General features: G+C 44.2%; 1 protein-coding gene across 1 annotated transcript; it reads left to right on the top strand.

Moving 5' to 3' along the window:
• Positions 1 to 45,433: 45,433 nt before the first annotated feature.
• On the top strand, positions 45,434 to 53,900 carry SSTR5 (somatostatin receptor 5; the record flags this gene model as incomplete). Its single annotated transcript, XM_082064250.1, has 2 exons — positions 45,434 to 45,514; positions 52,724 to 53,900. The coding sequence occupies exon 2, from the start codon at positions 52,788 to 52,790 to the stop codon at positions 53,898 to 53,900; it is 1,113 nt and encodes a 370-aa protein (XP_081920376.1). The 5' UTR covers positions 45,434 to 45,514; positions 52,724 to 52,787.
• Positions 53,901 to 72,089: the final 18,189 nt, after the last annotated feature.

The following is a 72,089-nucleotide window of genomic DNA, read 5'->3' as shown; positions in this document are numbered from 1 at the left end:
TGTTGAGCGCAGAAGTGGCACAGTAAGAAGGTGCGGACAGACATGGGTGAACCCTGTAGTGCAATCACCCAGGGCACATGGGTAAATTTAATAAGCTGCTTACCTGAATGGTGGTTCTTTCCTTCACCAGCGCCTGGGTGATTACAAACATCCATTTATCCTAAGATTGTCTCATGTGGAATTGGCAGCTGGGGTTGCTTAAAACGTCTGTGCAAAGTTTAAATTCTTTAAAGATTTTCAAGGGGTAAGCATTGCATACCATGGTCTGGCAACCGTCTGCTCTGTTCCTGGAACGGGAGACAAAAGGTAATGAGGCTTGGAGAGCAAGTTCCCCACACGACGCTGCATTAACGAGATGCATGAATGTGACACGCATGTGGCTGGAAAACCCCACTCCTTTTCCTTTTAAAGTAGCAGAAGGAACAAGAGAACGGGAATCTAGCCCAGGTTTCCTGCACATTCAAGCAGCGTTTTTCCCTCTAGGCCACTGGCTTATGTGTAGGGAGGCAGAACAAAGGTAAAACACAACTGTCATGAACTGAGATGAACTTCCAGCCAAAGTCAGGAGAAGGGATTCTGACTCTCAGGAGCTGCATGGTGCAGTGGCCACAGGTCTGGACACCTCGCATGGTGGGTACCCAGCAAGTACAGGCTTTACGTGCACTTGTAGTTAATAAATAACTGCCCTAAGAGTGGCTCTGATGCCAGTTTTGGAGAGGGTGATGAATCTGGTGTTATGGTCCCGTAGCTGACTTCAGAAATACAGATGTGTCTCTGGAGTCTGGAAACTGCCTGACAAAAGGTTAGTCATCTGCACGCTGTCACCTGGGATCCAAAGCAAAAGGCTCCTCAAAACAGGGAACATTTGGTTTCTTGCAAACACAGTGATTTGATGCAAACCATGTAGCTGTTTTACAGACAGTAAAATTTTGGAGGAAACAGAACTGGACTTAATCCTGTAACCAGTGTTCATGCTAGTGTGGAGAAGGACACCCCAAGGGGATTTTCTATGATCTTTGTAAGAAACAACACTGAGCACCAGAACTAGTAAAACTCGGTTTCCTGCGCTGATTTCATGCTTTTCTGAGGCTTTGATGTCTAAGAAGGTGCAAGCTCTGACTTAATTTTCCTCCCTGAATAAGCATCTGCAGAGGCGGTCACTAAGTGGATATTCTGATGTCTGATGCTACAGGAGATTTTTCAGGAACATCTCACTGGAATATTGCTCTGGAAAGTCATGCAGTAGCTCTGGAATAGGTAAAGCTCAACAGAAGTGGCCGTGAATTGGCTAAATGCAGCACTGCTAGGCATAGGTGTTCAGTAGGCAATGGTCATCGAGAAACTAGAGAGGTGGTCATATTAGTTTGTATGGAGCTTCACTTTCATCTGCTGCTGAAAGCTAGAGAGAGGGACTGGAAAACCCCTGAAATCAGGGTCCTCAGGTGCTTTGCTGGAGGGTCCCATCACCCGCAATGCTCCATGGTTGGCCGTGGGACATGGGTTTGGCAGACCCACATCTCCACGGGAAGAAAAGCCCTCTCGGAACCTCAGAAACCTCCAGCGGCTTAGCCAAGCCAGGCCTGACAGCCGCTGGGAAGGTTTGGAGAGATTTAACAGTTTTTCTCCACCTGTTACATCGTTGTTTGGCTTTTTGGCCCTAGCGCATTCATCGGATGTGGAGTCTCTGTGTGAGCCTTTGGATTTATCAGATTTTGGTGGTTCACATGCAACTCTGATCCGTCACAGTCCCCGGACACCAGGGCAGGGTTCGGAGTGCATAACCCCCTAATGCAGTTATTCCTCCCACCTCCGCGCCGTGGGAGGCCCAGGCCATCTCCACCACCGTCCCTGTAGCAAACACAGGGTGTCTCGTGTTCTGCATCCTGAAGACCCAGGTTCACCCTCTTCAGTGAGTCAGTGGACGTTGTTTCTCGCAAACCACCCAGACTGCGTCCAGATGTCCTCCCTCAGATCCAGCTGTTTCGGGGGAGGTAGTTGCAACCACCAGCTGCTTGTCACTGCTCCCCTGCCAGCAGAGCCGCCGGGGTCAGCGCCCCCTCATCCATCTCTGTCCGGAGGAGCCCCGTTAGCAAAGACCTGCTGCTCACTCCCTTTTGGAGTTCAACTCATTTTTGAAGGGGATAGGTCAGCAAGGAACCAACCAACCAACCTCTGCCTTGGAAAAACTCATTCTCTCCAGCCAAGCATCAGCTCTCCCTGCAAGACAGGACATCTGAAAGAGCATTGAGCTTTCTGAGCCCATCCTTTTGGTGCTAAAAATACCACTGCACTACTCATTACGGTGCATATTTCCTGTACATCTTGCCCTCCCCTCCCTTTCTCCCTCTTTCGCTCACACACAAATGCATTTCCATGCCGGGGCGGGCAGGGTCAGTGGCCAGAGCCCTGATCCCGGGCCATGAGCCAGCACCTCCTTAGCACTAATCCCATCTCCGCCATTGACATGTTGTGTGGCCGTGCGCAGGGCGTATATCAGTGTATATCACCCCTGTCTTCATTTCACCCCGCTTTGCAAAAGGAGAATAATGATGCTGACTTTTACCTACCTCACTGAGTTGCCTTGAGGATTATTAGATAATGTTCATGCAGCACTTTGAAAACACTCAGGGTGTGAAAGTCCAATTATTACAAAATCAAAACATTTTCAGCCCTCCTCGTGAGTGGGAACAGAGCAAATGTGTTTCCCAACAAAGCTGCAGCCACTAAAATGTTATAAAATAGCAAATGCGGTGTGTGCGTGTACGTGTGTATACAGAACAGCAGCCTGGACTCAGCTTGAATTGATTCATGTGGTTTTTGACTTAGATTATCCAAGCTTACAAGGAACAGGGCTCGTATTTCTGCTCCTGGTTCCTAAGCCTGGATATTTTTCTTCCCCCTTCACTTTTTCTCTCCCGCTTTTTCTTCCTCAAATGAACTTTGGATTCTTCCTCATCAGGTTATTGGAAGGGTTTGGTGTGCTGGTTTTCATCTTCTGACCCCAAAATGGTGGCTTACCACACTTCATTTAAAGCTGAAGGCTAAGCAGAGGGGAAAATTGCGTTCCACCCCCCCCCCCCCCTTTTTTTTACATGCACAACACATTCCCCCTGCAGAAAAACAGCAACACATCTGGATAGTGTTTTGCTAGGGCTGCTCAAGGAATTATCAGAACAGTGTCCTTAGCTTCATACTGTTATGTGCCGCACATTAAAAATGACGGGGGGGGAACCTGCATGAGCTATTAAAAAAAAGAGTGAATTAAAAAAAGAAAAAAATCCAACCCTCTGCTATAAAGAAGAATTTCCATTTGGTCAGAATGTGAAACAGCTTTGCCATAAGTGGTACTATTTAGGAGTTAGTTACAGAACCTGCTGTTTATTTAATCCCGCTTTTCCCATCAGGAGGCAGCGAGCGGCTCGGGGGAACCTGCGGTGATGGGGTGTCCTTGGGGGGGTTCCACACTTGGGGACAAGGGGGACCTGCATATCAGGGCTGGGCTCAGGATCCTGGGGCAAAGTGGAGCCAGGACTTGCAGGATTTGGATTATTTTGTTTTTTAACCTGGTTGGTGAAAGGAGCCCTGTGTGGCTGCCGTGAACGCGCCCGTCTGTCTGCCTCCCCTGCAATAACTCAGTCAACTTCAGCCCCCTTTGACAGAGACGCCAAGGCTGGCAAGATACTGAGCTCTTACAGGTCTTCTGAGAATAGATCTTTGGAAGATCTTGGTGATTTCAGAGGCCATTAAACCTCTAAAATTTCTGGGAAATATGTACAAGGGCCTTTGACAGTCCCCAGTCTAGAAATGAGGTTTATTGAGCTCCGCTCTTGCAATCGCCATGGAAGGGACCACAGGGCTCATTTTCTGGTGTCCTTCACTTGGTGATCCTGGACTTGTCCAGCTCTGTGTTGGTCACTACAAGCACTAAGGTGCTGTTCCATAAGGGAAAAGAGTTCTTGAAGAGACCAAGCAAGCAATAAACTCAAAATACAGGGCCAGTAAATAAGTTGTGACAAAAAAGCTGTTGCTTCCTGCCCTTCCTTTCCATACATCTCTTGATGAGCTGCATTTGGCAGGTTAAAAAGCACCTGAAGTCCTTTATTGGCTTGTTCTAAGGGGATATAAACCATTTCTGGGAACCAATAGAAAGCAGGTTACTAAAAGCCATGGTGACAGCTGCATACCAAAAGCAGACTAATAGCAGAGAGACAAAGGAATGGTAGAATAATCTGTAGTGAAATAAAGATTTTAATAGCAAAACCAAGTCTTCAGAGAGTGAATATGATCCAAAGCAAACCATACCTTTATATATGGGGATCTGGGAGAGAGAGAAAAAAAATCATCTCATTTTTTCCCCCCTAAAACAAATTACTCCTCATGGAGCAGTTTCATATCTGCTGCTAAATTATTAAACTCCTTCTCCGGGGAAAAGAGATAAAATAAACATCCACCATTTCATTTTTTCATAACTGAAAGAGGCTTGGGTGAGTGGAAAAGCAGGCTGGTCATGAATAACCAGGCAATCGAAATAAAATCATCAGATGTTTGGTGATGCTGAGAAGATGTGTAGCTTTAAATAAATCAACAGCTTAAAACAACAACAAAAAGTCACCTTACATTGGGCTCTTGGTGCCAAGTTTTCCCCAGTCAGGGTCTGGAGGAAGTGGGTCACAACATATTTGATGTAGGAGACGAAGGATTTGTATGTGTCTGAATGAGGCTAGAAGGGACAAAAAGAAGGAAATAAGCAGTAACTGATATGGGATTATGTCATACAGCACAGTGTATGGATCAGAGCAGTTTGGTTGCACATGTGAGCAGTAATTATCAAGATCACCCAGACCAACTGGAATGGAGACCCAGTTCACACAGACAGGGTTGGATGGTCTCAACGGCAAAATGAAGAGCTGTAGGAAAACTCCAAAGGCATGCAAGCTATGAGAGATATTCCATGCAGTAATCCCAGGGTTCTCCAACCTTTCCCAGTCTAACTTGGATCTTCTCAAACTTCATTCTATGCCTGGAGTTTGTCAACTAATCTTGAAGGTCAGGAAGAAGATCCAACAGTGCTGTGGTAGGTGGCCAACTGGGATGAGCAATCCATACAAAGGAGCTTGTTGCTCCTGGCCAGATGGGACCCTGGAGAGGTGAAGGAGGTACCAGATGCTTTGGGACTGTTTTGTCCCTCTGTCACCCAAAGCACCCACCTCCTACCACACCATGACCTTACCTTCAGCTGCAGGAGCCAGCCATTCAGCATGGGGCAGTGCTGTCCAGGACAGATAGGAGTAGCAACTCTTTTCCCACCTCTTTTTGTTTTCTAAGTCATCATTGATTTCACCTGCAGTTGGCTCTGGGTCCCCCCAACACAGATCAGATGTGTGAGGGCTTTGAGGTTCCAGGTGGCAGCAGAGGGCTGGGATTAGGTCTGATTTAGCTGGGCAGATGCCTGCACCTGTCGCTGCAAAGCATCCCTGTGCACCAGAAGTCAAATAGAAAATGAGTCCTTCCCTTAGTCCATCACTTCTCTGCTGTATGCAGATGTTGTAGCACCAAAGAGACCTCTTGAGTCCAAAGTCATCTGGGTTGGACTCTGGATTTGGGAGGTTTGGAGGTATTGGGCACACTCTGCTTTTCCCAATGACTTTGGAACATTTGAGTGTGCAGAACCATCCAAAATTATTGCTTTCATGGTCAGGTTGTCTCAAAAAAAAAAAAGGTCTTGGCAGTTTTTCTTTATTGGAAATCATCATGAAGCACTGAGATTCACTGAGATTACCTGGGGAAGGCACCTGATTTCACCATCACAAGATTTCCTTCCTGATGGCTTAATCACATTTGTGCAAGTCCATATGAATATCTGGCTTTCTAGATGCTTATCTGGAGAAAAATAAAATCCCACACCATTTGAAATTCACTTTTTTGATAGATATGACAAAGGTTTTAACATTCAGTTTCATTTCCATCAGCAACATGATCAACGTGGTTTCCATGGGAAATTGTTAATGTGATTTTTATAGAACATACCCACAGAATAATGTTGTTCATTGAAGTGCATGGATGTGGTAATTTCAGGTAATGAATTCAAGCAGTCTATATAAATGAAATCTCATCTCTTCTTTTTGTCCAGGATATCTATTGAGCCACATTTCAGCCTCCAAAAAGAGCCTTTTGCAAGTGCTCTACACCTCATGTTTTTATGGTTTCCATCTTTTACCAAGTGCATTCAGTCCTTCATTGCACAGTGCATGGTTAACACCAGCACTTTGCAAATTTTCAATAAAGTTGCCCACCAAATGTACTTTGTCATCTATTTTCCACAATTTAATCTGGAAGTTATATTCTCATGGGTGTTCAAATGGTAGGACAGAAAAAGGAAATACAAAGAAAAAATACTTTGCACTGGAATGAGTATTTGAGTTTGAGCAATATCTTTTGACTCACTGAATATTATACGAAAAAAAAAACAAACAAGGAAACTTGATGGAAAAGGATATTTTACACAGCTCTTAGGCTGAGTTTAACAGATTGTGTGAAAGGTAAGTGGTACAGGGATAAAGCAGCATTTTTCGATCTGGAATCAATACTGTCAGGAAGTAGAAACATTTGCCATGAAGTGAGAAACAACACATGGTTATTTCATTATATTTACCTGATAAAGTACCTTTCTTTCATGTAGTATTAAAAAAAGGTCTTATGTGGCATTTAATAAAAGAAGGATGCTTGAAAACGCCTTGACAGTTAAAGAGGAGTAGATGAGCAATATTTCCTTCAATTTTCTTGGTGTGATACAGTCTATGTTTTAGCATGTAGGAAATTATGCTTCCCGTGATGCCTTTATTGGAAAGATAAACAAATATTCTTGATTTTTTTTTTGCGTTATGATACTCTGCTAGGGAGAAATATTCCTCCTCCATCCGTGTTGCAGATTCGAAAACAGTACGTGGCAAGTGATACCACTCGATCTGCCGTTCCCATGGGAGGTGCGAGCCCCTGGACACCTCAGAGCGATGCAGGGGAGGGCACAGAGAGCTGTAATTCCCCAGGTCCTCTCCTCCTGCCACATTCTCCCCCGGGTGAGAAAGCAGTAAGAGGTGCTCGGGAAGTCAGGCTGGTTTTGGAGCTTTGATTGCCACATGTGTGGGATCTCACAGGAGGAGCGTGGGCAGGAGAGCGATGGAAAGAGCATTTCCACCTCCACAAGGCATTTAACGAGAAATCAGACCCTCCTTCGAAGACGAAGGGCTCGCTGTCAAGGCTGGGAGTTGTGTAAGTGGGGTGGCACCCACAGGTGCCCGCTCTGAGAGCAGAGGGGCCATGGCAATGGGGGGGCTGCGGGGATGCAGGATGCTGTCACCCCCCAACACACAGGGCTCTGGGTTGGGATCCTGACGGCTCCGATGCTGAGCCGTGAGGGGTTAGAGCATCCAGGCAGGCAGGTTATAAGACCTGGTTACACGACGGCAGCGCAAGCAGAAGGGCTGTCGGTCTATGGCTGCTGTTGCTGTTATATTGTGCAGGTAGGGCTTCAGTACCTACCTAAAGATTTATCTTCATTAACATGACTTTAAAAGCACACACATGTTGCTCGAGGTCTGACAAAGCCTTTTTCCTTCCCTTCAGCAAGTGCTGGCTCATGTGGGCAGGTGACAAGCCTGTTCCTATGCCAGTTGAACTCTGTATGTCCCAGATTGGTCAGTGAGTGAAAGCCCTGTATGGTCCTGCACACCCAGAGGCATTTCGCAGGGATGGTGATGTTGGTGATGCTGAGAAGATGTGGAAGTAACAGCTATTCCTTAATCCTTGCTGCTCAGAGCTGTTTTTGACAGAAACATTTCAAACACTGGACCTGGAGGACCTTCTTCCCCAGCACTCACTTCCACTTCTCATCACAGTCCTTCAGTGTCTGATATGAACTATGACAAGCCAAAGCAGCTCATACCTTCTCAGAGTCCTGAGTGTTTCCCAACCAGGTAACTCCAGCTCATACACAACCACATTTGGGGATGCACCACTCTGAATATGGACAGGAGGAAAACCAAGTCCTGACCCAGGTCAAGAAGACACTTGTGCGTATTTTTCATTATTTCTAACCTTAGCCTATTACTAGAAAACCCCATCAGGGTGTGCTGGGAAGGGTAAAACAACTGCTGAACAGGAAAAAACAACTTTCATTTTCTCTGCATGCCTGCAGCTGCCAGCTGAACTGATGCGTGCCCTCTCCATAACAACAGCTGGAGCAGCCAAAAATGGGATGTCGACAGCGGGCTGTTGGTAATGAACTGCGCAGCTCCTGGACGTATCGGTTACAGCCAGCACCTCGCAGATGCCACTTCCATTGAAAAAAATACAAAAATGGGGAGAAAACAAAAAAAAAACAAAAAAACCCACCACCAAAAACCAAAAAAACTCACCACAGATGGAAAAATTATTTGCCTGACATTGAGAATTCTTTTTGTTACATGAACCCTGACATGTGTTACCCTATAAAAGGCAGACGGGTGAGATGGGGGGGAAAGAAAGGAAACTGGAGGAAGAAAATATTATCAGAAAAAATTCTCTCAACTGCTTTTCACCTGTTTTCTCGGGACAGGGTGTCTGGGGAAGGAGGTGGGATGTCTGCGCTGATGGTGACAAGACAGGGCCATCGGCTGAACACCAAGGGCTCTTTTCCCCAGAAATGCTTACAAGAAAGATGGAGGTTTCTCACAAGCAGGTGGCTTCTTGTTTGCTGACTTATACTGTAATGAAATTGTATGTTGTTCTCTAGAAAATCAAGGTCCAGCTCAACTTGGCATGAAAGAAAGTTTGATAATGGGCCATGATCTGTGTGCACTGCTCATGTTAACCCAGAGGAATCGCCTGCTGGCTGGATAACGGGGTGGGAAGGAGGTAGTGGAGCTGGGAGAGATGTAGCAGAAATTGTGGCTCCATCTGATGTTCCTGCAGGTGCCCTTGGGCTGAAGTGCCTCGCAGTCGTTCTGCCTGCACCCTGCCTGCAATCCCGTGCAGGTTTGGGTGTGATGGCCAAGGGCTGAAGCCACGGCAGGAGCCCGAACTATAATGCACACAGAGCACAAAGCCATGGGCCAGGGAACGGGTGACGTCCTGCAGCCTGTGACAAGGACATGGTGTGTCTACCTGAGGAAAACATCATTAAAACATCCCTTCCACCAAAGGAATCATCATCTCCTTTCCCTGTTGTGAAGATATGAGTATGATTTGTCAACAGCCTATAGGAAATGTTCACAGTGAACCGTTCTCAGCAGATACTTTCCAGGTCCAAAGCACTTGCAAAGACTGATTAGTTACAGTACTGCAGCTTATTAATCACTGCCGTTTCTCATTGCTACAGCTCATGTCAACATTTCAGTGCTTTGTCTGGTGCTTATTTCCAGCATAATCCACTTAATTGAGGCTGCTCCCTTCCAGCACACAGCTCATCCCTGGAGCCTCTGATGGTGGCTCGTCTGGCACGTTCACATTTGAACCTGAGTTGTAGCCAGCGCCTTTCACAACCTCTGCTATTCCAGAGCAGAGGTAGCCAAGAAGAAGCACAGGACAAATTGCCACCATGCAGAGATGGCGCCGGCACTGGCAGAACAGGGACTGCTGGTGGCTGAGAGCTGGGGGGAAAAAGGGTATGGAGGTTTCTAGGAGAGATGGAGCCAGAGCCTTCCCAAGCAGGAGGGAATAGACACAGCTTGTGGCTAGATACGGAGTACATGCAAGAGAAAAGTGGTCCCTGTGAGTGGTCAAACCCTGGCATGGGGGCAGAGAAAACCTGTGGAGCCTCCATCCTCGGAAATATCTGACACTCACCCTGTTGAAGCTCTGGGCAATGTCATTTCATCTGGAGGTTATACCTGTGTCTGGGTTAGAGACCTATGGGGTCCCTTCAAACCCATGTGCTTCTGTGACATTGGCTTTTCTTCCATCTTATACGATATTCAGAAAATCTTCTGAAAGCTAATAAATGTGTATCCAAGCTGATCAGCCATCAGGATCTGGATGACAGCTCTATAATAGGGTAGACTTTGCTTATCTCCTCTCTGTCCTCTCCCTACATCATTAACATCTCCACAGGAGCCTGACATTAATTTGCCCCAAACTTTGGAGATTGCAGGTTTAACTTTTTTCCATTAGAGCCCCCATCTTAGCTCTGGGTCCGCTTCCTGGAGTCTGGGGCTGCCCATCCATCTGTCCATCTGTCTGTCCATCCATGTATCCATCCCACATCCCACAGCTCCACAGGGAAGCTGCGCAGCCCCCTCTCTCCCAAGTGCCCCCCATCAGCTGCCAGACGCGGGCGGATCGCCGGAGCCTTCGGCTGTTTTCTGCTCATCAGGGGTGCGAAAAGGCGGTAAGTGCGAAGGAGTAGGTGCAGAGGTAACTTTTTGCTTCGAACTTCAGCCTCCCCATTAGAGTGAGCTGGAAACATTTGCTGGTGGGAGAATGCTCCTGGTGACAGGTCCTAAAATAATTGTGGAGGTGACATGAGTGAGCGACACGGATAATGAACACGAGTTGGTGGAGCTGGCATAATTTCCTGCAGAGCTCTGTGGTCCCTAAGGATGCTTTTACGCCCCCGCTGGGCCTAATTTAAGAGAAAATTTGGGAGTTCGACTTCACCCTGAATCTCACCGGCTTGCTCAAACTTTTCCCATTACTCTGATAAAAGATAAACATTAACTCTTGGCTGATTTTTATTGAGATTTAGTGTCCAAATATTTTTTAGTCCTGTGGGGAAACATAGTTCCGTGGTGACTCACTTTCAGTGTCCCAAACAAACATGTCCAGCATGGTCGGTGAAGAGACATGTCATGTCCTAGACAATGCCACCCCTTTTTGGCAGGAGGGCAGGGACCATTTTGAACAAGGTGGAGAGAAAACATGTCACCTCTGATGGGTCATTTTGCTCATTGCTTTCTGGCAGTTGTGATACAAATGTTGGGGAGGGAATTCAGCCTTGAAAAAGTTAATCATGGACACAGGGCTTTATTTTTGTGAGCGTTTTAAGACGTGTTTGCAGCACAAATGAAAACCTCACTGTAGTCACCTGTGGGTATTTTGCAGCTCTGAAGGTTTAGATTAAGCCACTTAAGTGCTTTGGAAGAAATAAAGCTCTGTGGTTTTGGAGAAGAGGTAGACACTTTTTCTGAATAAATGAAGACCTTTGGTGTGTGACCGTGTGTAATATAGAGACGACAACAGATGTCGGATTGAGATGGACCTTATCTAGTCTAGGAGTTTCCCTGCACTTTGGGATGTGAGACATTAGGGGTTTGGGATGTAGGTCCAAACTCCAACTTGAACATTAGGGGAACTCGTGATTCAAGGTGATGATCTGCTGCTTTATCACTCACTAAAGAGCGATAACTTCAGATGCAAGTTCCTCTTGTCTAGCAGACATAAACCAAGTCCAGCAGTAAGCTGTATCTGTTCTTGCTTTTAGGTCTTTCACTTAGCTTCCAGTCCTGCAGTTATGCCACCAGGAACAGAGGTTTCCCTTGACACAGAGCAGGAAAGAAGTTGACGTTTTGCTGGACCATAAGTGAGTATCCCCTGGGGGCTTTGCATAACTTTGATGTCCAGACAGGCACATGTACTTCCCTTCCTTTAGTGCTAATCCAGCAAGGTCACCCAGCCTCCTCCTCCTGAACAGAACATTACAATAAGCTAAACCAAGAGAGAAATCCATGTTTCCACTGAGACCGGTGCCTTAACCCAGCACAGAGACTGTGTGTGTATGAGAGAGGTTTTGCGTGAGCACCTGTTGCCCCAATGGCCTCGAGGACCGAGCCTGTTCCATCTGATGCAATGTGCTCCTCTGCCACCCGCTCGGCTTCAAATGGACCCCAAGAGACATCAATGGCCATTGTCCCCTCTTCATGGCCAAAGTGTTTCCATCACACTAATCCGGTCACTACCAAATTCAAATTTCTACTGTGATTCTGCCTTATCACAAGCCCTCTCAGTATACTCAAGCTTTCTAACCTTATTTTTTCAGATAATTTACAGTTTTTCTCTAAACTAATTAAGTCACTAATTTTCTGACCTTTTCCTTTTCATCTAGGAACTAATTTTATGGAGAGAATTACAAGCTACCCCCTCCTTGTCTTTCATGTATGTTTCCCCTAAAAGCATCATAATTAGAGATCTTCAGCTTTAACGCCTCCAGATTATTGCAAATGAATGATACCTCCGTAATGAGTAACATAATAATCATGTTATCAACCTTTATTATTTCTAGAAAAACTGCAAAGAAACAATCATGTATTTCATTTATGAAGCTCTGAACAGAAAGTGTGAATGGTTTGGAATGAATTCCTTTATTTTTTGCACATGTACCTCCCATGTGTATCACAAACACCCAGTTTAGAGATGATGTTATCTGAAAAAGTGTTGCCAAAGGCTATGTTGTTTTCTTCATTTTTCACCTGGTGGAGGTGTCAGCGTTTTGTAAAATTCATAGATCCTCAGCAACAATTGTTTTTCTCCTCTTTGCTTGTGATAAATGCAATTAGTAAAATTGATTGAGTTTTTACTTGTCGGAGATAGGGAAAAACATTCACACGGTGCTGGCACAGAGTTCCTCTCCAGGCACTGCAGCTCCCAGCTTGCAGGAGGCTTTTCAGCGCTCTTTGCAAATCTGGGGAATATTACGGATCTTTGTTCCCCTCTAGTGGCAAATCCACAAAAAAACATCTCCGAGTCCAAACTGCTTCTTCCTCGGGTCAGACCTTTTATTCCCCTGCATGGACAAGGCTCATGCTTTGCTTCTGCAGGCTCTGAGGTCAAATCTGGAGGTGACGGACCTGCACGCTGCCCTGGGTGTAGGAGGCATTTCCAGTTGCCAGTTCAGATAAGCCTGAGCATTACGATACGCTGTCTTGGAAGAGATTTGCCTATCAGTCACCTTAGCGTGGAATCAGAAGTCATTTGGAGTCAACGAGGAAGAGTTATTAATGGAGAAGAGGAGCAGGTTATGAGAATCAGCATCCCCTGCCTTGAAACGGCACTGGGAGATCAACTCGGTATGACACAGTGAAACCGCCCTCCATGTGGGAGAATGGGCTTGAGGAGGTCCAGCAATTTGCTGGAGGGAAACTCTTCTGAGATTGATGTGACTTTTTATCCTGCAACACAAGGCAGCTGAGCCCACCTAATCCCCCGGTGTCCCCTTCACAGGCCTGGGAAGAGGGGACAGCCCTGGGGACACAGCACTTGCTTTCTCTGCTTGGGGATCCGGGGTTGGGAACCCCCTTGCAATGGCTGCCTGGGCTGGTTTTGATGGCTTTGCCCTCCAAAGCAAGTCTAGCAAAAGAGAGATATGTTGAAACCCAGTAGGGATAGGACAGAGGGAATAATATCGGGGCAATAAATCGCAACATCTGTAAAATGGAAAATATTTCTCTTTTTTTTAAGGTTTTGTGGCAATTCTGGTTAAGCTGGCTTCAGAGGTCCCCAAATACCAGCTTTGGCTTTGACTCTACCAGCAAAACCGAGGCAAAGAGAAGACCATGGTAGCAGCTCTTCCCTTGGCAGCCGGGCAGCCTTTGCCTTCGGCTGTACCTTCGTCACCTCGTGCCGGTGTCACTGTGTCCCACTGTCACCAGCTGGCTTTTCCTTGGCAAAGTATGAGCGCTGACAAGTGTACAGCTGGTGACATGTCCTCTGCCACTGCCATTTGGCTCAACCCTTGGTCCTGAGTGATAACCAGAAGCAACTCAACGCTGGATCGTCAGGACATTCGGATTTTTATTGAACATTCAAACCAACATTTGTTTAACTCTCCCTGCAAATCTTCCAGTTGATTATGCAAGCTCTGTCTTTAGAGCTAAAGGGAACACAAACAAATAAAATCCCTTTTCTTGGCTCCGTGGTCTGCAATTACCGAATACTTCACTGAAATATTAATAAGTGATGGAGTGCACAGCAGAATGTCACTCTGAAGTCTCCTGGTAAATGACAACAGTGGCCTCTAGTGGTGTCGCCTGCTGCAGTTAAACAGGAACGCGACGTAAAGCAAGAAGGGCCCAGCCTTGCTAGTGAGTAATAAAACATAATTAGAAGACAATTTAAGAAGTTGAAGTACTCTTCTGGAAGTAAAGCCCTTTGTGCATCTTTGCCCAGGAGCTTTTCTGCTCTTTACCATTCTTGAGTTTTCAAAACTAACTATACACTAAAAATTAAGAAAATTGTAAGTTGATATCGTCTGGGATATTTGATGCTCTTAACAGATATTTGCCAGTACAATGAGAGATAGAGTTAATTCAGAATACTTTTTAAAATAAATTAAGGCTTGGAGCAAAGTTTTATTTTAAAAAATCTAGCCAACAGGAGACTGTTACTCTATCATTTCTCATATTCCTCATCCCCATGTCCACCAGGCCATTGGACAGCCATCCTCGTTTCCCTGCTCCCACTGGAGACCCTTTTTTTGCTGCCAACTTCACTCCCTGTTTTGTGCAATTGCCCAGCAATTCACTCCTGTGCTGTCTGTCTCAGGTTCAGCAAGAACTGAAAAGATGATAAATGATGATGCCAAAGAAGACAACGACAAGAGCCGCCCTGGAGATTTGAGCAAAGCAGTAAATCACATACATTCTCATGCAAAAAATGAAAGAGAAGGGCTGTGTGAGGCTGGGGGTTCCTAGTGGTTTGGTAGGACCTTAGCAGCAGCAGACATCTCACAAAAAGCATCACTTCTAATGTGAGTCCTTCCAGCAAAGGGGGAAAAAAAACATGGAAAGATAAGTTGCGTAGCAATCTTTCTGCAGGTTCTTGGATTTAGAGAAATGTTTAGATCTGGTTTTAGGGGCTGAAAAATGGCACTTTTTGCCCTGAGAATGGATCTGTATGAAGCATGACCCAGTGGCTATGTCACGCTGCTGTTCCCTCCTCGCAGGACTGTGTTGTTATGGGGAATAACTCCACAAAAGGACACGGCAAAGGGTGGGATCATCTGTGGGATCATCTCAGGAATGATGGTGACAGCCCTGCCTTGACTGGTGGGGCTGTGGGAGGATCACTGGGCTTCCATGCCCGAGCTCTGCTCTGGGCCAGGCTAGAGGAGGAATTTGGAGGTGTCTGGGGCTCGGGGAGGAAGAGCTGATGGTGCAGGAGGAAGGTCACCTTCACCCTCCACAGACACCGATGAACAGAAGTGTGGGAGGAAGGCGCCGGAGCTCTGCCCGCTCTCTGCCACTCGCTCGTGGCAGGGAAAGCTGTCCCCAGCCTGTGCTTCACCACGCATGACCCACCTCCTTTTTCCTCAGGTGCACAATGATCTTCCCCTGACCTACCAGCACACAAGCTGTTCCCCACGAGAGAGGAGCTTGTTCCACAAAGTCACTTTTGCACTGAGTGTTGCATTTGTCTAGGAAACTTGATGAGAAAAAGCTTCATCGTGAGCTCTGAGCAACTCAGATGGAGTCCACGGAGTCTTCCTCAGTCCTCTCAGGGAATTAAAAATATCAAAAAATAAAATATAGGACCTGAAGATCTTTTGCTTTGTCAATTAAAGTGAACAGCATTTGTGCTACAGCAGCTTGTCCCATTTCACACCCTCATTTCCCCCTTCGGAGACAGTGGGGTGATGTAAAATTCAATCACAACGTATGACCAAAGATACAAGAGGCTGGAAGTGAATGTAGCTCACTGTGGAATAAAACACATCGTGATGCATTTGTAGCTGTGTGTCATTCGGTCCTGCCTTCCAGTGTGTCTGTCTGGTGGCACATTAGAGGAGGGGACACGGTGCGAGCAGGGAGCTGTGAAACCTGCAGTTATTAGCCCAGGGCACATCCTGTTCTGTTGTCTGGCACTGGGTTTCTAATTAAATAATTGCAAGCATTGTTTCCCCATCTGAAATAGTGTTCTGTTAATAAATGCAGCTCGCAGGAATTAATTCTGATTCAAGGCTCTTGCAAAGATAAATATAGAGTCAGCCTTCATTATTACATAGTGTTGCTGGGCTGGGGAGAGAGAAAGAGCTGGGCTTCACGTATTTTAAGCACGTTGTGTTTTTTCTGCCTGGGTGGAGGTGGTAAGAACATGGTAAGTACCATGAGAATGAGAGCATAAACCCGCTTTGTGCCGTGTAGTGGTGGTGTGTGGGGTGCTCCGGAGGGCATGGGGGGAGCGTTAATGTATTTGGCCTTTTGCGTTCAGGGGTGTCATTTGCCTCAAAGCACCAGAGAGGCACAGACCCCTGAAACACTGAAGGCACTTCAGACTCTTCCAAACCCTGATATGTGCTTTCTCTGAAACACATGAGTAGCCGAGAACTTTGCTTTTTTTCTCTCTGGCCATGGCTACACCCAGTTTCCCATTGCATCCTTGTCATTGTAGGCAGATTCTTGTAAGCTAGAAGCTTTCCTCTTTGGTGCAAATCAATCTGAAGCACGATTTAGTATGCCCAAGATTCAGGATAAGGCTCAGATCTGATGATAACTGATGTGGACTGAATAAAACATTACAAGCACCAACAGCAAACCATGTGCTACCCATCTTTCTGCTGTAGCCATCTGCTTGCTGCTGTTAAACCTTAGACCGTAACCTCTTCGGGAGAAGACTCTGACTTGGTTAGACCTTGGTTTTGTGTTTATCGGCTGGACCACTACCTGCTACAAAGTGCAGAAAATAATGAGAGAGGAGACTGGCAGGTTTTACAGCTCAGGCACGGAGCTGGAAGGCAGAAGATCAAAGTTCATTTCCCTGTTGGATGTCAAGCAAATAATATCATCTGTCTCCAAAACAATGGTAATTCTATTCCTGTAACTCACAGGGTAAAGAGTAGTTTCGTTAATAGACATGATTCACGCCAGAGATAATGAAAACCCTTGGAAGACAAGGATTAAAATGTCAGAGAAACTGAGCAAGGTCTTCTCAACCTGGTCTGCACCTGCAAAATCCCTCCTCCTGCGGTCATGAGGGTGCTGCGGGGAAGTCTCAGCATCTCTACAGATGCACATGGGAATTTCCTCAGGTTAAGAGCTAAAAGAGCGAAGCAACTTCTTACATTTTTCCAGTCCAACCCTTATGTTTGTGTGTGATGTGCCGCAGCATCACTAATGTCCTTTAGAACCATCCTCACTGCCGTGACAGGCCTGGTCTGCTGTACCACCTTTGAGGTGCAGGGAGTGTGGGAAAGGAACAATTCCAGGAAATTAAGCTTATTAAATCTCAGCCTGGCAAGAATGAGTGAATTCCAGGGTCTCCATGCCTGGGCTTTACAAGCAACTGCTGCTACCAGTGGACAATTTACTCCTAATTGTTTTTAATTTCATGCTGGGAGGAAAAATACAGGCAATCCTGGGTGATGAAGCAAAGGACCAACCAGTTTAATAACAACTGCATTGACTGAATTGACTGAAATGCAGAGCTGGTGTCTGCAGAGCTCATTCCATCTCAGGTGCAGCCTGATTTTTAAATACAGAGTTGAACTTTTAGCAGAAGAGCAGAGAAGCAAAGAGGGTTTTCAGGTGAATAAAATGAATTTATCTGTGTCCTGCCAAGTGCTCCTGTGAGTTGGGAAGAGAAAGGTCACACCCTTGGCCATGGAAGAGAACAAAAATCATGGTGAGAATTATCAGCCCTCCTTCTTGCTACAGCTAAGCCTTCTCCTTCCTGTAATCCCACATTGTAAATTGAGTCCATCTATTCTATACAGGACTTTGCTGCCCTCCCTATAGCCGGTCTCCAGCATGATTAATATGGGCAAGATGAGATAGATCCTAATGTCAATTAGTGCAGGGAACAGGTAGTTCAGACACATCATCTGCTAATAAGAAGGTAAACCTCACCTTGTGCCATCCTGATGCATAAAAATGGGAAAACTAATAATACAGAGCTGTATTTTGAGGATCCTGAGCTAAAGACGCTGCCATAAACACTAAGCATTGGTGACAGGGCTGGGTGGGCAGGTGTTGTTCTTTGAAGGCGAGTTAGTTGTAATCAGTAATAGGGGAAAATGGGACAAAAATTATAGATCGTGACATCTTAACACTACTCCACTGAAATAAAATGCTGCTTTTTAAAAAGGGTTTTAGCCACTAACCAAACATTTAGGCTCGTCATTTGGGGATGAGAGTGTTACTGTGGCACTTCAGAAATCCTCTTTGTTCAGCATGGAGTCGAGGGAATTCCTTTCAAAGCACAAGAACAGCTGGGAAAAGGTGAACAACAGCATTTTAATAGCACTCACAGTGTGTATCACAGGCTAGACTGGCATGTAGGACACCTGGCTACAAAATGCACATGCCAAAAGGATTTTTTCTGATGCAATATGCTGTCTTAAGTACTTAAATGGTCCTTTTTGCTATAAACATTTCACACTGTCAGTAAAGACCCCTTTTTGGCAGGACAGAAGAGAATGATCCTCGCTGATACTCAAAGGGGAAAAGAAGCTAGAGAAAGGTGACAAAAATTGGCTACAGCTGATGTAACCAGAGAGAGGAGCAACCTTGGGATGCACACGAGCATTTGCAGATGGACCATCAGGACCTGGCACAATGCAGCTGCAGTGCAAACTCGTGTGTCACCCACCCATGGTCACCTCCTGGGGACAGACTAATGGCCCAGGCTTGCCAGTCTCTGAGTGCTTTTGAAGAGCTCTGCCCCATTACACTGATTACATGGAGCAGCCTGGGAATGTTGCCATTTGGACTGCTCTAAAACAAGGCTGGCGAGTATTTAGCAAATAACTGGATGAAGCCTTACTCCAATGGGAAAGTCCTAACGGGTCCATCACATCTATACTTCGGTTATTTTGTCATCTCCTATTTCTATGATGAATGAGTACAGCATTTTTTTTTTTTAATCCTGTTTATTCTCACATTGCCTCTGTGAAGTCAGGCAGCATTGCCATGTATAGATTGAGGCACAGTGAGATGAAGGAGTTTTCCCAGGGTGCATAAGACCCACAGATCGTGTGTTACACAGACACAGCACAACATCATCCTTTTCTATAAACCAGAAAACAAAACAAGTGCATGACACCAGGACTCCTACCTGCACACAAACCTCTGCCCAGCTGTATTGGTGCCCAGCTGACTGAAGAGCTGACCTCTACGGAATAAATTGATTTGTTCACTTGGAGGATCTTCCAAACTTTAACAGGCCACCAGGGATGTGATTTTCCTCTGAGTCCTGCCATGTGGGACTAAGCCAGAAGTGGGCGAAGGGAACTTCTCCAACAGAGGTGCAGGAGGGGGCGGCCTGGCAAAGCACACAGCTCCACAGGTGTGACAGCATCCTGGTCACATGTGGGTACAAGGATATAATCCATGGCATGTGCCAACTTGCTAGAAACCCCTCGTTTTGTAAATAGCTGGCTCAGCTGATGCTCATTGTGGCCTCTCAGCATTTCTTGACACAGGTATCTTATTATCACCTGCAGCCCTGTCTAACAAGAAAGTTGGTGCTCAGGTCCAGCAAACTGTCACTGTCTTAGAGTGAACTCTGTGCAGAAGCAGGATCCGTGCATCTTTCCATCCTTTTACAGTGCTGGCTGTTCTGCTTAGGGAGCATGTTACTCTCTCTACATCACAAACAATTCAGCCTTGAGCTCTGAGAGCAAACACCTCACTGACAGAGACAGAGGTTCAGGGAGATTCCTGTTGACTTCTTGTAACTGTATGTCTGCCTTGCTCTCGCTTAGAGGAGCAAAATGTCAAGACAAGTTTAAATGTCAGGCCTCACGTGAAGCTTATCAGTCCTGGGAGAGCATCCTCCATGGAGCAAGGATCAGCTGCTATAGAACCAGACATCAGAAAATGTATTGGTCTTTCTTGTGCATGCAGAACACACGAGTTTTACAAGCCCCACAGTACACCTCCAGCATCCTGAGAGGTCAGAGATCTCAGGGTTTCACCAAACTGCCCAGTAAACTCCTACCCTGCTGCTTCTGGCTGTGATCTGCCGGGTTCCCAGGTGACAACAACATGGATAGAAGAATCCTGGGTGAATAAACCTTGTCCTCCAGCCGAGCAGCGACACCTATGAAGTGGGGCTCAAATGCAGCTCTGATGCCATGGACTGAAATTATCTGCATGGGTATGGGGGCCTTGGGAGGGACAGTTTGGACCAGCTGCTTCTAAACCTGCTTTATCTCCTGTGGGAAACCAAAGAGGCTGTTTGACTACTTTAAACCATGAGGAACAGTGTCCAAATCTGGGCATCAGTGATTAAAAAGGCTGGTTTTCATGTGTCTTTTTGAATCAGTTTGCTTCTAAGCAAGAATGAAGCGTGAATAACTTGGTTAAACTGTCCCTAGAGATGAAGCTTGTGTACTGCTCAGGAACAGCACAAGCATGACAAACCTGCCTTTATGTTCTTTCTTGCTAGCAAGCTGTCTTCCCTCTCTTAATCCAAAGTGGCATCTTGGAGCAAAGCGAAATCAGCAGCAAAAATCAGAGATTAAACAGTTTTATCAAAGGGATAAAGGAAAGCAGAGGCTGTGTTCAGTAATGGACAGTGAAATCGCAGGGGCGGTGGGATGGGGAGGGCTGTGAGGGAGGGAAGACAAGGCAGAGGAGGAGGAGAGGGGAGGAAGGATGCGTGCCTTGGCTCTACAAAGCTTTTTGCTGAACCCCTGGTTTGCTCTGGACTTGCAGACACATGCAGAGCTCAAGGAGGGCTGCACAACCCCTGGGGAAGGTGGTGTTGGTCTTACCCAGCTCCATGCTGTGACGCAGACACCTTCCCAAGGGGAGGAAGATGGGCCAGAGGACGCAGCCGTGATCCCCACAGGGTGTGATAACCAGGCCAGGAACACAACCATGTCACCATGTCATTCATTCAAGATGCATGGCTTCCTTGGAAGAAATTAGAAGCATGAACACCTATGGTAGAGCTGGGGAGTGAGGGCGTTTAATCTCTTCCAGTTTGGTTCCTGCATCAAGTCTCAGCCATGCACAGTGCTGCTGCCTTTCCTTTACATAATTCCCAGCGGAACTAAAGAATCTCAACTTCTTTCAGGATTGCTTGAGTGAAGGTCTCTTACTATATGTCTAATACAAAAAGGGAAAGTTAAATAAGGTGAAACCCAAGCAAGATAAACCCAACGAATGGTGAGATGTGAGGTGGCAGCTATTCTTGCTGCGACTGCATTATCAGGTTTCAGTGAACATCTGTTGCTGAGATGTAGTGGGATGGTGATATTCCACATGTGGAAAAAGGAGAGAATTAAACAAGCACAATTGGTTGGGAATAAATGAAACCTAATCTTTATCTAACACAGTATGAATAAACATTTCATGGCAAAAATCTACAAGGGTGGTAAACACATTGTTCCCTGCTATAGCTGTTTTCTTTATAGGACCTGGTATTTTTTCCTGAAGGGAAAACAAATCGCAATGCTGTTAAATGCAAGGTACAAAGACGGTTGTTTGCACTGGAACCTAAGGGATTCTGAGCACTTGATCCCTTAATTCCTATGGAAATCCCAGCTAATGTACCCAGCTTAGCATGCTTTCTTATCTTGGAGATGGATTTTCTGAACCATCTGAAACATTTTCTGAAACAAACAGGCTCTGGCAGAGGAGCCCACTGGCCACAGGGGCAGTTCCCAAACCCTTTGGTGGAGTTGTGGTGGCTTTGAAAGTGCCTCCGGTTCTTCTGTTGGGTCAGTAGCACATGTGCTATGGCCAAGACTCAACAAGTTATTTAAAAATGTCTCTCAATGTAATGAAGCCCTTAATTCAACAGATCTTATAGTCATGATTAAATTCAGGATGTATAGTTCAATTCTCATCCAAATTTGCCTTTGTTTCAATGCTGTTTTCAGCCCAGCCTGTGGTCAGCCGTATTTGACCTCTCTTCTGGGAAAGTTCCTTTACCTTTCGATAATTTAGGCCTGCTATGCAGGTTTCTTGCAGTCCAATCACAGAAAATGTTTATTGCTTTGGCACATACTGGGTTTTGCAGAGACACAGAGGCTAATTATATTTGCTTTTTATTGCTTAGTCCTTAGAACTGACACACTGTTTACGGAATTGTTTCTTGGACTTCACTGGCATAGTTCTCCTTCATAGATCTGAGATGCATTCATAAACCTCAGTGATTTTTCCTGGATTCTTTCTTTCCTATGAACTGATTTCCTATTGAAACTGTTCCCATGGCTCAGCTCTGCACTGCTGCCTCATGGCACTCTCTAAGCCACATTTGGTTAATCACTGATTTAAATGAAGGGTCAATTTATAGAAATGCTTCCTTGGAATTAGATTTCAACTCTCAGTGATTAGGTCCCAATGCCAACTCGATCGTGTCCTTAAATAGCCAAGATAAATGCTGTGCAAGCAGAGTTCTTGTCTACTTCATCAAAGCAATTTAGCCAAAAGGTTTTAATCCTGATTCCCAGCACATGGCAAAGTCAGACCAGCAGGACGGGGACTGGACAGGTCCACTTCTTGCTTGACTTTCCAGGAGGCATCGGATGCTACTTTTGTAGAATTGCAAATCTACAGAAGAAAGAATTGCAAATCTGCCCCTTACTGTCCCCTTAATGAATTAATGGCTTTTTATTCATGTGTACCCTCCATGAATATTATTATAATGAGACAGTCATTTGCCAGGCAGTGGGGGTGCCATGGAACAGTCTGATTACGCTTCTCATTATAGCACTTGACTCAAACACCAGAACAACCCATCGGGTGACAAGCAGGTCCCCGCTGGCTTTGATGAGGGACAGAAGTGGGAAGCTCTGAAGCTCAGAGAAGGAGAACACACACCAAATAACTACAGTACTTGGCGGTGGTGACATTGATGTGTGTTATACTCTAGGAAATGGTTTTTAATAAACCTGCGTGGTGCTTCCTTGAATGTCGCCTGACAGCTGAAGCAGAGAATGCTAATTCAAGGATTCACGCATTGCTGTGGGGTGACCAGGATCACAGAGCTCAGATTTACACGCTGGATGTCAACGAGTTCTCTCTGCTTCCTCGTGCCGATCAACTCCTGTGACGGCTTTGATCCCTTTTTGCTGAGGCTGGTGTGTGCTGAGATTATGATTCAGACAAGGTGACCTGAATGAAATACTGTTTGCATTTGACCAGGACCATATTCTGGGTGTCAGTTTAATTGCAGTTTAATTAATCTGCCTTAAAGACCAGAGTAATTAGCCTGCTGTGAATGTTGTAGCATTGTCAAAGGGAGAAAGCTACAAAGAATTTGAAATTCTCTTTCTTGATCAAGAAAAAAGGTAAATAATGACAGTCTGAGACAGCTGAGAGCTCTTTAACCTGCCTGAAATCAGAGCTGGGGCTGGAGCTTTAAAGCAGCCCCATCACCTCCTTCATGGTTTTACTGCCTATAAGGAGGAAATCAAATCCAGCATAAGTGGAGATCAAACTTTTAATGATGGCAATTAGCCATTTGCAATGTATGCTACATTACCAATATGCATAATAGCTCCTTGGATTATTGAACCAAGCCAGGATATTTTTAAGGACATCAGAAAGATGCTTCCTAAACCACAGTTTCCCTTTCTGGAGTGTCTGTTTAGCAATAAGGTGGACAAAAAAATTGTGCAATAGCTCTTTATGTGTACAGAGTGGCGTGAATCAGTGCTGTCCTACATAGGGGTAGGACAATGACCACTGAGTTTACGAATGAAAAGTGGATCTGATTCCAATAACTCTTGGACCTGTTGTTTAATCTGCATCACACTGAGCAGAAAGAGAGAGGACCCACATCAATTCAGTCCTTTGTTTTCAAGAAACTTGGAGAAAACAGGTACAAGAAAGACTGGAAGAAGGGTTAGAAGGTTTGTTGTTAGATACCAGAAAACAGACAGGGGAAAAAGTCATAATAAAATAAGCTTAAGTTTTCCTGTTCCTCACAGGCCAACTTGTCTAAATGCATTTACATATATGCATACACAATTATATATAATGATATGTGTATATGCACACAAACATATATCCCTATACATTATATATATATGAGTTCTGTAAGGCTAAAACCACTCAGTGTGATAAATAGAGATAACTATAAAAACAGTAGATATGGAAAAGTGGCATATCCACCTCCAGAAACACAAGCACTTTCAAATCTGGGTCTCCAATCTGCTTAGGAGAATGACTGAACCAGAGACTACATCTGGTATTTAATTCAAGCATTGTGCTGCTGTCAAAGGGAACCAAGCTGGCAAGCTGAATTTCAGCCTGCCAAGATTCTTTTGTAAAAACACAATTCATAGCTTAAGAGTGTGGAAGAGGGGAAAAAAAAAAAATCTAGAAAATAAAGACATAATAGTACAATCTCTGTGGGCAGATAAAACACAGAAATACAGAACTCTCCTGGATTCACTTATTTTCTCATTTCCCTCTGCTGTGATTGAGGGTGTGAGACAGACACCCCAGGCTGGGGTACGGTGGGAATCTCTCCATTTACCCCCATTTCATGCTGCTCGAGAAGCCTTTGATATCAAATAATATTAATCCCTATTCTTGCTTACTCAGACTGGGGGTTATGACCAACAAGTGGGTAAGTTTAAACAAATGTGTAAACCTGTTTTGCGTAAACCTCAATGAGAGTATTACTGGAGTAAAATCTGAGCATGGGGAGCTCATGGTCTAACTCTAAATTGCTGGTTTCCTTCAGTGTGAAGAATGACTCAGGACTATGATTCAGGCTTAATATATTGCAGATCTGCTTTGCTCTGGCTAGACTTTATGTTCTTGCACTCTTGGGGCCCTCAAATTTTCTCTTCTGTCAGAGAGAATTTATTTTTCCATGAGCTCAATCTCTTTCAATGACATTTACTTTGCAAGGCTGGAATCCCCTCCAAGGAGTGCAGAGGGAATTTTAAAGCTCTTTTTTGGTCCTCAATTAATGAGACTTCATGAATTTTGGCAGTGATTCTCAGTTTTTAACCTGTTAAGTTTTTAAAATAATGTTCTGGATCAACCACTAATTTTCCCATCAAACATGAGACTAGACAATGAGCTATTCCAGTAAGACTAGCCTGAATTTTATTCCAGAAGTGACCATGACATTCTCAAAGACTGGTATCAAGAAAAGAGTCATAAAATAGATTTGTTTATTGCTCAGTTTTACTTTTCCAAACATATATTTTTTAAATTATTATTTTTGAGTCGAATTGCATCATTACATCTCTATTTTGCCTTTCATATTCATATTAACTACAAACACTTCACATCTACCTGCAGCAATTTTAGTAAATTTAGAAAACCATTAGAGGATGACTTCATGCATTTGAGGGTATCAGAGCATCCCAGAATGAATTAGGGCTGAAAACAGCAGAAGAGGATGAAATTAACGATTTTGTGAAGATATATTTCAGATTACCTGTGTACAACAGCAGAACACATGGACCAACTTGATTGTAAAGTAGGTTCCACCAAAATCAGAGATGTTGTTGGCTTTGCTATTTTCATTGTAGATTATATTAAAAAAATATGAAGAAAGTTCAATTTGTTAGTTATGTTAATTCCTTCATATAAAGATCAGAAGAAAACTCAGTCAAAACTTTCCATCAAAGCACCTTTCTGAGGAATAAAGCGTTGAATTGCGACATGAAGCAACAAGAGGCATTAGTACAAATACTGGGATGTATTTCCTCAAGTTCTGTGCACGTACACACAATCACTTCTGTTCTGTTTGAAGTTCACCTTGTTTAGACAATTGGTAAGATGTAAAATACAGTAAATCTCTATGGATTGAAGTTATTTTTGTGCAAAGGTCTACAAGACAATCTGCAGACCATTAAAATCCCTCAGGCCTGTTTTGACAGCATAATGGCCTTGAATGACTGTATTGGCAGAATAGTCCTCTGCATCATACTAAATTTCACTCTATTATTCAGGTCAAGTTCTTCTGATTACGGTAAAGATGTTGATAAGTAAGTCTTTATGTTCAGTATATTAGCAATGAGATGCATTTTGTCTTTTGGAGACAACACAGAATGAATTCTCAAAGTAATTTGAGTAATAAAAGTAATTACTTTGAAAGTAACTGTGATTAATAGCAGCAAATTTCAGACCAACCCATATTCTGTGCTATGATGTCATGAAGAGGGACCATGGGCACAACTATCTATCTGATTTATCAGCCACTGCATGGCACAACCACTGGTGAAGTCTGTCCTGGCTCCTGAGGTATTGGTAACTTCAACATGTTTTGATACATTTAAATCTGACTATTGACCTCTCTGGATTTAGTCCATTTGTGCCCTTTTAAATTTTATTTTATTTTAAAGTTCTGTACCAAAATATTTTTCCTTTTATCACCTGAACATGCACCAATAAATACCAGGAATTTCACATTTTGACGAGGTTTACCACGATACAAAGTCAAAGGGGAAAGAATCGGAGCTCTGTATACACTGAAGCCTCCTTATTTAAAACATCCCTAAGCCTATGACACCAAAAATAAACATTTCCACAGATTTGCATGGCTCATGTCCTCTCTGTGTGCACAGGCTGGTATGTGTGACTGTGGCTTTGTGTCAACTCCCAGGGCAAACACAGAGCCTCTCAGGACCTTGTGTTCAGGATGTGACTCTCACATTGCAAAATACAAGTGGATGAGGCATCCTGATTAAACTCAGCTTGATGGAAGACACTAAGTAGTTCTCAAGGTACAAAGAAGATCTTGCTTCAGAACAGATTGATTTCCCTGGTGCCAGTCAAATGCTCATTTTGGATCATCAGAGACAAACCAGAAAATCTAAACTGCTTGAGGCCAACAAATTAACTAAAAATTCCAGTGAGGAAAAACATTTATCACAGAGTGTTTTCACAGATTCCTGTTGATCTCTCTCAAAGGTGCCCACACACTTGTTTTCAATAATCTGAGTGAGTATACAAGCTCAAAAGAGCTCTAGGTTTTCCATCTGTGGCTGAGAGATTTGAATTTAGAAAACTTCTCAAGCAAGAGCTTAAAATAGTTACCAACACCTGGGCTTATTTCTTCCTTCAAGTGCTCTGAGAGTCTTTGCAAAGCTCAGCATGACACGCACCTGGATTTTAAGCAGGTACAGATGCCACGTCAGTACAGCTGTGGGCATATTCATGTATAATTCCTGCTGAAGTGAGTGATGCTGAAATCCAAAGAGCAAGTATTTCCCAGAAGCTGGGTGAGTGACCCAGAATTTGAATGCATACAGTCATTTTTTTAAACTCACTGGTCAATGCAGAGGAAAAACAAAACAAAAAACAAAACAAAACAAAACAAAACAAAACAAAACAAAACAAAACAAAACAAAACAAAACAATGATCTGTTAAGGGTATAACTGCAATCATTTTTTTTTCTCTCTCTGGCACAGCAACAGGTGTGTTTCCCAAAGTGTCACCATGTTTCTGAGGCACTGAAGAGAAGATACTCTGAAAATGATAGGGTTTTAATGTCTCTTAGATTTGTTGTGTTTGGAAGTATGACCCATGAGACGCTAAATAACAGCTATTTTCAGGTATGAGTAGCTTTATTCAAATTTGTGTGAATAAAAGTTCAATGTCAGTGGTAGGCACCTCAGTCACAAACCACATTTTTTAAAGAATGGTTCAATTTAGGAATTCACTGTTATATTTTAAGTTTAAAAATAATATACCATTTGATGAGGTTTAAAACTAGCGCGGTGTGCAAACAGAGCAGGAATAAAGTCCTGCTCTGCTTTCAGATCATCTTGTCCTGCAAAGCACTGGTGACAGGAGAACACGGGTTTTGGTCAGGAAATGGGTTGCCAGAGCCAGTGTACAAATGAGGCCAAAGGAGGTGGTTTTGGGTAAAAAGCAGAAGGGCTGCAGCACCATGGAGAGCGATCGAGCTGGGACGGGGCCTTCGCCTCCGATTTCCAAATTAAAACACCAAACCTCACCCTCTCCAAATTCCCAGTGTATTACTTGGGTCCTGAATCACCTCCAAAGTTAGTTGGGGAAAATAGAGGAACTGACTTATGAACATTTAATCCATTAACTGGCAAACAAATCGATAAGATTATTGTTTTTAAAATCCAATTATTAGGACAGCCTTGAGTTTGGTGACATCAAGAAATACTCATTACGAAAGTGGTCTCACTGTATTTGTGCTGGGAAACAACCCCGTGGGGTTTCATTCTGTCTTGGCTTGAAAGGATGGGAATAAATTCAGATGCTCATGATGACAGAGTTTGAAATGACTCATATGCTTTATGTTAGATTTCTTCACAGGGTCAGTTATAGTCTCTAATATCTAAATTAAGCTAATATCATAATTTTTAATGTTTATTTTCCAACAGACTGGTTGAAGTATTACTAAATTACACTGGAGATGGAAGTGTCAATAAATGATAAAAACGAGGCGTATGGAAGGATGGACCTTCAGTAGGCACAGCAGTAGGGTTTTATTGTTTGCCTTTGGCAAAGAACAGCTTGTTATTTTGCTATTCAAATTTGGGCTTGTGCTTAGCTTCTTTTCAGTTAAAAACCATTTTTCTTCTGAAGTTTATTTGTCCCTAAAGCATATATCTACAAAATACTTAGATCACCTTGTTTCTAAAATCTGAAATAATACTGTTAAAAGAGCTGAAAGGTTATTCATTTTCTCCTTCAAACTACAACACTTAAATAGATAAAGGTAGTGACATTTAATTATGGTGTTGAATAAGATGTTAAAGCTCTGGCCTTCCACGAACATTTGCTTTCACATTCCATAATGTAATAATATTTTTAGCTTAGAGCATAAACACACCAAACACATTCTGGTAGGTGGAGACTGATGTGAAAAGAAATGCAACAAAGCCAAACCTGACGCCATTTCTGACAACTCCATCATTCACCTGGCTGTAACTGGATGAGAACTTAAGGAAGAATGACAGGTCCTGGATCCAAGTACTCAAGAGAGTGCAGAGGAGAGGTGTGGTGGACAAGAGACAGACTATAGCTTCACCTAACTCCATGTTGGTCAGGAGGAAGAGGTTGGAGTAACTGTTCTCGTAGCCTCTGCAGCCCAGAGCAGTGAGGGATCACCTAAACAAGACCATGACTCCACAGTTTTGTAGGCTTAAATGGCAGAATCACCAACTGGTTTAAACTGAGTGGTTTCAGTTACCACACACTGACCTGTTGTCCCTGATTCCCAGAGTTGTCATGTCAGGAGCATCTTCAACTTTCAGCAGCTGCTGCCAGGGAAAGGTTTGCTTGGTAACACCAGGTTGTAGATACCTGTGCTATATCCAGGGGAAAACTCCTCCTTGGATAATACTTAAAAAGGGCTATTAACATCTGCAAGTGAAATGGTCTTGCAGAATTATTTAATGGCTGCAAGTGACTTCTGTACTCTTGTTTTATCTTCAGCAGTAGCAAAAGCCATTTGGGGGGGGATATCTTAAATTTGCAGAACCACTTGCAGTGTATTTGTTAAATGTTTCTGCCTTGCAAAGGAAACAATAGCCTGGCTCTTATCAATATCACTCAGGCACTCATTTATCCAAGCAAGAAAAGATATATGTATATATCCAAGGGCAAAAGAACCCAAAGCACTTGGATTTTGAATTATAGGACTATCAGAATACACTAGTCTTTTGCTAACTACCCCCCTGAGCTCCTGTGTGATTTTTCTCAGAACAATAAGATTGCATCTCAAATGTACTTGGGAAAGACAGATCTGCTGGAAAAAATAAAAACAGAGGTAAAAATGTCACCTGCTCCTTTAGGGAGACTGAGTCCCAAAAGAACAATAAAGAATACTGTTAATATTTTGAAAACACTGATAAGACTGTGACCACTTCTACTATTCTTGTAAACAGTGAATATCTGGCAGGCATTCATTCAGCTATTCTTGAAGTCTGTTTTAGAAGAGAAAAAGTGGAAAATAAATAAAGATAGAATTATTCAATCATATCTACACCTCTATACTAAAAATAATGCTTTGAAGGTTTCTTTTACCCTAGAAGGAGTTTTTTGACCTACATCTTGTAGCTGTTGGTGAGAACAAGATATGGAAATATACAAATAGAACAAGTGTTACATCACTTATCCTAAGCAAGTGCAAAAGTACAGTTCAGCCTGTGGAATCTTGCTGAGTTTTCTATGCACATCTGGCAGACCCAGGAATTTCCCCTTGTGTGCATGAATTCTGACTGAGTGTGATAACTTTCTGTATAGCTTAGGAAAAATAATAATCTGTGTTCATGTGTGAATTTGATGGAGTACATCTCATCCTTCCTTCGGTTGTGGCAGTAGAATGAGACATATGGTTCTTGAGTCGGCTGCCATGTGCTCACGTAACATCACTCAGTCACAACACTTCTTGACATCATTAGGTCTTACTGAGAAACATCCTGAACAGTCTGATGCAAGTGTAGTAAAAGAAACAGATGGGATAGGTACAGTCCTTTCATCGCTTCTTTTTTAATATAAAACCTCTGGAAACTTTCATATGATTCACTGGACAACATATTGTCTTTATCCAAGGAGCTCAGATGATCTGAAACACGTAGAATGGAGAAAATAAAATGAAAAATGATGAGCTGTTTTATACAGCACTGCTGAAAGACTTGCTGTACTTAGTTGGCCATCATTCACTTATTCCAAGAAATGCTCTCAAATAAAAAAAAAAAAAAAAAGAATGAATTTGTGAAAGAGATCTCTGCATTATCTAAAGTAGTTTGATTTGTGTGGAGTTGTACAATAACATTTCTTTAAGACATTTTCCAGATTGGTTCAAGACTTCTTAGTTATGTTGGGAAAAGTGCACACTGGGCACAAAGGTACGACTTCATCATCTTTGTTCTCGCCCTCGAGAGGGTGAAGTTCAATTCTGCAACCGCAGAGGGTAGATGTGGAGAAGTGAGGGTGCAGGGCGGTGGAACTGTGGGTGGCTGGAGAGCCCTCAGGGGACATGGGGACTTTGACAGTCTCTGCTGGTAGCACCTCAGTATCTCTTGGTGTGGAAGAGAGCCCCGAGGGATTTAGGAGATGTTGTGAGGTTTTATGGGTGGGATTGATTGCTTTCTTCTCTTTCATCTGAAAGAACACTTTTGACCAGCCACCTCATATACGATTTGGAGACTGCTCTGATGCCTTCCCTCAGTCATTTATTTTTGTACTAATTCTACATACTCTTTGCTGATCCTGTTTGTGAACCTCCCATCTGTCTCTCTCTTGGCTTCTCATCAATCAGTTCACATCTTTCTTGAAATGCAGTACTGAAACCATACTATTTCAGATAAGGCTTTCCTTCCTATATTTTACAGCCTGTATTTCCTCATCATAATTTTAGATGTGGACATTATATAATACTCGTACACTAAGACGGGGTTTGCTCTTTTCATTACAACTTAGCACTGCTGACTGGTATGTTGGGATTTCTTTTCTGCAGGAAATCTCCTCAGCTCAACACTTTTAAAGTCTCAGTATTTTGCAGGAGAATAGAACTCCGTCTGTCCCTTCACCAGTGAGGACTAAACTAAGTTGATTTCCAGTTGAAGAGAGTAAACACAAATTGCTCAGATGACATGCAGCAATCTGATTTACACCTCTCTGATTCAAGATTACAGCCTAAGAAGGCCTTTTTTCTGAAAATAACTGAAGTTTTACTCCAGAGCAAATGGGCTGCAGCTGAGGAACTGGGTCTGAACTTTTCTGAAGTCCTACTGAACTCAAAGGTAAAATCCATTGACTTTTTTTTCTATTTCTCATCCATTATGAGTTGCACAGTGCTTATCAAATATGCAGTACTACACCGTGGACATTTATTGCAAGGGTTGACTACAAAAGGTCAAGTGCCTGACAGTCAGAGAGGCTTTTTGCTGGGAGTGGACATCCTGTCATTCTCCAAATCAAACACCAACAACAACCACCACAGAGATATTTTCAGGCAGAGGCTTCCTGACACGTGCATAGCTTCCATCATCATTTTTAATACTTTCCTCTTTCCCCAAGTTTCATGGTGGCCTTGAGACAAGGAAGCTTCTACATGAACACAATGCGCATTTGCCATGGATCAGTTCATCTGTCCAGAATCACTCATATTAGAACAAGAATGATATTTGGAATGACGGGTATTGAAGTCCTACAGCCCCCAAGCAGGGCTTGGTCAGGGCTGCCTCCTGCCAGAACAATTAACAACAACATGGCAGCTGAGAGACTAAAATCAGAGCACACGAGCAAGTTGAGCTTCTTCTGGGAGGATCATTGCTCTCGTTTTCCCTAGAAGAAGGTTTTCTCTTGCTGCCTGGTACCTATTATACTGAGGGCTGGCAAAGAGGGTAGCACAGGTTGTTGCACACAAACAGAAAAGATTAGGATATTTTGAGTTTGGACCTTATTTTTCCAACCTACATAATTTATGGAAGAGAAACTGCCTGGTAGGGTAGCAGTCCCAGACTGGGAGTTGTTCTGTTTGCCACCATCTAAGACCTGGTCCACCGGGCTTACATCATACTCATTTTGTTCCTTTTCCTATTCAGAGCTGGCGTATCTCATTCACAGCGTGCCTAAATTGCCTCCCAGAGCAGCACCGACAATGACAGGTGCAACCTTTAGTCCCCTGGAAAGTATCCTTTTTTTTATACCATCCCTCATTCAGCCAAAAGGAGGCAAAGTCATGCAGGGACAAGCAACACCTTTTATCAGCCCAACAGACGTGGTTGGCAGGGGAAGCAGAAAAACGTTCAGGTGTGGAGATCTCCTGCAGAGTCCACCTGCCCAGGGCTCTGTCCACAGTTCCTGACAAATCAGTTCCCCTCAGTGCAGCTGAGGCTGTCCATATCATCTACAATTTATATAGAATGGAAAACTTTATCTGCCTGGTTTGGTTTGCACACGGGAACTGTCTTTGTTGTGGGTCCGAAGCCTCTGTTCCTTTAAAAATGTATTTTATTATGACAGTTGCAGTGGCTGAAACTGGAGGAACATGCGGCGTGTTTCCTTTTCAACATTATCAGCAAGGCAGATAAAAGCTGCAGTGAGTGGTGTCTCATACTGGATATTTTTCCCTTACCCTTTTGAAGCTTTGTGCATGCAGACACAAAGTAATTATACTGTAATTGATTATATGATAGCACTACCTGGTGTGACATTTTATTAGCGGAGCACGAGGAGCACATGGACATTGTATAAACATCCACTTTTCCACACCTTCACATGGCTTTTGGTCTGTAACATTCAGATATTGTCATTCTTCTGTCAGCACAAGGCTGTCACCTGAGTAACTGTATTAGATACAAAGATCATAGAGAGGTGCAGATGAGCATATATATGTGAACTCCGAAGTGCATTGGTAGAAATGTGAAAGAATCTAATATGATGTGTACAAATACATGTATTCTGATTTATATTGCACTGAAATTGTAGCTTTTGGTCCTTTCTATGGGCTTAAAATTTACTGTTGAATACCATGAAATACTCTCCAACCTGTGTTCTGAAAATTTTCCGAACCCTTCCAGACCCTGGAAGTGGGGCAGTAAATGTGATGTTTCCTTCCAGTCTCACAGGACTTGTGTTCCTACCAAGATGTGAAGAGCTAATATGGACAAAGGTGTGATCCAGATGATGACTTCATTTGTCTTCTGCCTCTTTAAAAGCAGATGAGCAATAGTGCAGGGCAGCCTTTTAACTTTTGGCAGAGAAATACTGACATTAAAACTCTTTGCATTCAAGCACATTTTTCTACAGTTAACAAAGATTGTATAAATCTGGGGGGAAATCTTTGTAGCCAAAATCCTTGCAAGATCAGAAGTCACATCCCAAAAAGCAGTTAAATACTTGGTGTTGGGTTTACATTTCCTGTGAGAATATACAGAAAAATTGAGTTGAATTAGCTGAAGACAAGAGTCATGGAGTTGGAGAATTACAGTCAAGAGTTTGCCCCCTCTCCCCCAGATGTTGTGCTTTTGAATAAGAACAACCATCCTGAGTTTAATGGGCTTTAACTAAAATCTCCCAAATACCTACCTCTATGCTAAGTATTCCTTGCAGACATACCCAGACTGAGGCCCTCAATCCGAAGCTGTAAATCACCTAATAAGGTATGTTGTCGTGCATTAGTCTCAGTATAATCTAATTTCACATCTAAGGTATTGAGTCCTGGCTGCTAGCCATGAAATTGAGGCAGCATCCTTCATTAGGGCTTGATCAATTTTACAGATGTGTATGGCAGTGTTTGAGAAAGCAGAGTTAAGGGCTCTTCATGTTTGTAAGAGTGTGCTTTTGTTTGCCTTAGTTTTGGAAATAAGAGTGGCCTTTAACACTCAGAACACAAACATGACTTGGAGTTTCAAGAAGTTCATTTAGGAGGAAAGCTTAACAGAGATAATTAAAGCACAGCTCAACTAATCTTGATTAAAAGGAACCTAATGGTCTACAAATTTATTGAAGTTGATGTATGCTTCAGCATTTACTCATACTGAGAAGCATTTACTCATACTTGTCAAGCCCTTCAAGTTTACGCTATTAATCATTGAGGTCAGCCTCCAAGAGAAAGATGTATGACTGAAATGTAGCACATTTGCAGGTAAATGCTTCTCATAGTGAATGAATGATGCAAGAAATGACCCAAATGAGAAAAAACTGAAATGAAATAGTGTAATAGGATATAGCTAGGGGTACTGAGATGGAAGTATTGGAAAATATTGATCACTTGGGATTTTTTGGATTTGGATTGGACAAAATGCTTCTAAAAAGAGCCGAAGAGATATTCTTATGCTACAGACCACACTGGATAAACTAAATATTACCATAATAACTGGAATATCTACAGGTCCATTTTCTGCAGTGTGGGGGTAACTTGTGATTCTTGAAGATTTCATTCATCTCAGTACATTGCATTGGTTTGAAGAGCAAACCCAGATGTTTTCTGGATGCTGGAGAAGGTCAGATTTGGGCTGGGAACAAGGCACAAGTTCCAGTGACGGTGGTCCCCCTCTGCTGAAACCAGCTACCAAAGGGTAGGGTGGATTCTCCAGCACCAGAGACCTTTAAACTGAGCCTGGATGACTGAGGAAACTCCAGTCCAGATGACCATCTTGTACCTTGAAACATCTAACGCTCCCTAGATCTGAACCCTTTGGTTCAAACTTTCCTTCTGCTTCGCTGTTGACCCAGTGCTGAGCTGGGGGAGCAGTGAAGGTCAGCGAACTGGACAGGTACTCAGAAGATCGAACAGATTTCTTCTGGTGGCTCAGACTTGGCTCCCTGCCCCTCTCTAAATCCAATCCAGCTCATCAATACACTAAAATATATATATATAAGCTAGAAAGGAAAATGAGGCAGATAATAATTGTGGTTGTCAAAGATCTGTTGTTGCTGGAAGCGGAGAGGGAAAAAAAGCAAGCCTGTTTCTATCTGCTCCAGTAAGCTGGAGATTCAGGATACATTTCTGTGTGTTTATCTGCAACCTGACATTAAGCAAATTGAGTTAACGTTAGAATAGGTTGTGCTGCCAGCTCAGTGGATGCAATGGAGAAACTCTCCTAGAGCAGACTACAATTAAAATGGTGAAGGAGGAAGATAAATTTCAGATGGAAAGTCAATAAGTGTCAAGTAAGAACTCCACTCACTGCCGCAACATAGTATGAAGGACTCCAGGTGGAACACGGATAACATTTGATCTTGGGTTTAGTCTTATTTTAGCTGCGGAGAGGAAAAATTCCCAAATGGAAAGCTTGACTCCTAAAAGCAAAGCAGAGATGGAGTAGGTAGAACAAGCAGTAGCTATGGGAGTCTGTGGTTGTTCTTGAGCTGGAAAGAGCTCAGAATACTGAAAAATGTGTCGTTATTATATGTTCTTTAGAAGCCATGGAGATTTTCAACACGAAGTGAGAATATTGTCTAAACTGGTTAAGTTAAATTACTATAATAAATTCCCCACCAGTTGATGAAATACTTTGCTAAAGGTTGCAAACACTGAGGTGTTTAAACAAAACACTATTTTACAAGAAATTGCTGCCTTGACTGAGTGTGAATCTCGTTGGAAAATATGTAATCTTGTTTCTGACATTAGTTCTGTGGAGGGAAGAAAAAAATCTGTTAAAAACTACACAAGGATAAGCAGCAGTAAAATTATCAACCCAGGATTCTTGAAGAAAATGCTATAATACGGAAACGATGACAGAGAAGAAGGTGAACTTACATAAGTTATGAATCTCCGTGCTCTTATGCAGGATGTTACAGCCACAAATTAAACCAATTTGAGAAGAAGTTTTACTTGCCAAGAGTGTTTATTTTATTTTATTTTATTTTATTTTATTTTATTTTATTTTATTTTATTTTATTTTATTTTAAAGAGAAAAGCTATTTTGCTTCTCATGTGTAGCAACCAGGGGTAAGTTTAACTAGACAAAGAAGAGAAACAGTAAAATAAAGCTGATAAGCCTTAAAAAAAGCTTGTAGGCAAGATACGTCCTTCTCTAGAAGCTCACATCTGTCACAAAGTCGATTTAATGCTTGTTTAAGGCTCTACCTTGAGCTGCCCATGATATGACTGGAGGAAATAACTGCACCCAATAACCCGGGTGAGCGAAAGCTCCTGTTGCCACCATCTGTAGAGCTTCCTGATGGAAAGCTGAGAGCAAACTTTCTCAGGAGGGGAGAGTGCAAATGAAAGAGGTTTTAAGCACAAAACCTGTGTGTTTCCACATGTTGCATTCTTCTCTTTTTTGTCCTTTCACCCCAGCCTCAGGACTGGAGGGCAAGTGGCTCGTTTTCAAAGAACTCTTTAGTGGGCGACTACATAAATTAGCAGGAAATGCACATGGTTTAAACCTCAAGCATATTCCTGAGACACTACAGGGAGCAAATACAGATTAAAAATCCATTTAATTACCCGGGAAAGAGCCAGGAGGAGCTGTAGTCTTGCAGCTGCTTGTTCATTCATTGTCATAGAAATAACAAGTGTTATATCCCCATCCAGGCTGGTATGAACACTGAGGGATATCTCTGCCTGAACTTCCCTATTACTGCAGCCTGCATAATTTGGCTTGAGGTCATGGCTCCTCATGTTTTCATTAAGACTCTCTTTAGTACGAATGACCTTGATAATCATGATATTTGGCATGTATACAGAATTTCCAATGTACGGAAATCACAGCCTTGTAAGGCTTGTATGACACGCACATGTGGACTGTCTTAAAATGAAGGGATACTGTGTTGTACGTGTCCAATGAATCTGACATGAGCAAATCCAACCCCAATTGGGCTTTCTCCTACCATCAAACTTTTCTATGTGTCTATCTTCTGTTCCCTTGCCTGAGTTTGTTTTTATTTTCTTTTCCCCAGGTGGTTTTCCAAATGCTGGAACCCACCTCCATCCACACGGGAGGACAGAAAATGTGTCTTCAGGCTGCCAAAGTCTAAATCAGAAATATTTTGAAAAGCAAGATTAAACCCTGCTCTCTTGTACATTAATAGCAGCCGTAATCTCAGCTAACGCACTCCCATGTGTTTTTAGAAGTGGTAGTTTTCGACACTTTCAGGAGCGCATTGTTCCAAAGGTATTTCCTTCAAAGTTGAACAGCCTGAATAATGGTTTAAAATGTGGCATTAGAAACACAAATGTATCTCTCTCTACCAAGTTTTATCTCCCATCCTCTCTGATGAGACCATTTCCGATTCCCTGAAGCGAAAAATAAAAAGGTGAAACCAGACCTGCAGGAATGAGGTGTTTTTCCAGGTTAAAAAAAAACCTCACCAGGAATCAATATGACTTTCCAATTTAACACAGCTGAAGCATTTCGAGTGTAAAGAAACAAATAAAAAGTAAATAAATGTTTTTGAAATGTTGGTCTCAAAAATCATTGTCTCATAAAAACTGCAAACAATAAAACAAAACTTGCTGGTCACAGTAATAGAGGATTTTTTGGCTTTTGCTGTGTAGTGTGAGGAAAGGCATCAGTGTTTCTTTTCCAGTGTTGTTATCAACTCACAGTGGAGGCTTCTCAGAGCACAGTGTGCCAGCAAAATGGGCATAATACTCCCAGGGGATAGAAATTAAATAAGTATTGATAGAGCATTTCGAAAGAGTGAATTGAAATATTTTAAGTACAGACATTATAGCTGATAAAAAAACCCTGTGTAGTCTTTGTTCTTAATACGGCAAGACATGCAAAGTGCCATGAAGAATCCAAGAAGATGAATTCTCCCCATTAACCACACACTTACTAGTAATAGCGAGCCTGCTAATGAGACTGGCTCACTTCAGCGTCAAAGCAAATTTGAGTGTTGAATTTAATAATAAGGCTATTATGTTCCACAAATTGGCACATGCACATAGAGATTGGTTTTAATGTTTCTTTCTTTTTTTTTGTTTTCATCTCCTTCTCATTAAAGTCAAAGCAATAAATTGAAGTGAATTTGTCCACAGACTTAATTTCCTAACAAGACCAAAGCCTGCAAGTTATTTCCATTAGAAGACAGCTGACATGCTAGCAGAGACCAGGGGAAAGATTACATATGGAAAATACAACCTTGATTGTATTGTACTGCAGATACTACAGGCGTGGGAAGGACTCCATCCAGCGTGGCTGAGCAGGATACACAAATGCAAGGGACACAGGCTGTCTTCTGTGGTCCAGGATCCATAAGGACTAGTGAAAACTGAGGATCAATTCAGAGCCACCTCTTCATTGACATGCTGGACAAAGTGGGTAGCGATTGACATTGACAAATCTGGTTTGTTTTCCTCACTTTTCTCCATGAGATGACTCACACTAAGGTCTCAGGTGCTGGAAGCTCATACAGCTCATCACTGCAGATTTGAACTCTTCGAAGTAGCCTGGATGCAACCTCAGCACAAAAGCTGCAGGATTCTTTGCTGCTTTTTGTAATACCTCTGACTTGTCTTCCTTCACAACTTATTCTCACTCTTTTGGAAAAGCTTTTATTGTTGCTCTTATTTGCTAGTGGCAACAGGTTAAGCACTAAAACCTCCCCTTGACTTGGGTTTTGTCCTAAGTAGCTTATAGATTTGTTGCCCTGAGAGGGATCCCCTCAAGAAGATGCTGCACCATGGGGCTGGTTGTGGCACAGATTCGTCCATCACAGGTAGTGCAGGAGGTGTGAAAACCTTCCTGGCCTGCCCTGAAACAAGAACAAAAAAAGGTAAGTCTTTTTTGACTCAACAATTGCCAGCAAAAGTTTTGGATCACCAGAAATATTATCATTCAGCGTTGAGTGTTTCGCAGCTATCGTGAAGGAAATAAGTGTTTTCAGTTATATCAGATGCCAGGGAATGTTCTTCATTATAGCAATATCTGACACTACGTGTCTTTTTGCTGGAGAACACATGTAAGTCAAGGATCATCTTTCTACCCTTCTCCTTAGAGAGAGCAGCAAGTTCTGGATTTGAATCCTAAAACATGCAGTATTTTACCAAATAACATGTTACCAAGTTGCTGTCATTATCCCTTCCAATACTGCAATAAGTCCCCGATCTTGTAAATATTTGTCATTAGAGCTCTCAAGCTTTCTATTCAATAAATCTTCCCTCCCTATTTAATAAAGACTGTTCTATTAAATGATTTGCCTGTGTTTACATGTGCATAATGAGGAATCTGGCAGAAAACCAACCAAGTTTGAAGGTTTGAGATGCTGATTCCTGCTCACATTAAGAATTGCAAAATAATGAATCGTTAAGTAACTCACCTCATCACTTTGCTTCCCCGTGACAACACAACAACAAAAAGCCACCCACAGAGGTCACAAGAGACCTGTTGGCTTCACCAGCTCCAATCCTCAGCCCACAGAGTGAACTTCTGAAAGTGTGAAACCCATTTCAGGGAGGAGGACATTTATTCAGGACGTGTATTTTGCACAGCTAAACTCTGAAGAATTATGGTGAACTTTTCTTAGAAGAGATCTGGAAAGGTTTACATGCTTCCTACTGGTTAATAACAGTGGTGTCTCCATTGCACTGGTAGAAAACAATAAAGTTTCAAGGAAAATCAGTTTGTTCCTGCCAGATCTGGACTCCCTGTGTGTTTTCTGTGGTCCTATTACTTGTTTAGGATGGTCATGTAATGCAGAGTAAAAGAACCTTTTACAGAAGTGCTGCCTAAGGATCAGGTGCATAATGCAGAAAACTATGAGAATTCAGAGAAATAACTTCATCTGATCTACAGGTCTGCAAATCACCTGGTTTTCAAAATACAGCACATTCCTCCTAACAGATGTAAGCACAAGCTTAACAGAAGAAAGTCACATTCTGAAGAAAATACCTGCTTGGACATCATCTCATTGGAAAAAAACACAAACAAAAAGTACCATAATTAAATGAAAATGCATCTAATTATGTTTTATTATAGTCTATCAGAAAAAATCTATGCAAACAATTCCAAACACAATACAGAGAAGTACACTGCTTTAAAACAGGAAAAAATGTGCAGATACAATTATCTTCCTGCAAAGATTCTGCCGTTAAGCATTGGTCACCTCAAATGTTCTTCCTATTTCATCGCTTTGATGAAACGCAGCGATTCTCTGGAAAGGATTTGCTTTGCAGCTGGAATCCTGCCATTTTCCTCTTCATTTCAATATGATGGCAAAATTATCTACAAACATCACTTGAGTCGGAGAGACTCTTATCGGATGCCAGTTAAAAACTAGAGAAAAGCAGGATATGGGCAAAATGATTTAAATAAATTATTCATCTTTTAAAACTGTGGTCCCCAAAAGCTCACAGATTCAGAGCACCAGGACTGCTCTGTACCGCTTGAGCTGCTGGAGGGTGACACACTGAGGACAGGAGGAGGAGGAGGGACAGGGATGGCGGAGAATCGTGGCACATGACACTGCCGTGTCCCTCCAGCCAAACAGTGGAAGGTCTCGGAACCCTTTGTCATCAAAGGACTGAATGAAAAGCAGATTGAATACCTGCCATTGAGGCACTTCCAAAGGGCTCACTGATCTTAATGGTTGGTTAAAAAAAATAATTTAAAAAATTCCATCCTATGAAGTCTTCCTGATGGAAAAGCAGCTTCTCATTAAAAAAATAAAATGTCTATAAAATAACAGAAAAATCAGCTGGTACAAATGAATTAGTGAATGCAAACCTTTGCCAGTTAATGACTGAGACAAGTGATTCTTGTTCAGTGCTGGGAAAACCATATTTTGAAGTCCGTAGAGAGGAGCAGATGGGTTTATTCAGAGGGGAGTAAGCTCTGTGTAAAGACATATCTATATCAGAAGGACTGGGCAAAAACCAAGGCTTTAATAATAATATGTCTGCCAGATTTAGGACTGAAGGAGCAACAAGGTTGCTCCGTGGCTATTGAGAAGAGCTGATCTGATAGTCATGGAAAGAAGAGTGGTGTTCTTTCCCAACCAAATTGCAAAGACCAATCAGCATTCACTCAAGATAATAGTGAGCAAACCCAGGTCCTTGGCCAATGCTTTGTCCTCCAAGAGCCAGAACAGGCTGTTGGAGCATCACCACTGTGGGGACTCACCCAGGGCTGCTCAGTAATGACCAGCTGGGAAGATCTTCACGCATCTCTGCCACCGGCAATTCAACAATTTGACAACAGATGGGCCTGTAATTACAGCCCATTTGAGAGATTTTTTAATGCACTGATTTGAAAGGCATTGATTTTTCTTCCTCGTAAGGAGAATAACAGAGAGAAACGAAAACACCTCAATCTCACCGCGATTCCTGCTGCCTGGCTTTTCACAGCGTATTCAGTGGGCAAAGTGGAAACACTCGGCTTCAGCCAGCCAAACTGTGAATGTAATTGAATAGAACAACTATCACCCAGTTAGAAGCTGAGCTAAAGCATGTTTCTGTGAGCTTCAAAAATGTTTGAGCTGAATGCAAGCCAATCATTAAAAAAGAAAGAAAAAAACAAGAAAAAAGGAAAGTCCCTGCTGCATGTGGAGTTCCCAGGAGAAGCCAAGGTTGGAAAACCAACCCCATGCCATGGCCTGGGCTCTTGAGGTTGAGGTATAGTCTGAAGCTTTGAACAGTGAACAGCATAAAATGGATCCATTTATTTCTATGGTAACATGAATAACTCAGGACTACACTATAGCCCAAATCTCAGCTGGATTTGAAAACTCCAAGTGATGAGCAACCACTCTCATCCAGCCAGCTCAATCATCTTCTTTCAAGGTGGAGTTCTTACCCCATACGTTTCCTTTTTCTCAAAATCGCTAATAGTAAAAGAAAAAAAACCAAACAAACAACAAAACAAAAAAAAAAAAACAAAAGCAAACCCCCATATTTAAAATCCTTAGAGGAAAACACACTGTAACCTTCAGGCAGAGGCTGGAATTGAGTGCCAGGAACCTCAGCTTCACTCGCCACAGCTCCCAGTATTGTAGCTTCCTGGGATAGACATCTTCCCAACGTGGCCATGCTGCACTTTAGGGTGGCTTGTGGGGATGAGGAATGGTCATGTCTCCCAGTCCCAACCGTCTGTTTGGCCAGTAACATACTTGCCCCTTTGCCAGTGCCTCTGATTCCCACTTTTTAAAATAAAAATACACTTTACCACTTTGGAAGATTTTGAGACACCAACTTCCAACCTCGCAAAGCTATGCAGACATGCCTGCTTTTCAATACTGATATCACTGGTTTTGACCTTAGTCCTCTTGTGGTTATGAAAAGTCTGGGTCTAAGCCTTAGGACACGATCAATTTTTAGAGAAATGCCTCCAGAATCAAACTAATAGCAAACCACACACCTTCTGCTCCTTCTCAGTTTCTCTGAGTTTGAAAGGCATCTCCATTGCACTACAGTCCTTCTAATCATACACAATCCAACCCCAAGGTCTCAGTTTCAACACCTCCATCTAGTTTAAGCCAGGTCTGGACCCAAGTCTGCCACTGAGATGGTTTACACACTAATACTTCCTCCCTCACCAGCCATCAGTCCCTGTTCCTTGCTGCCAGGTTCAACAGGAGAAGCTGCTGACAAAAGTTCCCTGGGAGTTCCTTCTAAGAATATTGATCATCACGCATCTTTTCTGCTTCAGCTGAATTTTGACATGGCAGTTTCAAAAAACACCAGAGAAGCTTCTCATGCAACCTGTCTTTACAGCTCCCTTGGAGCTCTCACCTCCCCCATGTTACACATACTCACCGTTTTAAAACGTATCACTACCATTACATTTGTCAGAAGTTTCATCATCATTTAACATTATGGTAGGAAATGCACCATTCAGAGATCTCGTTATGACACTGAATTTTTGTTTGTGACAAGGAATGGCAAAATAAATAGACTTGTATCCAAGTTATGGCTGTTTGGGAGGTGTTTTTACACAAAGACTAGACAAAATAAAACAATGCATTTTGAGACTTTTAGCTTAATATTAGATCTTGCCCCTCCCTAAAACCCCAGTGAAAAAAATGTTAAAGATATATAGATCATACAGCTATGAAATATTACATGCAGCAAAAAAGGACAGACTCAGTAGAATTAAAAAAAATAAATAAGACAAGTGTCAGTTGTGTGTTTGTCCTCCACATGTTTCATCTGCCTCACACGTTGGCCCCCACCACAGTGATCTGTGTTGTCACCCTCCCCAGGTGCCCCTGCAGGTCTGTGTGCCCAACCTGCGCTGCTGGTACCTGCGCCCACGCTCAGGAGTTCATTTTCCTCCCGTGTTTATTCTATGGTTGGTGGAACCGATCTTTGGTCTCCGACCAGGGGCATTAGCCATTAAAAGCATGATAACAGGTAACGATCTCAGATAGCCTTCGCCTTGCCTGCGTTCAGCCCTGAAACCCAGCACCGCTGTCAATTTGAATGGGTAAAGAATTCGATGAGCCTTGAAAGCTTTTGAAAATCCTGCCTCTATCATAGCACTGATCCTGGTAAAAACACTTTTTGGCAAGGTGTTTATTTAGAAGAAGAGTGGTGTTTTCTTCAGGGAAACTTAGGGACTGTGTTTTCTCAGCGACTTTTTTTTTTTAATATCCCTAATGATAATAAAATGCTAATAAAATATTTGATGGAAAGTCATTAAATTAGCTCTATTTTGATAGAAGCTGATATTCACAGTGGGACTGTTCTATCACATTTTGCTTGGCATGTTTTCAGAGAAGGTAATCAAAATCTCCTCTTATTTTCTGTTTATCATCCCAGCTCTATTTTTATCAGATGACTCTCCCAATTGTCATGGCAAGAGCAGACTTAGTTCAATTTAGCAATACATGACCATAAATACATCAGCAGATTGAATTAGAAAGCGACATGCCAAAAGCAGCTTTCTCTTTCCTTTTTTTTTTTTTGCATTCACACATCTGACTCAATCACAGATCTCTAATTGAAAAGCCTCAGCAGTGGATTAAGATCATATACATTATAAGGAAGCACGATGCCTCTTGCATGCTGATGACAACAGGCAGGGGCTGCGCTCGAGTAACCACTCCCAACCACTTTGATCACCCCTGGAGCACACATGGGGGGCAAGTGGCAGAGCAAAGGGTTTAGGTGACACTGGTATGGGTGTTTATCTATATAATAGCAGAAGGAGGTTGCAGGGCAGAGAGCAGAGCTCTGTATGACTTTTATTCCCTTGTATGTATGACTTTCTTCACTAGTTGCATTCAAAGGGCAAAATATTTCAGTCCTTTCTTGCCCAGCAGAACCCCAGGGAACTCAGTGGGAGTTTAGGAGGGAATAAAACAAACACCAAGTTTAGCCTGACAGCCTTGATACTAAACCCTGCATCTTTCCACCAGTTAGTAATTTTAGGGCCTTTCTTGTATCCAGCTGGAGTAAATCATCCCCACATGGGATTTCAGCTCCCGTTCTCCATAGAGAGGCAGGATGCCGAGTGCCACCCTGTCACTCCTTCTTCCCTTATGTTCAGTGCCCAGGGACAGGAGCATAAAATAAATGTGACGAAGATGACAGTCACTTCTCATTGTCCCCGAAGGAGCCTGCCCGCACTTTTGGAGGAGCAGCAAAGAGTCCCCTGCACTCGGGGTGGGGGTTCGCTCCAAAGAACCCCGCAGGAATCTTTAAAAGGACTTGTCGGAGCTGGGAGGGAGCTAGACCAGTGGAGGAAATGCACATCTCCTGCGATGCCCCTTTCTCTTCTCCGCGGGCACAGAGTGGGGGTTCCCAGCCCCTCCCAGGAGCAGCCGCTCCCCTGGCAAAGCACAGACCCCGTGCCGGGGGTGCAGGGGACCAGGCACAGCAGTGGGACCGGCAGCACCGAGGGGCGACGGACCCGGGTAAGGGCGTTCCTGAGCTTGGGGCGGGGGGCACAGGCATCCCGGGGAGGGGGGCAGAGCATCCCGACGAACGGCTGCTCCCTCCAGCACCGACGGCTTCCTACCTCCAGCCCAACTTTCGGCAGAGTGGGTGGCCCCAGGCTGTCCCCTCCCGGGCTGCGGCACCCACCCCTCTTGCTGCTCCGCTCCGGCCCCCCCCGGCCGGCAGCCCCGTCCCTCCTCCCCGGGGGAGCGGCCGCGGTCCCCGCCCGCAGCCGGAGGGAAGCGGCGGAGCTCGGGGTGCGCGCCCGGCCCGGGGGGGTGGGGGCTGCAGGCGGAGCAGCACGGCAGCCCGGAGGGAGCGGGGCGGTTCATTCCTCTGCCAGGCGGAGAGGAGTCCCTGGAGCTGCAGGTAATCACTGCTGGGGGGGAGAGAAGGGAACAGCAAGCGGGGCTGGGGGATGCTAAAGGGATTGGAGGAGAGGCAGGAGGGATGGGGATGGGGCAGTCTGGGGCTTTGCAAAGCGTTTTTGGGGCTCTCTGGGACGAATGAAGCACAGGAGCCCTCGGTCCCGTTTGTGGCTTCCCCGAAGCAAGCGGCTCCTCCGAGTTTTTTCCTCCTTACGGGGTTTTTGCTGCTGGAGAGCGGAGGGACCCCATCCCGGCCGGAGGGATGGCGGGGAGAGGAGCCGCTGGTCGGGCACGGATCCGGTGGCTAAAGCAGGACAATCCTTCCCGGGGCTTTAAAGCGGCCGCTTGAAAGGGAGGAGAAAGGCACCTGCGGGAGGGATGCGCAGGCACAGCCCGAGTCGCCACCCGCTCGGCGCTGCCCCATCCCCACCACGACCCAGAAAGGTGGCGGCACCACGACCCAGAAAGGTGGCGGAGCCCCGCGTGCTGCCCAGCCTGGCGCAAGGTGGGACGGGGGCACAGAAAACCATGGGGGGGCAGAGCTGAGTGCATGATGCTTCTTTCTCCTAAAACACGGGAGGGAAGGGCGGGGGGTTGGGTGTGCCCAAAGATGGTCAGCAAGAAGTGAATGGTCAAGGTCAATGCAAAGTCCTGGGAGTCATCATCGGACTGGGCTGGAAGTAGCACCGCATGTCCATGTGCCTCGCTGGCTTATTGCAGCTCCCAGCACCTGCAGAACCGAGCACGGCTTGTTCCCTGTGCCCGGAGCTTTGCACTGGAGGGCAGAGGAAGAACAACCCAGCTCAGGCGTTTTGAACTTGCAGGCTTGTGTTGGGGCAGACTAGAGACTTTTTATAGTTTGGGAGGGGAGGAGACATGCAGGTCACACCGGGCAGCCAGTATGTAGGTTGCTGGGACCAGGCTGTCAGTGCTTATGTTGGGAATCCCAGCTCCTGAGGGACCCTGTCACCAGGTCTTCGTGGCTGGTGTGGATCTGCATGGCTGGTGTGGGGTGGGTCCGAGCCAGAGACCCCACATCTTGGGAGATGCCCCTGAGGTTCCTCTCCTGGAGCTGCTTCACTTTGTGCAGCAAGAGAAGCCATTACTGAGCTACCTGGGGCTCCCTCCTGGAAGGGGATCCCTGAGCCAAGGGGATCTGTGGTTGTTCCAGCTCTCCCTCAGCCTGGGAATACACAGCCCGTAGCTAATGCTCCTCAACTGAATTGTCTTTGAATCTATCCGGTCCCTGAAATCAGTTGTTGTCAACGGATTGAAGAGAAGAGAAACATTTTGGTAAAACCCCCTGGTTACAGTGATGTTTCAGCACAGTTGTTGGACGTCAGCCCCAGCCACCCCTGCCTGGGTGTGAGCACAGGGCTGTCGGGCTCCTCACTTTCCTCTGCCTGAAGATGCTTAAATCAACTGATCTGGGAGCAAAAGCAGTAGCATGTGATTTACAGGACTCTGTGACAGGACCAGCTCAGCCAAAGTGAGTAATCTCTGTGCATAACAGAGCCTGAAATGTGCCTGGGGAAAAAAAGAAAAGTATTTACCAAATATTTGGCAAAAGCAAAAGTGTTTTATAGGCTGTTTGTTTGCAAACTAAAAATAGGACCAAGTATCAGGTAACCTCTCTGTGCTCTAGGAAACACTGGGCTGGCCTGAGCAGGGTGGCAACAAAGTGTTGCCAGCTTGAAAATATAGCTCCTAAATATTTTGATAGTGCTAAAAGTGGCAAGCCATTATTCGGTTTTGACTTCCGTTGATCAGTGTTTAGTAGCAATTCAACCAGTCAAAACAGAAAACCAACTAAGTGCTAGAAAGTTGTGTTGTTCTGTCTTCTCTAGAGGCAAATCAATCATTCTGTGTTTTTTTGAGTGAGAAACACGCACTGAGGAATATCAAATGGTAAATCTTAACAAGGAGAAAGTTTCTACCTGAACTGCATCCTTTTGCTTTTCTATCCCAGGTGGTGAAATAGGGCAGGGAACGTGGAAAACCAAGAATTTTTTATATGACACGATGAGGTTTCTGTGCTCTCAGGAAGCTGCTGGTTTGGTGTAAGAACATTATTATAACTGTAAGAAGTTGAAGTAGGTCTTGGCAGGATGCTACGTTTCCCTCCTCCTCCCCCAGAGCCCTGCCTGGGTGTTTGTGTTATTTTGGAGCTGCTCTATCAGGTCACACCAACGCTCCCATCATCACCTCCCTCCTCTCCCCCTCCACGAGCAGCAGCCCTCGGCTCTGCCTGCTCCATCCGTGCAAATGCATTTATTCGGGTGATGAACATTCATCCCCAAAGGGGCAAATTTACTAAAGGACCAGGAGAGTTTTTCTTTGCTTCATTACAGCAAGTTGCTCCACTAACACCTTGCAGCCAACTCCATGGGGCTGAGGGGAAAATATGAAGTTCTGCTGCTACTAATAGTTCTGGGATGCTTATCCAGGTGCTTTTCTCCCCATTATTACCGAAGCCATCTGTTTTAAAAGCATATCTGCCTGGATTACCATTTTATCTATTCCTGCTAGTTATTCTGCACCTGGAAGCGGTAATCTGCCCTTCTGTTGCCATAATTATCTTCACAGCAATAATGTTTGATGCTGCATAAGAGAGAATTATGATTCCAGTAGTAAATAGGCAGCAAGATCAAACCTTGACTCATAAAACTGGGTTTCTTTATGTAATTCCTTCTTGATCCTAGCTATACCCAGCTGTAGTCAGATACAGTGCACTTTCTAGAGTTATTTTTGCTTTGCTATTGTAAAACCACAGCCAGGAAGAATTTCGACCTTGATCTGCCTGGACAGTTTTAAGGTTTGTTCTTCCTTATGTTGTGATGACATTTCAGTCACTGATGGGCTGCTTCGTGCTGTCAGATGGATACCTGCTCTTGTGCCCAGCAAAAGCATGTTTGTTCAGGATACCTGCAGGAGAAGTTTTCACAAAGGCTCAATATCTTTTTCTAAGCAGAATGGTTTGTACCACAACATCTCTGCTATTTCTTCTCTCAGTTTTCTTGCACAAGGACACAGCCAGCCAGGCATGTTCAGCTGAAGTGGATGCCTATATATATATATTTATTTTCAGGGTACTGCTCTGTAAAAGAACTTAAAATTACACTAGTGATTACTCTGGATCTATGCTCTTAACTCCATCATCCTTTTTGGTTCATGTGTTTTAAGCAGAAAGCACATAATTTATAAAGTATACCCGTATGAAGTGTTGGAGATCAAACACAAACGTGAAAAAAAATCTGGATGAGATAAAGTCCCCTAGATGTTTTTGTTTTATTAATCCATTAATTAAGAATACCAAAACAGGTGTATAAGATATCAGTCAGCATGCCTTAATTATATGTAGTTATCCTTTGTTGAGGTTCATAGTCATTAACCGCTCTAGTAGCAATATAAGTTCAGGCAAAATTGTGCTGGTGAGCAGCAAGCTATCGCTAGACAGAGGGAAAATCTCCAATGTCCACCAAAGACAGACAGTGAAACACCGTTTGGCAACTGTTTATGGTTTTCTTGTTGTTGCCATGCCATAATGAATCCCAAAATACCGGTGACTACAAAGCAAAGGCAATGAGGTTTCAATGGCTTAGTGGCTAAAGCACTGAACAGGGACTCTGGAGACCTGGGCTCAGTTTTTAGGTCTGGATGACGCTGTGCACAGCACATCCCCAGCCAGGGTATGGGAGCTGTTCACACGACGGCAGGTCCTTGCTGGTGCTGCCAACATGCAGGCTCTCACCAGAGGAGGAGACTAAAGACTTTGCATGAGAGCCTTAGCAATGCATTTCCTCCTGAAATTTCCTTCAGAATCCACCCGCTATTGAAGGGAAAGGTGCAAAATTCATCAAATGGAACAAAAAAAATAGAGATTAACAGTGACACAATAGCAAGAGAAGAGCTGTAGAATACTAAAGCAGCAGCCTGAGGTGTCACTGGCTCCTGGGGACAGCTCAGCAGCAGGAGGGGACCATCATGGTTGCTGTTGAAGGAGCCTGCAAGAGCTGCGTTCCTCCATGGAAGACACAAAGGTTCCTCAAGAAAAACCTTTGGGTGCATCAGGAATTTCAGCAATAGATGTCTGGAAGAACCTGAGGACGTTGGCAAGCAGGGGTTTTGTGCAGTAGGTTGTCTTCAGGGTGAGAAGAACTTTGAGGGTGCCACATAAAGGAACTCCTCTTCCTCACTGCTCCTCCCAAGGCTGGAACTCTAAATGTGGTGAAAGGAACAACAGGCTTGAAGAACTTGCTGTGTAATTTCCACAGTCAGCAATTTCAAGGATATGTACTGTGGGGGAGAGGGAGGTACCTTTAGAAGAAGAATGTCCATCCTCATTTTTTTATAGCACTAGGATGAGAGGCACAGGTGACACTGTTTCCTGACCTTCCCCTACAGAGTGACAGCTCTGGTTCTTTTTACTATCCTCCTATTTTTGAAGTTTCAGGACATTTTTTTTTTTCTTTTTGACCCAGCCTGGGTGTTGCTGAGCTGATCTGGACTGCTCTTGGAGAGAAGTGCCTTCCCAATCTCAGTATGATACTCTGTCGCAAAGATGCAGTTCCATGAATATGAGTTTATAAACACCAGCTGTCCCATCACACCACCCATTTCCTTTATATTCTTCCCAGCTGGGTCACGCAGCATCTGGGTTGCAAGCAAATTCAATCTTCCAAACATCCAAACCCTTGCAGCCCAAGAAGAGTGTGGTGCTGCTTTGGCTTCTCCCAGATTTCCCCTATAAATAACCTGAGTTTTAATACAACTTTGTAGTTTAAAGTTAGTGCCAGAACAGAATTTAAAGGTCTATTCTTTGACCAGAACTTGAGCTTGCCTTTTCTTACATCAGCAGTACGTGTAATCCTATATAATTCATCAGGACCATGGTCTCAGCTGAGCTCTCCCTGCTGTCAGGGACAACCATGACTCTTGCAGCAAGTCCATGGCTGCAATATCTAAACCCCAAACACAGCAGAAACATATTCAGAACCTGCAGATCCCACCTGCCCCTTTCTCATCTCCATCTTCCAGCCAGCATTTGTCTCAGCTTTGGCAGCTCTCTCAGCTTTACCATCCCAGCCACCCTGGATTTCTGATTTCTCTGGTACATCTCCTTCCAGTCATGGAGTTACATGTGAGACACCTACTTCCCATCTGCACATTTCCAAATCAGAACAGTATATTTATGATTACTATGGGTAGCTGGAGGGAATTCTACTCTCACCCACTGCAGATTTTCTCACCCAAAAAGAAAGCACAGTAACCAGCTCATGGAGGTGTTTGCATTCCTCTTGGAGACAAGTCTTTTGCATGTTTACATGACACTGAATTTTGCTTTTGCTTGAAAGTCATGGATGTAATGTGGGTTGGGTGTTTTTTAATCCAGATTCATGCCCACAGCTTATTATGCAAAGCCAACCATCAGGCAATAGGAACAAAAGCTGATGGGTACATCTTCCTTGAGCACCTTCCCCACAGTCTGCTGCCCAGCCTTGGGACAAATTGTTGTTTTGAATCTTCACTCTTTTATAGAAGATGCTTTACCTTTTTTTTTTATAGTGGAAAGCTTTATAAATACCTACTAAACACCCCAAAGGGCAAAAAAATATTTGTGTGAATCAAGCATGCCACAGAAACAGCGCTGGAAATTTTCAAGCCTTTTCAGGTTGCCTAATAAAATATATTCTAATACCAAATCTGTTCAGCTGTCTGTGTCCTGAAGCTACCCACTGCAGTTTGGATTTCTTGCAAAAGAAAGGTGTTTCTTAGACAAATACACACTTCAGGTTAAGAGGAGAGGAATTCAGGAAGTCTAGCAGAAGAATAGTCTTGAGAGATGGAAAAGGAACAGCTTGTTCCTTTCCATTGCAGAGTCTTCACATCTGCTTGCATGTGGCTTGACCCAATGGAAAAGTGTTCTCAGGCATGGTCCTTTTTGTCTTGGAGTTCATTGATCCTTTTTTTCCTTGGGTTTTGTCAATTGTTATGGAGGGTTTGGTTTCCCCACCTACACAGCTGCTGATGTTCCCTGGGGGTTCTCAATTGGTTGTGCCAGGCAGTAAGTGGCATTTGAATATATCAAACTGAGACTGTTTCTATGTAAACACGGAGACCTGTGAAACATCACAGTGGAGCTTTAGATACAAAGAGTCAGGTACTATCTTTGGTTCTGGATTCTGAAAGCACCTGGAGCTTGTACTGGAGTGAGACGGGGCTGAGTCAGACCCTGAGCCTCTCCAGGCACCTTCTGCTGGTGACAGAGAAGTGACTGAGTCACCAACCCTGGAAGCATTATATTTAAAAGATGTGTAGATGTGGTGCTTAGGGACAGGGTTTAGTGGTGGACTTGGCAGTGCTGGGTTAACAGCTGGATGGGATGATCTTACAGGTCTTTTCCAACCTGAATGACTCTATGAGAGCAGAATTGCATCAAATTGGAATTCAAAGCTTTTGGCACAAATGCCAAAGTGTCTGTGCTTTCCATCTGATTTCTACGTGCTATTTGGTCAGAGTCTTTAAAAATTGCCTTCTAACATTTTTTGTGCCAGTTCTCAGACAGAAACCTAGAAGGAAAAGTGGGTTCTGGATTTGTGTATTTTTGTGCAAGTTGGGAAATAGAGGGTATTATCCCCCCTGCTCCTTGATTTCACAAGAGAAGAAAACGTGTGTATGACAGGTTAAGGAGAGTGAGACAGCCAAATGGTAAAGTTTGTTTGTGAAGTAGCACAGGACACATGCAAGAATTTCTCATCAGTGGAGGAAGGACTGGACTTGTTACTAGCAGGTTTTGGACCCCAATGGTCCACTTGCCAGGGTGTTCAGACTCCTCTGCAGGAAATCTTCAATGAAATATGGTGGCCGTAACCCCCTCTCCTCTCACTTGCATTTCATGATGGGGCACATGTTGTGTTACTGCTGTGCAGCCTCCCATCCTCACAGTCACAGAGGGACCTGACCCCACTGCTTGGAGCTTGAGAAAATTAGACAGATACCACCATCTAGGGATGAGCACTTGGACTCTCCCATTGTGTGATTCCTTTGTTCGGGCCTTGATCTCATCACATGTGCTAACTGCATAATTCAAATACAAATTCTGACTATAGACAGAAAATTAAATAGTGTAAAACTTAGTTTACTTTGAATTTACTCTTTCTCTCTTTTTCTTCCTTTCTTTTTTTTTTTCTTTTTTTTTTTTTCGTTCTAGGAACAAGATGCCCATGAAGTTTAATCTCTCTTAGCCCTAAAAGAAAAACTGAGGAGTAAAAGTTATGGATCCTTTATATTTTTCCAACACATTTAGCCCAGAAGCAAGTTCCACTGATGTGAATTCCTCACTGCTGACAAACGTGACAGAGAATGGGACGCTCTCAGAGCAGGCCCCATTCAAATACATCCACAAAGTCCTGATTCCCATCTGTTACCTCCTCGTATGTGCGGTTGGACTCAGTGGCAACACGTTGGTCATTTATGTGGTTTTGCGCTATGCCAAGATGAAAACTGTCACCAACATATACATCTTGAATTTAGCCATTGCTGATGTACTCTTCATGCTGGGCCTGCCCTTCTTGGCCACCCAGAATGCCATCTCCTACTGGCCTTTTGGCTCCTTTTTGTGCAGGCTGGTTATGACTGTAGATGGTATTAACCAATTCACTAGTATATTTTGCTTGACTGTGATGAGCATGGACCGCTACTTGGCAGTAGTTCATCCCATTAAATCAACCAAGTGGAGACGTCCCAGGGTGGCCAAGCTCATCAGTGTGACTGTCTGGACAGTCTCGTTCTTGGTGGTGCTTCCAGTCATCATCTTTTCTGATGTGCAGGAAGACTTTCACACCTGCAACATGAACTGGCCAGAGCCTGTCAACATCTGGTCAGCAGCGTTCATCATTTACACATCAGTCCTTGGATTTTTTGGTCCTTTGTTGGTGATCTGTCTCTGCTACTTGCTGATCGTGATTAAAGTCAAATCTTCAGGGATCCGAGTTGGGTCTACAAGGCGCAGGAGATCAGAGAGGAAGGTGACCAGGATGGTGGTGATCATTGTAGTGGTCTTTGTGTTTTGCTGGCTCCCATTTTACATGATGAACATTGTCAATTTGATATTTATACTGCCAGAAGACCCTGTGTTGGTAGGGGTGTACTTCTTCGTGGTGGTCCTGTCCTACGCAAACAGCTGTGCCAACCCCATTCTTTATGGATTTCTTTCTGACAACTTCAAGCAGAGTTTTCAAAAAGTCCTTTGCCTCCGCAAGGGCAATGGTGTAGAGGATGGTGACCCCATTGAACACAGGCAAGAGAACAGCAGCCGCTTGCAGGAATCAATGTTACCCCAGAGAAATAATGAAGTCAATGGACACATGCAGACCAGCAAGGTCTAACGGCATGGTTTGGTACCACAAAGCACTTGTAGACCTGGAGAACTTGAGGACTTAAAGGAGAGACAAATTCATAGTAAAGCTGAAATCTGGAGACTTACAAGCTCATATGAATGTACATAGACTTCTCTTCAATCTCCTCCCTTTCCCAGCTAAAAGTGTTATGGGATATACTGGGCTCTGTGAAGTTCTTAACGGTATTTTGGCCAAGTCAGATGTGTGTTACCACTTTCTGTACTCTAGGGAACTGATTTGCTGGTACACACTGCTGGCTTTGTAATGCTCTAATGATGCAAAACAACACTAAACCTGTTCTAACTACCTTATAAAGCTGAGTTCATGGCTGCTTTGCACTGTTGGGATCAGCTCAAAGCAGAAAACAGCTCAGATAATATCTTTGGAAGTCTTCAAGGGGATTTCTTAAAGGAAAAACACTATTTCTTAAGAGGGCGTTTCATACAAAAAAGACCACAGCACCGATCTTGAAATTGTGTATGAGCCATGGTTATAGAGTGCTGTGTAGTTCATTTACATTGTTTTACCATGATTGACCCATAGAAGAGATTCATAGTATTCAGGATTCTTTCAAACACAATAGGAAAGAATGAAAACAAGACTGGGAAAACATTTGTTGAAAAGATTCAATGTATTCATAACACTTTCACATTCTAAACCAAACTGCATATAAAATGTAATGTAACCACTTTATTATTATGTAAGTGACAATGATTGTGAAGTCCTGGAAAGCTGTTGTGTATATTTATTGGTTCTGAATGTAAGTATGAATGTGAATATAGACCGTATTTTCAGAAATTAAAACAAGTTCAGTCCCCTTCTGCCTATCCGTTTCATGGCTTCACCAAGCACTGCCAGGCACTGCAGCAAAAAGACACAGCTGAGCCTTTGATGCTTAAATCATTGCAGATGCAAGATAGTTTGGTACGGTAGGACCAAGTACAGGGACCTACAAAGCTCTGTTCATCAGCCACCAAAAGGAAAGTCACTGTGCCTGCATCGTACCACGGCCCTTAATCCAAAATCACAGCATGACTAGGTTTACATTGATTAATTAGGTCATGCAATATCTATGATTTCCGGAATTATCAGGCTGTTCCAGACATAAATCAACTCCCTTATCAGTTCTTGAGACAAGTGGAGTAATTAGTGCAGGCCTTTATGTCATCTCTGCCAGCTCCAGTTGATTAGACAGAAGTTCTTCTCCAGTGACAGAATTAGAAAAACCCATTTTAGTTCACAGATCATTTTTCAAGCAGCAGTAATAATTCATGCTCTCACAGAGGGAGGGTGCCCCAGGTATGCAGCATTGGTGGCTTGCTCTGGAGAAGTGCAGGGATGAAGAATTCAACTCAAAATGTGTTGCTGAGTACATCTATACCATGGCCTATCATCAGCCTTATCCTCTGGGCTCTTAAGCACAGGGAAAATTAGCAGAATGAAGAAACCAGAGCATTGTCTACACTAAAAGCAAAGCTGAGCAAGGCTGGTTGCTCTACCAGCTATATGACGTATTCGTATTTGCTACGGAAGTAGTAAGACACAGTTTTGAGCAGGGAATAGTTGAAATGCCAGAGCAAGATTTAGGAATCTTTCAGTTCTGGAGAAGGCAAAGTGCTGGGGACCAGAGAGGACGGGTGACATCCCTGCCAGTCCTCGCTAGGATTTTCCTAAGGCTGCCTGGGAGAAGGGCTGCTGGGTATCTCAGTCTTCATTTTTAAGATAAATCATTTCACTTGGGGAATATGAAGGATTCCTGATAATCTTGAAGCAAGTGCACACAACAGCACTGAAACCTTTGATACACTTGAGACTGGCAGCACCAGCAACAGAATTAAAATGTACAAGGAACTATAGTCCCACACTTAGCCTCTTATATTTAAAATAAACTTATAGGTGGTGCAAAGACTCATGTATGATGTAAAAAGATTGCGAGATGGATACTGGTTTGCCAGAAGAGAGATGGAGGAATTTGGAGTCAGACAAAAACACCTGCAGACTTGGAATAGTGGTTTGAAGACAGAGGGTAGGTAACAAATGCAAAATGCCCCTCCAGGTATTTATCCCGGGATAGTACACCTCTTTTAGACATCTTCCAAACTGTAGGTGTATCAGACCCACAGGGACTTTAACACAAAAATAAAAACACATTGCTACAATAAGTCACACATCTAGAGATTCAGCAATGTAACTAGAAGCAGATGGAGGAACTAACTTCAAAAGCAAGGAAAATAAAAAACCTCCTCAGTGGGTTAGGTAAGAACACAGAAGAGTTGAAGAATACTCACAAGACTAACACGAGTAAAAATTGGCAGAGTTGAAATATTGATGACTTCTGGATAACTTCTTATTTTCTCTTCAGGGAAAAAAACAATATTCATTTCAAACTTCTCTGAGCATGGGAGATCACTAAAGAGGTGTGATAAATGAAGATTCAGCGTTTTATTGCTCTGTCACGTTAATCTGGTGCAGTATCAGGAGACACCAGTGTAACAATAATTTGGTGCATCAGGGATACTCTGGTTTTCTTTCCATGATGATTTTATAACATGCTGGAAAGAAAAGCCAACAGCACTTCGTGCCAATACACTTCATAAACATTAATATTGTGCTAACAAAAGCATCATCTTTTACCGTAGAGGGAGAGTTTTAGTGCAAAGTATGAACTCTTTGTGTACACTGAAATTTCTCTGTTCTTTCCTCTGACTCCGAGTCGGGTCAGCATGTGTTGTGTAGAGTTACTATGCACTAATCATCTACTGGTCCTCAGCCTTATGCTACAGAGATTGTCTTCACTTTCCTCTGATAAAACATTCTGGACAAAGGTTGCAATTTATGCATTGAATGAAACAAACCCCAAAATTGTTTGCATGTCCTCAAGTAATCTGGTTGTTGCTGTGGTGTTGCACCCTAGCTAGCCCCAGAGCTTATTCCTACCCCAAGACTGAAAAGAAGTGGAGCAAATCAGCACTGACTTCAGTGTGAAACCAAATTTGAGGTCTGTGATGAAGGGTTATACCTTGCTAATCACTTTTGGGGTTTTTTTAATGATCCACTTGATGCTCTGACCACAAGTGATGATCAGAAAGGCACAAAGGATGCTGTGAAGCGTGATCAAGCCAAGGATCCACTTTCTCTTGATTTCAAAGGAAACTGGTCTTGATAAAGCACTGAAGATTAACTCCTTGCAGGAGAGAATGGCATCAGAATCTGAAAAAACTCAGAAGTTTTTGATTTCCTTTCTGATTCCTTTCCTGACTTACAGCACGGGAGCTGGGCTTGGCTTCTATTAATTTGCCATGAAAAAATAAAGAAAACATTTTAAAAATGTGTGCAGCATTTACCCATGAGATTGAAAAAAGCCTTTCCATCAGGCTAATGACTGATTTGTTTTCTAATTTAAAAAGAATCAAAACTAATTTTATTTACTAAGGAGACAGTAATGGTCACGCTCCAGTGAATGAATAAATGTGCATTTCAGAAGGAATTCTTATTTTGCAAACACATTTAAATTAATGCAATATGTTCCCATACAAACAAGGGAACTAATGAGGAAGGGATGACTCTGTTCTGTCACACACTCTCTGTAAGGAAAACATGGGCTCGTGCTTATGGTGTCAACTCAGGACTCCACAGATCTTGGTTCAGTTCCTAATTTTAATGTCATAACATCGCAGGCAGGTTGTGATCTCCAAAGTTTTCTGCCTGTAAAACTAACTCAGTGCTTCCTTTCTCACACCTGTCCTACATGGCAGAGAGATCTGAAAGTCCCATCACAATGTGTGTGTGTGTTTGTTGCCAGCACCACAGAGTTTATATCAGTTTTGTTGAGTTCTTGTAGGAACAGTCACTTTTTAGGAAAAGGATAAGTTCTGGTGCACCCATCGTTTTGTCTCTGACATAAGCCTCTGTTCCCTTATTCAGGCGGGGTTTCTGCTGGTAAACGCTGTGCTAGATGGACAATCAGGTGACTCTCACTGACAATGCATCTCCAGAAAATGTGCAGCTTGCTCTGTGCCCTGTGACCCAGTTTGTCATTACTCTCTCCAAGAGGGACCACTTTGAAAGAAGATTGGGTTTTAGTCTGGCTCTCTTGGGGCAAAGAGAATTAAATAGATCACACAAAGCAGGCCTTGATGGACCATCCAGCACGTTAACATACCATCCATCAGTGGCATGGCCAGGATGGTGACACTAAGCCATGCCAAACAATACCCCCACGAAACCCAGGTAAGTACTCAGTGTCACAGGCACCAGTCATGCAATGCTCGCCAGGCACAATATCAATTAGGCAAAGAGTATATGAGGCAGATAACTTTTACCAGCACTTAGGGGTAATATACGTGTGTGCAACATAGGCTAGAAATGATATTTTTATTTTGGGAAGAAAATGCAGGTGATTTGTACACAGTGACAGGAAAGGAGGAATGAAATCTGGGTAAAGCCTTGGGAAATCACATCCCTGAAGCACATGAAGGAGCATTTCAGCATACAGCATTAAGCAGGGTCTTTGGCATCATGAATGCTGAAATAGGAATGAAACCCCAGCTGCCTGTCTCAGTCCTTCTGTAGTCAGACTTGCCCCTGTGTCTATGCTGCGTCTTATCTGTCGTGGTCCATGTCCGATTGCACTCAGACTCATCCGCAATTTCCCTCCCTATCTCCGAGCCACGGGCACATTTCTTGCCCTCGACACAGACCTACACGAGCAGCGTGCTGCTTGGCTTCACGTGTCGAGGCATCTCACTCGGACCTCCTCAAACCCCCTATGCTTGTCTGAATTAACAATTTAAAAGAAAAACTAATCCTTCCTTTCCTCCCCCCTGCAAATCACCAGTATAGCCAGGCACTTTGGGCTTTTACAAGACGTTTTGCATCCCATGTCAATGCAGGTTTTATTCTTCAGCAATTTGTTTGGAGCTTTGCTACCATCCCGTCTGTCGGGGCAAGGTAACTCTCACCAAAAGGGCCACAGCACCCAAGACCTTCAGCGGGTGAGTTATCAACCTGTGTCTACCAGGTTGAACGGTGACTAATTTCAAAGCACAGCCAGGGGAGGGACTCTGCCCCTGTTTTAAAACCAACCATGCCTTATCTAAATAGTATTGATTGATTTTATTCTCTGCTGGTTGCTAAAGTCTGGCAAATAAATGACTGACTGTGCTGTGAAAAGACAGAAAGGATTACAAAGCGGTAGCGTGATCTGTGAGAAATATCTCATTTCTGTTGCTAAAGTAACATAAAAAAAAGGCAGCAAATTGGTTTTTTTTGCCAAAATCTCTTTATATGCATCAAAAAATTAGGCATGCTCCTTGTTTGCATTAGAACAGAGTCTCTGTTGAAATAGATTGAGCAGAGGACACAGCAGGTTTTCAGCCAGACTAACTCATCTCCCTCTCAGCCCAGGTGTGCTCCAAAAATATGGGGCTGCTCCTTATCACAGAAAGCCAAAGCAGCCGAGTCAGACCGTACTTTCTCCTGCCCTTGAGACAATCCAGAGTAACTGCTCAAGCCAATGGTCCTTGGGGGTGTCACTGGAAGAAAAGCATGACCATTCTGAGCCACCATCATCAGGTACCACAACAGTCACAGTTTCACTGGCTGCCTGATGCACTGTCTTTTAAAGATACAAAACATGGTGGGGAAGAAAGAGTATAAACTGAAATGGTTGAGTCTTGCTCTGGCTAGACCTCAAGGCTGCACTCACAACTTCACTGGTGGCTGCAAACAGCAGGAATTACTGACATGTACTCACTGAGGAGCAAGATCAGTCTTGCACCGCAGCCTGGGAGTGAGAATATATTTTCTTTATGTGTCACAGTCCCTCTTACCTTCAAGTGATCAGAATTGTGCTGGGGAGGAAGAGAAGCAGAGATCAGTTTGGCCCCAGCCTTGCTTGGGTGCCTTTCAGAGAGTTACAACAGCTGCAAATTGTTCCCAATTGCAGCATTGATGTGACAATCAGGAAAAGAGAAGCTGAGAGTGGATAATGAGTCTTCAGATGTCAAATAGCTGCAAGGATCAAACAGCTCACATAGGAAAGCTGAAGCCTTGTAACTAATGCCAGGGACATCTCAGGCACCTGTTTCAGGAGTGGGGCTGCAATGTCTCCCCCATGCAGGCCCCTCCCTGCCACCGCGACCTCTTTGCCTTTCCGACATTTCAGTGAAGGCCAAAGGTACTGGACATGATCGATGACTGTCTCCTTTCATTTAGCAGAAGGGTGATAGTGAATAAATGCTACCTGCAATTAGATCATCCCTTTAATGAATTAAACCATTAAGAAAACAATTAAGAGAGGTTTAAGGGGTTCAAGACACCTGAGACTTGCAGGTCCATCTCTGGCTGGGTGACCTTTGCCAGCTGATGCTTCTAATTGGAGCAATTATGCATAGCTTGATGAGGGACAAAAGGGCTTGCAAATTTAAAGGGATGGCAGCAACAAGCAGGGTAATGTCTGTAATGATGGGTGAAGGAGCAAGGGTATTCTGGGATACAGGGAAAGTTTTTATAGATGCTTTGAACTGTTGAAAGAAGGAATTATTTTAGTTCTACCTGCAGTCCAGTTCAAGGCTGGGAAGAAACCTGGCTTAACACCTTTTCCTCCTTCCACATGATCTATTTTCCTGCCACATTAAAGAGGACTTTGACCCCATCTATACATTTCTCATGGGGGATGATGGGGATTAGGTTCCCTCCTAAAAGCCCAAGCATGGGAGATGACTGTAAAAATTCAAACCTGGGGCTGTCAGGTAAGCTAAGAGCTGTGCTTCAGGACTACCTGCTAAAGCAGGCTTCCAAAGGCTGCTTGGTTAGGAACAGAAATGGATTATTAATTTTTCTCTTCATCCACAATGACAGAACAAAAGAGAACATATTTCATCTCCTTGGCCACCATTAACCATTTCAAGCTGAGCCACAGCATTGAAATGCCCCTGTCGAGGCAAAAGGCATTTATTTATGTGCGGCTGTTGTTCTCCTCAGCCTTTTGCTCCACTGCAAGCAAGATTTATGCTCTGAAGGATGATGAGAAGGGGCATATTATTAATCATGTAATCCATCTTCTACCCTGAGACCCTGACAGAAGAGGTCCCACAGAGATGCTAACTCTGTATTTGCTGACTCCTGAGATTGCTCCAAGGAAGGCGGCTGATTTACCTTCACCGCTTGGCAAAGCACGGGCACGTGAAGTGTCTGTTGGCACTGAACGCACCTGCCACATGCAACAGCAAGAGGACAGGGCTGTCCTGACGGGACCTCTGTCCTATGGCCACCTGGGCCACCTACTGCCAAAAAGTTGGCCTTGGTTCCACCTCACCTGCCCGGCTCTGGGTGGCTGTGGGTGATGCAGCAGCCCAGGTGAGCCTTCCTGAACCCATTTCAGTCCAAATCAGACAAGCTAGCAAAGTTTTCTTACTGAAACACTCACCTGGGCTCAAATTGGCTCTCAGATTTTGTTTTTTGTGTGTGTGTATTTCTCTCCACATTTAGCAATTGATAAATCAGTGCTATCACAGCTCTTGGTTACACAGTAATGGTGATGGATAGCCACTCTCTCCACCACTCCTGCTGTGTTTTTTTGTTTGTTTGGTTGGTTGGTTTTTAACTCAATTCTGAATACTTTCTCGTTTTCTCTCCGTTTTGATCATGCACTAGAGTTTGGCTGAATGATCAAAGTCAGTGCATGGTGAATTAAGCTTTCTCCTCAGATCATGTCCATGCAAATCAAGTGCAGCAGGAAATCTTAGACTTTGAAGAAAAGAGAATTTGTCCCTGAGGTCAGTGAAGGGGAGTTGATCAGGGGAATTTTAGCAAAGTTTTTTGGTTTGGCAACTTGGAGGGCTCATGGACTGACACTAACTTGGCCAACATAAAAAAGCATTTGGTCTTTACCTGAAAAAGATGTAAATGAGAGAGCATAGGATGAGGGATGGGGGACGGCAGCGAGACAGGCAGTTCTGAGAGCTCCTGTGGCTCGTACACATTTCAGGTTTTCATCTCTTTCTTCTCTCTCTCCACACAGCCTGTGATTAACATCAGCAGCCTTCCCTCAGCTCATTCTGTATGTGCATAGTTTATGATGAGGCATGTCTTGAGACTCTAGGTAACAAAACAAAAATGACTAAAGCCCTCTGCCTCACAACTCAGTCGTGAGGGGGTTATTTTCCATAGGCATTTGTGAGAGTTGGGGAGGTGGTGTGGGAGCCAACGTTTTAACAATTCCAGCCTTCTCATGAGGGCACTTTTGGACTTCAAGATCTGACTCATGAGGTGCAATGCAGTTGTAATTTTGGGATGTCTCCTTACTCCAGCATCCTCCTTGGTCCCTGAAAACCCGGTTCAGAGGGAGTGGCAGGGCTGTCCCACTGGCATCAGTGTGTAACTGCTTGTGGATTTCACCACCCACTTATCCTGATTTGATTTATGAACTCAGTCAGGACCATTCTCTGCCTTGGAAAGAAAAAGGACTGTAATAAATGAAGATGTATGGCAAAGAATTAAAATCTGGCATCCTGTTAGCAGAGCAAAGATTATTTCTCTCCTTCCTCTGTAGAATTTGATCATATTTGGAATTAGCCAGGGCAAGTTTTATCTGAAGGGAATAGTGAGGCAACTGAAAAATAGGCTGATTAAACTGAGGTTAAAGCCAGGAGTGCAGAAGTTGTCCTTGTGCACACAGGGATGCTGGTGCAGTGTGTCTGACCTTTGTGTGGGGCTGCTCCTCCTAAGCTGGTGTCTGAGGCAAAGCTGAGACGTAAACAGGCAGTAGTTGTGCTTGTATGCTGAGGTTCCAAATTTTTCCATCCTTCCTACTGGCAATCAGCCTCAGGAAAGCATCAGAAATTGATCAGCCAAACAGCCAGCTCACTGTCAACCCAAAGTGTTGAGCTTTATTCCAAATCTGCTAACGCCTGAGCTTTGAGTGTGCAAAGCTGTCCTCGATTCACCTCGGACAGAGTTATTGTTCTTCCCAGTAGCTCATATAATGCTGTGTTTTGGATATAGAACAAGAATAATGTTGATAATACACTGATGTTTCAGTTGTTGCTAAGTAGTTAAGGGCTTTTCAGCTTCTCACACTGTGTGAGCTGCACAAGGAGCTGGGAGGGGGCACAGCCGGGACAGCTGACCCAAACTGGCCAATTGGATATTCTGTACCAAATGACATCATGCTCAGTATATATTTGGGGTGAAGAAGAAGGAAAGGGGGGGGTGTTCGGAGTGATGGCATTTGTCTTCCTAAGGAACTGTTATGAGTGATGTAGCCTGGGTTTCCTGGAGAGAGCTGAACACCTGCCTGCCCATGTGAAGCAGTGAATGAATCCCTTGTTTTGCTTCTCTCCATGCACAGCTTTTGCTTTACTTACTAAGCTGTCTTTATCCCAACCCATGAGTTTTCTCACTTTTACTCTTTTGATTCTCACCCCCATCCCACGGGGGAGGAGTGGGTGAGTGGATGCGTGGTGCTTAGTTGCTGTCTGGGGTTAAACCACGACAAAAGCTGCTTGTGCAAGGGCTGTAAGCGCATTTTGGGGAACAAGAAGAAAGCCACTTTTTGCCCCTTTTATTGTTTGTCTTCTAAGAGAATAGGGAAATACGAGCAGGGTTCTCGCCCACATAGCCATGCACCTGATACCACTTGCTATTGCACGGAGGAAATTCATTCTTGCATTATCCTAATGGTAGAAGCTGTCTGTCCCCTTTTGATTCACTTTCAGCCCTGTTTCCTCTGGTCCCAAGTGAACATTAATCTTAATTACGTCTCAGCTAACAAGCCTCTAAGAGTTTATTAAACAGGCTTTTGTGTTCCCTAATTGAAAATCTCAGCACAAAGCATTTCAACGCTGCTTCTGACTCTCACGTTGTGTTGACAAATTGCCCCGAGAGGCTGGCGGAGGGGACAGGGGATGGGGCCACCGCTCCTGACGCAGCTGTTTCACTCGCCAGCTGCTGTTGTGTCTGCCAAGAGAGCTGACGGAGAGAGCTGGGAAGTTGGTCTCAAACACAATGGTCCTCTTGGGAGGACGGTGGTATCTGAAACAGCAGGCATGGAAACGCCTGATGTGCACACACAGCCGCATGTGATCGCTCAGTGTCTCTGAAGAAGAAAGGCAGGGCTTCCAGGGACCATGTGGGTTGAAAGGCTCTTCACATCATGAAACATGTCCCAGATTCTGCAGTTCCTGGCAGGAGCAGTGATGTCCTGCAGTGAGCTGAGGTCTTTCTTCTAGGAGATTTCTTATTGATTGCACTTGCTTTGCCATTCCTCCAGGTCAGAGCCAGTGCCAGAGACACCCACAGGCATTCCCACACCTTTCCCCAGTGCCCTCATCTCTCCTGCAACTTTGGCCTTTTCTTTTATTCTTCTCATCCTTGGAGTTGTCTCACCTCCATTTAAATCCTACTGTCCTGCCCCTTGGAAGGATCTGTGGACCTGACCTGGGCTATGTAGGGAGCTTTGTCACAGCACCAATTGCAGTCACACTGTCACATCATGTACTACAAGATTTTATACAGAAGGTTAGTCTCAAAGGGTTCTTTGAGAATCATTTTGGGTTCTGGTTTTGAACAAGGGCAAAACCTACCTCACCTCTGCTCCCACTACCCTGAGTCAGGATTGGGACCATAGGCGCCAGAAAACATCTGTTCCAGTGAGAAACCTGCCAACATTTTTGTTGATGATGTTGCAATGCATCATATTTAATGAATATATTTAGGAAAGCTTTCAGTGCATCAGTGTTCAGGTAAGATAGCCAAATGACCTTTCCAGCAATCAACTCTCTGGGGAAATGGTTTCATAATGAATGCCTGTCCCCAGCCGGGGTTGGAGGAGGAAGCACAGAGGCAGCTGCAACCAGGAGCACACGTAGGGTCTGTGTCCCACCCCAGGGAGAACCCAGCCCCTGGGTCAGCCCTGTTGGGCTCTGAGGCATCATCTCTCCAGCATGGCCCAGATAAAGCAGCTCAGTGTAAACGTGGCAGCTCTTTTCCTGGCCCAGGGTTGGTTGGTTGGTTGGTTGGTTTGTTTTTGCTAGAAGCAGCTCTGCTTCTCGCAAGTCTCCTCCATGGCTCCTGCAGACCATCTCCCCTGGTGCTGTGCAGTCATCTCCCCATGGCATCCTCTTGTCCTGAGAACACTTTGCTCACACTTGAGTTGTGCCTTCAGATCCTCCCCTCGCTCTTTTTCGAAAGCCTGTACACTTGGGGAGACACGGGTTTCACCATCAGCTTGGTGGTGGATTTCTGAGGAGCCAGGCAAGCTGACAGCATCTCTGAACACTTTTCATCAAAACATGTCATGCTTTGACAACGGCTGACAAATTCAGACGAAAATCTGTCCTCCCAGCCAGCCATTCCCAGAAAGCAAGACACAGAAGTGACACTCCCCAACGCAGTTATTTTTTTTATACATTTCAAATCCAGTCACTAAGCCTGGGGGACTGACTGACATTTTTAATACCTCGACAGACAATTCTTCAAATTAAAACTTCCTATTCAGATTTAAATACTCCTTTCTTGGCCAACCCTTTGATTCATTAAAGCATTGCAAATGTTAGCTCTCTCACTGCGCTACCAAAATTGAACACCCACTTGCACGTGAAGGTTGAGGAAACCTTGCCCTGTGCCCATTTGACCTTCACAAGGTTGCAAAATATATAATCAAAGAACAAGCAGAGCCTTATTTTTACTCCTTCCCTCTTTGAATTGCAGCTAAATGCAGTCTAACGTCCAAAATTAATATTGCTTACACATGCCTTAGTGCAACCTTCCTGGAACCACCACAAGCATAGGAACCCATCTGTTAAACCCACATCTCTGTTCCTTGAGGCTTTGCACACTGCTGGCCCAGGGACTGTGATTTCATCAGGGTCCAAACATTTTCCTGTGATGCATGGTCCTGCACAGCCTTGATACATGTGGCAGCGTCCTTAAAAATTGCAAATCCATGGTTTTAGCATGTGCAAACGGTTCCTTTCCCCTGGTCCTCCTAACTGCCCATCACCTTCTGCACCAGAAACAAGGCAGAAGTTGCTCATTTCACACTGCTGTGGTTTGTTCCCAGAATGGCTTATCCAGCTCCACCATCTCAGTTACCCGAATTATCTTTGTTGGTCACCTCAGCCTGCACTTTGTTTTCATGTCACATTTATTCCTGCACAATTTTGCATTGTTTGAATAACTCCATCTAAATCCAGCCTTGTTGCTAAGAGATGGATGATGCTCTGTGGTTTCTGCGTTCTCTCTCTTTCCTGCTGTAATCTTGTAACACTAAATCCTCTGTATCTCTTCATCTTTCCCTGAAAAGTCACTAAAGGTGAAAGCTTTCTCTACTTGCTCTATTACCATCTATATCTTGAGCCTTTAAGCTCTCCATTCAGGTTTCTGGCCTTGAGCTCTGAGTTGTCCCAAGCATCAGATGTATCCTGTTCCCTCAGGCTACTCTCCATTTCCTAGGATGACAGCCATGATCTGGGAACGACCATCCAGGGACAAGCGTTTCACTGCACCTTTTAGTGTAGTTAGGCTGTCCCTCTGCCAGGCAGATTAAGATGCAGACTGTGGATCTGGGGTTTATATTCCTTGTGCAAGTGAAGACTGTTTGGATGGGAGGTCCGGGTGCGCAGCCATGGCCGGTCCAGAGCATCAGCCATCGGCATCCCTGCCTCAAAACTCAGGAGGAATATTTTGGGCCTCCCCTCCCAGTGCTCCAGTCCCATCATGTCTTTCTGTGGAGAGTCTGGAGAAAAACAGTTTTTCCCTCCCAAGGTTTCAATTAACTTACGCCTCTCCTGGCTTTTCCCAGCATAACATCCTCTTGCCTTCTTGAAATCTGAAATAGAAGTGTTGTGTCCCTGCCCTGAGAGTTAACAGCGTGCCCAGAGAGCACAAGCAAAACCAGGAGATGAAAGGCCCTTAGCAACACCACACAGAAGGTCCAAGGCTGCAGGAGTTCAGGTCCATCATCCAAGTTCACCACCTCTCCAGCATAGACAGCACCTTTCCGTCTGTGTTTGGTCATCGTGGGTATCCAGTCCATGAATCAATAGCCACCACAAAATAATGAGTGGGATCAACGGAAACATATTTACTGGAATTAATAACATGACGCATTGCACAGGCTCTTCCCCCAGCCTCGGATTGACGTGGATGAGTCACGGCCATCACGGATGCTTCGGGGCTGCAGCAGCTCCGCACAACGGGGGAGATTGTGCACGTCGTGCCCCGACTGCTCTGCAAAACTGCTGCTAAAAACAAGCAGAACAAAGACAGGCAGCACACGCCATAGCAGCGGCGTGTCAGGAGAAGAAATGCCAGCTCTGAAGAGATGAGATGACAGTAGCTCCCATGGGCAGGGGAATTAATTGTGCGGCTTTCAGAATTAATGCGACCGTTCTGCGTTGCTGTTAAGCCTCACACTACAGGCTGCATTCGCTTTCTGTAGCCACATGTGTGAATCCAGTCCCATATGCCAGGCGATAGACAGGTCTGACAGGCCCACATCTCAGCCTTGCAGATATTTTATTTCATGGTGTGCATGTGTCTGGCTACTCCAGACAGAAATAAGCACAGCAAAGTGTCATTTACATCAAATAAATTCATGTCAACAAATTGTATTTGGATTACTCCAACACCTGTAAAATTTTATGTGGGGGAAATGCAATCGCATCACATTTGTGACCTGATGTAGTCATGATACAAATGTGGAGCTGAGCTCTAATGTACTGACCAAGCCAAACAATGTGAATAGGGGGTTTCTGTGCCCCTGAAATGTTTTATTGGCAGGGTAACATCAACCTGCCTCCCAGTCAGGGCTCCGTGACCAGGTTCTGCAATGCTGGTAACCAGCATGAGAGATACCAGCTAAACCCAGCGTGGATTTAGTCTCAAATCACTGCAGGCAGTCAGTTTAGTGAAATTCATTGCAGTGCAAGAGGTCAGAGCCAAGTCTGTGAACCAGTTATGTCTCTTGGGGACAGACCTGGTGCTGGGGGTGGATTTCACCCCCTGCGAATCCTTTGAGAAATTTCCCAATAGGATATTAAAACAACTCCACGTTGTTCAGTGAGCAGGAGCAGTGAGCAGTCCCACTTTGCTTCGTGGCTTGTGAGGTGCTATCACACCTGAATATCTCTAAGAGCCTTTTTCAAGCAGTATTTTGCATGAGGACTGACTTTGTACAAGCCACTTTGCACAAGAAGTGGTGCTGTGTTTAATTTGGTTACAAATGCAAACACACAAACACATTCCTTCTGCTCAGCAAGCAGCCGGGCAGCCAGGAGGAGGTTGCAGGACAATTCCCACAAATCCAAACTAGATCCCAGGCAGAGATTAATTCTGCAATTAACTTCAATAATAGCAGGATCCTATTAACTCATGAATCATTTTGGAACAATACTTTATCTAGTGCCAGAGGGTGTTTTTGAGTGTGAAACTAAAAGCATTTGGGGGATATTATATTGAGTGCCATGGCTCTTTTTGCATTTTAAAGACCTAATATTTGACTTGCAAAGCCGCTCTACCTCTAACAAGTGCCACCTAATAATAAAAGCTTTTGGTGTTTTCCTATTCACTAGTATAGCAAAGGGACAGACCATGAGTCAGGGCAGAAATTCAGAGGCAGCCACCGGCACCATGACATCTTTTTCAGCTTTACACAAGAGAGACAGTCAAGGGTGAACAAGTCACAGCAAATCAGGAGGGACGTCTGTGCTGCTGCTGAGTTTGGGGACAGATCACCTAGTTATTATTTATCCTGCCCATCATGGGGTTGTCCTGAGATGCTGCAGGTTGACTTTCAGCTGTCCAGCTCTCAATTAAAGCAGCGGGTGGGGAGAGGTTAAATGTGTTTGCATGGGCAGAAGAGTGTTGCAGGGCATATGAACTGCGCAAACTGCTTTGCCCAGAGCCTCAGTATGGAAGGAGCTTCTCAATTTGACACAGTATGTGGTATCTGTCAGCTCTGAGCACCCACTGCTTTCCTCCCCAGAGCCCCTAACAAATGACATTGTCAGTAATTAACCAAATGCGGTTAGCAGTTTTATGGCTGATAAATTGTAACTGTTATTCTTAATGAGCAGAGAGACTCAATCAGACGAGGTTAATATACCAAATAAATGCTATTTGCTCCACTTCAGCATTATCCAAGGTGAAACACCCCAGCACTGGGAGATACTGAGCACAAAATACAGCGACATAGAGACACTGATGACTGAACATTTGCTAATGTGCAAACCACTAGGAGACCTGAAATCCCCAGGACCCGATAACTTGAATGATCTCCAATAACAGGCCAGGTCTGATCAACACAGGCAGTGCTGGCTGCGTGATCCAGGATCCATGAAACTACTAAATTCAGGCCAGGTTCTCACTGTCTGCTTGATCTTACTACATTCTGGTCTCAGAGGTATAGCTAGGGGAATGATTGGAGGTTATATGAGATTATATTCTCCAAATATTTTAGCTGTGTAACCAGCCCCAGCCATTCCTTCAGCCTTCACAAATGGGAGCAGGGCTGGGGAGGAGTCCTTGCCAAAAGCCTGAATGTGCGAATACCCTTTCCACTTTCACTTTGTGTCTTCAGAGAACTACGCTCTTTGCTTTCTTAATGAGATAATTTAATATATTGGCTGCTCAGGTCTATTTCTACCTTCACGGCAGAGAGTAACTGAAGTCCTGTCCACTGTTAGAGCTACGGTTGTGCAGGGAACCTCTGTGACTCAACATGGCGGTTGTAGCATCCCAAATTAAATGTGCCTGGTACGTTTTTTCATGTTTCCTGCATTACACACTCCTCCCAACCCTGTTCTTCCATTCCCAGGAGAGCAGCAAGGCTCACTCTCTCTCTGCAATGTACAATAAAGCTAAAATACACAGCACTGCTGCCAAACGGGCACAGAAAGCACGGCATGAGAGAGCGAGGAGGAGCTGGCATCCACATCACCTATTCCAGCAGCTCCTTTTGTATTTTATTGGATTTTAAACCAGCAAACAACAAGCCTTGCACAGATCGAGCATCACCACAGTGGTGTTATGCTGCTGTCAGCTCATTTCTCCACCCTGGAGAACAGCTGCCATCAGTGTGTGCTCTGAGGGAGCATTTCCCACAGAGAGCAGCAGGTTTCAGGGACAGAACCTGTGTTTATTCACAGCTGAGTGTTTTTAAAAGGTTTTTACTGAAGTCTGAAAGTCTTGGTATTTCCCTTGCCTCCCAAGCATTTTCTGAGCCTTTCCCTGCTTGATTTTACCCAGGACTGAAGGGAAAAGAGATGGGGACTCCTGCCCAGGGCACTTCAGAGAAATTCTTATCAATGGAATCCAGGCTCTGCAAATAAGAGTGGCAGACCCCCCAAATCCAGGCAGATACTGTTTAATTCCATGGACACTAATACTTGTCTGGCCCTGCCACCCCAGATAAACACAGTGACGTGTAATTTACACCTCACTGTACAGGTGCCTTTTTAATCAACAGGAGAGTCAGAATTCTGCCTGGAGAAGGGATGGAAAGCACATACAGAGAAACAGGGGGACGAATGACCTTGTTGAGTAATTGGTTTGCACTCTTGCTTGCCTGGGAACAGGGCAATATGATTCCCTGGGTACCCACAGGCAGCTGTGTGGTGCTGGCATTTCACATTAGCAAAAAACCCCAAACCTAGTGGTAATTCCTGTTTCCTGCAACAGAAGTTTTGCTCTTTCAATGGCCTTTCAGTGACTGAGGCAGGAGATCTGCCACTTGCTCACACTGCAGCATTCAGGACCCCGAGCCAGCAAAAAGGTGTCTGCTCCCTCCACGACCGAGGAAGGAAGCAATTTCCGTGAGTTGGCTTTAATGCAATTTTCCCTGGAAGAAAGGAGTTGCAAATAACATTAGGTTGTCATGCCCAATGGATGGCAGCAATTGATGGGGTGCCCAGATCCTCTTCAGCAGCTTTTGGTCGGAGCATGAAGTACAGCTGCTATCAAGAAAACTTCCCCTGATTTGGGACAGGGAAAGCAAAGCCCCCATCACTGCAGCCCCCATTCCACCAGCTCATCCCAGTTTGCCCATCCCTGAGCTGCAGCCAGTGTTAGCAGAGGGCATAAAGCTCTGCCCACGTTTCTGCTGTGGCCAGATTCATCACTGTGAAGATACAAGTAGCTCTGAGGTCTCCCCACAAGAAAGTAGGTCTTGCCCCATTAGAGTCACAAGGTGTGTGAACTCTTTTACCAGGGCACTTCTGAACATCTGCTTAGACAGAAAGTGTATAAAATATCACAAAATGAGGCAAAAAAAAAGGTGCCGGGGAGCCAGGTAGCATGAATTGGAAGAGAGAGCACACAGGTTTGCAGTTTCCACGTACTGCTTCTTGGACCTTTGTTCTGAAAGCTAAAACCAGCATGGAAAATGAGGGTGCAGGAGGAGAAAGAGGCATCCCCAGGCCTCTCCCTGAGAAACTCACAGCGGGGGGATAACAGGGGGGCTCCCCAGCCTGGCCTGGACCACTCCTTGCTGCTCTGTCTGCTGTGGGCAACACCATTCCCAACCTCCCACCCAAGCAGACTCCAGGGTGGGGAGGCAGGTGATGTCCCCACACCATGTGCAGGCCAAAGTCTCCAGCCTTTTAGCTCCCTATTGCTCTCTGGCTTGTAAGTGGTTTCTATTTGTTTTGACACTTTCCTATTCTATCTGCTGCATTTTATCTGCTACTTTAAATCTTTGTTGGTGAATAGGGTCTTACTAGAATCATTAAGTTCCATTCAACTCATCCAAACGCAACCCATTAGCTTTATTTGTTGCCTGGTTTCCTTATCTGCACTGATGTTATCTGCCTGTTCCTGTTGTAAAATAAAAGTTTCCTTATTGAAAGGAAGAAAGCAGTTTGCTGAAGGCAGAGGTTCCTCTTGTGCTTACCCTGACCGACAGAGAAAGACCCTTCCAGAAAGGGAGGAAGGATCTGCACCAGAAACAGCCTCTTTACCTAAAAAAAAAGCTGCGAGTAGGAGGGAATGGAGGATTTGTTGGATACAGCCGCCGTGACAGATTTAGCATCTCTATGATAGAGGCAGGTGAGCACCACAAGCAGTGCAGGATGCACCCAGGTACTGCCTGGTTATGTGTTTGTAATATTATAATAGTTAATCCACTGAGCAACTGATATTTAAGCACCGAATGTTAGAGGTGCCGCACATCTGCAG

This window comes from Streptopelia decaocto (genome assembly GCF_964273445.1).
Source record: "Streptopelia decaocto genome assembly, chromosome: 13".
NCBI classification, from domain to species: Eukaryota; Metazoa; Chordata; class Aves; order Columbiformes; family Columbidae; genus Streptopelia; species Streptopelia decaocto.
This window is presented reverse-complemented; position numbering and strand designations above follow the sequence as displayed.